At 48.1% G+C, this 70276-nt stretch overlaps 4 protein-coding genes and 1 pseudogene across 8 annotated transcripts; 3 read left to right on the top strand and 2 right to left on the bottom strand.

The window, feature by feature from the left end:
- Window positions 1–5569: 5569 nt before the first annotated feature.
- LOC127342399 (uncharacterized) lies at window positions 5570–12040 on the top strand. Its single transcript, XM_051368347.2, has 7 exons — window positions 5570–5792; window positions 5883–5950; window positions 6687–6867; window positions 7312–8007; window positions 8294–11116; window positions 11453–11513; window positions 11696–12040. Exons 1-7 carry the CDS (start codon window positions 5648–5650, stop codon window positions 11796–11798), a joined length of 4077 nt encoding a protein of 1358 aa, XP_051224307.1. The 5' UTR covers window positions 5570–5647; the 3' UTR covers window positions 11799–12040.
- Window positions 12041–29334: 17294 nt separating this feature from the next.
- LOC127342398 (replication protein A 14 kDa subunit) lies at window positions 29335–32175 on the top strand. The gene is made up of 3 exons (XM_051368346.2): window positions 29335–29473; window positions 30390–30647; window positions 31904–32175. The coding sequence occupies exons 2-3, from the start codon at window positions 30392–30394 to the stop codon at window positions 31969–31971; spliced, it is 324 nt and encodes a 107-aa protein (XP_051224306.1). The 5' UTR covers window positions 29335–29473; window positions 30390–30391; the 3' UTR covers window positions 31972–32175.
- A 2320-nt stretch (window positions 32176–34495) lies between these two features.
- On the top strand, window positions 34496–44549 carry LOC127342395 (uncharacterized). 5 transcript variants are annotated; one of them, XM_051368337.1, is made up of 18 exons: window positions 34502–34779; window positions 34984–35049; window positions 35690–35793; window positions 35885–35923; window positions 36041–36103; window positions 36921–36995; window positions 37962–38027; window positions 38146–38188; window positions 39421–39469; window positions 42325–42418; window positions 42492–42544; window positions 42808–42892; window positions 43280–43382; window positions 43455–43547; window positions 43755–43821; window positions 44009–44075; window positions 44174–44227; window positions 44309–44549. In XM_051368337.1, the coding sequence occupies exons 1-18, from the start codon at window positions 34569–34571 to the stop codon at window positions 44417–44419; spliced, it is 1443 nt and encodes a 480-aa protein (XP_051224297.1). In that variant the 5' UTR covers window positions 34502–34568; the 3' UTR covers window positions 44420–44549. The 5 variants fall into 5 exon arrangements, with proteins under 5 accessions (XP_051224298.1, XP_051224297.1, XP_051224299.1 ...); XM_051368339.2 differs by having other exon boundaries at window positions 34642–34779; window positions 34891–35049; XM_051368343.2 differs by having other exon boundaries at window positions 34711–34729.
- A 32-nt stretch (window positions 44550–44581) lies between these two features.
- LOC127342396 (peroxidase 9-like) lies at window positions 44582–46573 on the bottom strand (annotated as a pseudogene).
- A 9751-nt stretch (window positions 46574–56324) lies between these two features.
- Window positions 56325–58214, bottom strand: LOC127342397 (peroxidase 72). The gene is made up of 3 exons (XM_051368345.2): window positions 57877–58214; window positions 57209–57400; window positions 56325–57126 (listed from the first exon to the last, which is right to left on the bottom strand). The coding sequence occupies exons 1-3, from the start codon at window positions 58105–58107 to the stop codon at window positions 56542–56544; spliced, it is 1008 nt and encodes a 335-aa protein (XP_051224305.1). The 5' UTR covers window positions 58108–58214; the 3' UTR covers window positions 56325–56541.
- Between the last annotated feature and the right edge of the window lie 12062 nt (window positions 58215–70276).

Genomic DNA, 70276 nt, shown 5'->3' with positions numbered 1-70276 from the left:
GCTCCGTTGGATAATGAGTATGATGAGCATGACGATGGTGATGATGGTTTCGAGATGAATTGCAACAATATCGGTGATTTGGATAAATATTGGACGCAAGAGGAGATGGACCACTCCATTCCTTATTCCCGATGCTATGCGTCGGACTCGGATGATGATGGACCCGAAGAGGAGGTTGACGAGGATGGCTTCACGGCTAAGGAAGCCGAAAGAGCCGAGATCTTCAAGAAGGTAACCGGACGGGATATCCGGTACCATTGTTCCGTGATGTTAGTCTTGCGGATGGAGCCGTGGTTGATGGTGGCAAAAGTTTACTTCTTGGAGCTAGGCCACAATCCAAGAGAGATGTGGATGGTAGGACGGCTATGATCTCTAAAGGGCTAACGTTTGATACATTCTTGGAATTGAAGATATGGTTGAAGGAGTTCTCCATTAAGCATCATCGCCCTTACATCGTTGTTCACTCGGACTTGAAGAAGCGGTACACGCTAAAATGTGTGGATAAAAGGTGCCCATGGGTTGTCCGTGCACGACCTTTCAAAAAAGGGCCCTCTTGGCACATAACAAGTTGTGTAGCCACTCACATGTGCCGGGCCCAAGCTTGATGGCAAGGATGCACAGCCGACCACCGTCAACTCACATCCGAGTTCATTGCATACAAGCTCTCGCGGAGATCTCATCACTTCCTATCATGAGCATTAGGTCCGTGCAAGATACGGTCAAATCCACCTTTGCATACGACGTCAAGTACGGGAAGGCATGGAAGGCCAAACAAGCCGCATTCAAGATGTTGTACGGTGATTGGGAGGAAGCATACAACCGTATCCCTAGGTTGTTGTTAGCGATGGCCGCAACTAACCCGGGCATGGTGCATGTGGTGGAGCCTTCCGCAACCAAAATGACTTTGCATGATGGTAAAAGAGTGAGGGTATTTCACCGTGCATTTTGGTCCTTCGAGCAATGCACGAGGGCATTCGAACATTGTAGGCCCGTCATAGCCGTGGATGGTACCTTCTTGACCGGTCGTACAAGGGCACACTATTGGTGGCAATAGCAAGTGATGCGAGCAACCGTTTAGTACCATTGGCTTTTGCATTGGTAGAGATTGAGAACAATGATAATCGGCAATGGTTTTTCCATATATTGAGGACGAGGGTCATACCACCCTCAAAGGAAGTGTGTGTCATCTCCGATCGTCATCAAGGAATTCTCAATGCGGTGGAGGTTGCAATTCCGGGCATGCTCCCTTGCATCACCGATGGTGCATGAGGCATTTTTGTGCAAACTTCTACCGGCATGCAAGAGCAAAGAGTTGTCGACCTCCTTCAAGATTGTTGCCTCGCTTACTTCGAGCGCCGCTTCGCAAACCTATACAACGGCTTGTCAAGCACAAAGACCTCAACGCGGGTGGTCAAGAGTTTCTTCATAGACACCTCATATTTAACTCAAAGTGGGCAAGAGCTTATGATGAGGATGGGAGGAGATATGGCCAAATGACAAGCAACATGGCCGAGTGCTTCAACAATGTGTTGAAGGGTGTCCGTGCATTGCCCGTGACGGCAATCATTCAATACACATTCGAGAAGTTGAATGTCTATTTCCGAACTACACCGATGAAACGAGAGAAGGAAATAGCTAGGAATTGCGAGTTCCCTACGAAGGTTGAAGAGTTCATGGAATTTCAAAGTAGGAAGGCGGACTCCCAAACGGCTACATGCTATGACAATGTTGAATGGGTTTACCAAGTGAATGAGCCGGGAGGCACCACACAAGGTGGTGTCCAACACGGAGGCCGGGCTTTCCGTGTGTCCCTAAAGACATGTGAATGCACATGTAGGAGGCCCTCTTTGCTTCATTTGGCTTGCTCCCACTTGCTCACAGCGGCACGCACTAGACGTGTCGACTACAATAACCCGCTCACCGTTCGGGAGTCCGAGTTCTCAATCGAAGCCACAAAGAGGACATGGGCTCCAAGGTTTTCTCCTTACTTGGATCAATCACAATGGCCGGAGTATCATGGAGTGCAAGTTTGGCCAGATCCAGAATGGAAGGTTGTGAAACGTGGAAGAAGAAAGACAAAGAGGTATCACGGAGATATGGATAGATGGGGTCATTCGGGAAACAAGTTATTCCAAGAGGCTCGCGAGCCAACTAATTGTGGATCATGCAATAGTAAGGGCCACAATAAAAGGAAGTGCACATCCGGCACAAAATCAAAGGGCAATGATGCTAGCACAAGTCAAGCATCAAGTAGCCAACAAGCTTCAAATCAACCTCGAAGCCAACAAACGCCAAGCCAACAAGCTCCTAGCCAACAAGCTCCAAGCCAACCGCGTCAAACTCCTCCAAGCCAAACGCGTCAACCTCCTCCAAGCCAACAAGCTCCAAGTACACAAGCCCAACGGCAACAACCTCCTCCAAGCCAACAAGCTCCAAGCACACAAGCCCAACGCCAACAAGCTCCAAGCACACAAGCCCAACGCCAACAAACCCCAAGCACACAAGCCCAACGGCAACAACCTCCAAGCACACAAGCCCAACGACAACAAGCTCCTACGCAACAAGCTCCAAGGCAACAAGCCTCAAGGCATCAACCACAATGGCGACAAGCTCCAAGGCAACAAAGGATTCACGTAGGGCTTAATAGAGGTGGCCGTCGCGGTGCTAGTATGCTACGATACCTAGCGGGGCCTTATCCGTATGTGTCTCCAAGTTACTAATTGCATTGTACTTTGGTTTTTCATATTCTATGACTAACTTTGGTTTTTCAATTTGGTTTACAGGTATGGCAACTCAACCCACCAAGGGGAAGGGAGCATGGGAGGGCAATGAGAAGGAGGAGTCCGCTTGGGAGGAGGCGGTAAGGACGGTGCGGAAGAAGGAGAAGGAAGAACTAGAGAGGAAGAGGCGGGAGGAGATAGCTAAGAAGAAGGAGGAAGATGAGCGTATGCAAAAACAGTATGACGAATACATATTGTTCCACAAGAGGAGGAATGCCAAGCTGAAGGCCGAACGGGACCGCGAGGCACGGATAAAATTCCTGAGGAGCTGCCAACTTGAGCAAATTGCGAGGGAGAGGGCCAATAGGATGCACCTAGAGGAGGTGGCTAGGGAGGCTGAACGCATCAAGGAGGAGAGAGCTCAAGCGGAAGCTGCGAAGACGGAGGAGCGCCACCACTTCTTCGATTCGGTCGTTCAGTTGGCTCGTGACTTAAGGGAGAAGGAAGAATTGGCTGAAGAAGCTAAGAAGAAGAAGGCAAGGGGGGAGGGAGCCTTTGCGACGCAGTGATGTCCCTTTGGCTATGTTCTTGTTGTCGAACCTTTATGTTGTGTGAACCTTGATCTTCTCGAACCTTCGTGTCGTTGAACCTTATTGTAATTGAAACCTTGATGTCGTCGAACCTTATTTGTCATTTGAACCATTATGCTGTGTCAATGTGTGGTACATATTCAGTGCAATCTTCTTGTTGTCAAAACTGCTGGAATATGGTAGGATTTTTCATGGTTTTAACACAAGTCAATGTGTGGCGCCCTTCCCACTGGCGCCACACATGCTAGTGTGGCGCCCGTGGCATCGGCGCCACACATGCCAACTTATATGAACTACTGGGTCGAAAACATCCAGGGGCTCCGGACGATAAGTCCTTAGCCGTTTTGGCGACCCTCTTTGTGTGGCGCCCTTCCCACTGGCGCCACACATGCTAGTGTGGCGCCCGTGGCATCGGGCGCCACACAAAGAGCCTCGCCAAAACGGCTAAGTCCCAGGACGATTTGTCTTACGGTATGTTTTGGGCAATTAGACATGCATGTGTGGCGCCGATGCCACGGGCGCCACACTGTGCAATGTGGCGCCAGTGGGAAGGGCGCCACACATTGACATGTGTTAAAACCATGAAAAATCCTACCATATTCCAACAAAACTGTCATCATGTCAGAAGCTATGTCATACACACATCATATCAACAGCCATTTTGTACACACATCATGGACATAACATCATCATACCTAACATCGTAGCACATAGTTTCATACAATTTAAGATAGCATTCAAACAACACGAAGCAACGAACATAGAGTTGACAACACTCGACGATCTAACTATCGGTGTCGGAGCCGGATTCGCCGGTGTGGGGGTAGTGCACACGGCGGGCGGTGTCGTCGAACACCTTGACGATCATCTCGCCGTCCCCCTCGTACAGAAGGTGAGCTGGCAGCCGGGCTCGAGGTGGAGGTCACGGGCGAACTTGTCCCACCCCGTGTGCAAGTACATCTTGCCCTGCCCATCGAACAGTACCTCCACGGACCCGGCGGCGAAGTTGCGGCTAGCCTCCCGTGGCCGCAAGTGCGCCGGCTCGTGGCCGTCGACGAACTCGGCGAACTTGTCCGGTAGCCGCTTGATGCCGAGTGGGTCGTCGTCGATGCGGAGGAGGAACTCGAAGCAGCGTTCCTCATGCGAAGACGAGGAGGATGCAGGTGACGGTGACCGTGGGGCCCTTGCTGCTCCACCGCGGCGGCCCCTTCCCCCGGCCCGGGGCGCCCAGACCGCGGCGGCCCCTTCCCCGTCCACCGGGACCGGCCATCCTACATGTTTACATTTTTGAACCATATTACGATCCATTCCACTAACAAATATGAGTTACTCCATCACAAATACTAGGCATACATGTGGGTTCATACACATACATACACATACATACATAGAGTTCATACACATACATGTGAAATTTCATATGTAGATTTCTACAAATCTATGGTTCAAACACATGCATACATGAGGCTACCATCTCCAACACAAACAATACAATATAGAGTGCACAAAAGAAAAAAAACATGTCTAGGGTTCATGTCCAAATCTAGCCCGATCTATGAAATTAGTGGATGAATGGAGAAGATTTGAAGGAGATTACCTTGACAAATGGATGGGGAACGATCTCCACGGACAGATCTGACGATTTGGTGGTGGATTTGGTGGGGGGAGAGGGAGGAGAGAGAGAACCGGAGTGGGAGGGAGGAGAAGAGAAGAGAAAGAAAGAAAGAAGAAGGGTCGGGCTGGGGGCGCGCGCGCGGCCCAAACTTAAGTGAATGTGTGGCGCCCTTGCCACTCGTGCTGCCACGTCGGATCGGGGTCACCAGCTCAGCGTCGACGGGCCACGTCGGATGGGTGTGTGGCGCCAGGGCCAGGGGCGCCACATGGGCATGTGTGGCGCCCGTGAGGGGGGCGCCACACAAAAGGGTTAGATCCGTGAAATAGTTTCGCCGGAGGGTCAGTCTGTGCTATAGTTTGACAAAAGGGTTATTTTTGTGCAAATCGCCCTTTTGGATAACTCCGTGTAAAAATATATAAGAATATCGATGAGTACTCTATTTTTTTTATATGTTTAGTTCAGTCGTGGTTGGATTTCTTCTGTGATTACAAAATATTTCAGAACCATCTGTTCAAAAGTTAAACTCCATAGTTCACATTGAACCTGCAATGCTATGACTTTGCACTGCAACGTGCTAGGTATCATCTTGTTCCTTAAAAATTTCACAGCTTTCACGGCGAAACATTCCAAATATAGTCGGCGAAACCCAAAACGCATTCTCGAAATACGCCGCTCCGTCCTTCTCTCCTCCCCTCTCCACTGGCGGCCGCCGCAACCCAGCAATGTCCGCCTCCTCGCCACCGCCGCCACCGCCACAGCCGCTCCCCTCCGGCGGAGGCGCTCCCGTAACCCTCTTCCTCGACACGGACCTCGGCACCCACCTCGCCCTGAACGTCGCCGCGGACTCCACTATCCGCGGCCTCAAGAGTACGCCTTTCTTCGCCTCCTCCCCTCCTCTGATACCAGCAGTGATAAAAGCCTTATCCGACGCTCGTTTTTTTCCTTGCCTCCGCGCAGCGCAAGTGGCCGTGGAGCACGCAACCGCCTTCCCCGACCTCGGCACCGTCTCCGTCAAGTCCTTTCAGGTTCTGAATCATGCATTTGGCTGTCTTCATATTCCTACAAGATTTTTTTGTCTGAATGTAATAAGCTCCTCATGGCCGCTTTGATCCTCCGTGTAGTCCAAAATGGAGTTTTCCTTGTGCGTGGATGCTCCATTGTAGGCTTTGTCCAGTGTTTCGCTAGGTTTAGGAAAAGTGACTCTTTAGCCCGTGGCCCGTGGGTACGTCCTTCACTGAATTCATCTGTAGTAATTAACTGAGTGCATAGTGCCACGGAATCCCTCAACTGTCCATAAACCTTGCCATCAGGACCGTGTGAATTAGTACAATTTGGTGCAGTTACGTTTGATTTGCCAGTGATTTTGTGGAAGCTACCAAACTTGGTTTGCTGTTTACCCAAATTTCTGTTGGATTTTTCAAAGTCACATTTCAACCTATATGGTACTTGAAACGCCTGATGAAGTTTACCAAACAGTTCTTGTTTTGTTTGATGACGTGAGTACGTCCTTCACTGAATTCATCTGTACTAATTAACTGAGTAGATGGTGAATTGAATCTTACCAAGTTAACTGAATATATACATTAATTGTGATTATTGAAAGATGTTTATCTTGAGTCTGATGGTTGGCGCAATCACTTCCCCTTCATGGTTCTGGATTGAATAACATGCTGTTTCGGAACTCCATACAGTTAGCATGTACAATCTGGAGACCTTGGAGAGGGCAGTGCCAGTTTCTAAACGTGTTGTTATTTCTGCCAGGTGCTACGGAAGGGTGCAATGTATCACCTCTCTGATTCGATGGTAGTGAGGAGTGCATTTGCCAAGGTGAAGGCTGGGTACTTTCTGCATGTCAAGATGGCAGCAGCGGAGGCGGGCACGCACCACTGCAGAGATGAGGACAGAGGGAAATCAAGTGATAAGCTTCCTCCAGTGCTTGAAGGTATTGAATTACCATAAACTGTCGCATTTGAATCGTATTAATTATCAAATCAAGCAAACATTGGTACTGTGCTGTAATTTTCTTATTGTTGGATCAAGTTTTAGTACCACTAATATACTTATTAGGTAAGGTTAGCTATTCACTTGTATTGATCATTGAGTTTTTTGTCTGAAGCAAATCTGTGTATCAAATCTCTTGCATCAAAGATCAACTGAAAGTTGTTTCAGTTCAAACTACGATTTTTTAGACATTCTCAAGTCAAGAATTTGCTTTCTCATGTCATAGGATTAAACTCTTTTCAATATGCACGTAATTTTTTTGAATTCCTGTTCCTCACAGTTCTCTTGACTCTTGAGGCACATGGTCAAACCTGCTAATGATGTTGATCTCCCTTGTTGTTTACTTCGTGGTATTTTAAATTTGATAGTTCTTGTGTCTTTTCAGGTGGTGAAGATCCTGCAGTTAATGTTAGTGCACATGATGTGCATCCATCATTCTCGTCACAACGGAATATAGAAAGAAATAGCACAGCAGTATGCCTGGCGATAGATGGACCAACAATTTCTGTTCCAGCTATTGACAATTCAGAGAAGCAACACAGGGATCAAACTGAAGGGGTTTATGTTGATTCAACATCTGTGGCAAACATCAATGGTTTAACAAATCAAAGTAATGTGACCCTGTCTGGAAAGGAGGTACATGCAAGAGAGGAAGACCTTCTGCATAGTGTTGGAGACCGTGAACAAGGTTTTGATTCCGGTGACAAGCAAATGGGGACAAGGGAGGAAATATTGGGAGAGCTTGATGCATTGGATGATCTCTCTCAAGAAAAGGACCGCAAAAAGGCTAGAGTGGCTGGTTCTTTTGACACATCAGCTGTTGATCCTATTAGAGAAACTAATGATTCTACGACCAGAGATGTGGAAACTAACACTAATTCTCGTGGGATGCTTTCAAACACTTCTTTTCAGCAGGAAGTGGATGGAAACGTAAAAGAGGATTCAGTCCAACTAGAAAATCCAATCATTCCTGAGAAGAATAAGAAAAGGAAAAAGAGTAAGTTAGTCACTTCCAAAGATGTTTCTGCTCGAGAAATGACAGAACCATCAACTGGAGCAGTGGAGCAATCAAAAGCCATAGGTACTAATACCCCTGGATTCTTGTACAATACAATATTATTTTTATCTACTGTTGTTAGTTTGGAACTTAGCTCATGCGAGTGGGGCATCTTCTTTTTGATTGAATTTGGTCATGAAGATTTCAAGAATATTCTAGATTTTATAAAGTATGTGTTTCGTGTTGAAACTATGCCTTTGGTCCATGTTCTGGATGAATGCAATTTCTTGTTTCTCTAGCTAGCCATGCATTTGAAAGTCTATTTCTATTGCTTGGTACCGAATAATTATTTTCCTTTTTCATCACTCAGGTGATGCTGCATCTAACGTCAAAATGACCAGCAGAGACAAAACAAAGGTAATACCAGCTGACATGCTTCTTTCGCCATCAGAACTAAATAGTGGAAGCCAAGTGACCAAGCATGTTCAATTGGGGACTGATGCTCAGGCAGCTAGTGATCTAGCTGCTGACCAAAGCAATATCGGTCTTTCCACATGCAAAGTTGTACCTGGTGAAGAAAAATCTGCTGAAGGAACCAATGATGGGGATCGTGATGAAAGCGCAATTGACGCAAGCAACACGGAGAAAGGCAAAAGCAAGGATGTCTTGGAGGCACTAGATAATATTTCTCAAGAGAAAAACTGCAAGAAATCAAAGAAGGCTAGCTCTCTTGGCCTAACCTCCATGGATACTGCGGAAGCAAAAGACCAGTGTGGGTATGGTGAGAAAGCAGGCAAATCAGATATTATTTCTACTCAGCAGGAGATTGTAAATGACCCTGACAAGCGACAGATTGCAAGCAATCTGAAACAAGGGCATTTTAATGTAACAGAAAATCCAAATGATGTAAAGCGGAAGAAAAAGAGAAGACATCGCCCGGAGTCTTCAAATGATGATCCTACTCAAGATGCGGCAAACTCATCTGGATTCTTTATGAATAACTCAACACAGGACACCAGTACCTGCTGTCTAGATGCAAAGCAGATAACACTAGGCAATATAGGAGAGGAAACAGCTGATGAAAAAGATCAATGCAGGCGCGAGAAGGTGGCCGAACCAGTTATAGTTTCTACTCAGGGTGCGAGTGTAAATGACCCAAGCAATGTGCAGCAAGGAAATTCTGATGTAAGAAAGAATTCAAATGGTGATGGGAAGAGAAAAAAGAAGCAAAAACGCCACTTGGAGTCTTCAAAGGATGATCCTACTCAAGATGTGACAAAACCGTCTGGATTGATTACACCAGGCACTATAGGAGAAGCAACAGTTGGTGACTGCAGGAAGGTTGATGGAACTGTGGATGTAGCAACAACAAATGTGATTAATGAGGTGTTGGCAGATTTAAGATGCACAAACAACTTAAGTACAGTTTTGGATGGAGATCTGTCAATGGAACAAAGTAAAGGTGGTGCAAGTGAATCATTGCCCTCATCAGCTATTCAATCTGATCCCCGCATCAGCTCACCTAGTCATAAGTCTAAATCAACTGTACTTGACCCGTCTCATTCTTCTGGTGGTCTACCTGATGAAAAAATCAGTGATGTTAAGGATGTTTTGACTGAGAATACAGTAGTGCCAGCTAATGGCAGAAGCAAATCCACTAAGCGTCAGAGAAATAAGCTTTCCTTAAAGCATGTTCCTACTGATAGTGGTAAAGCTATTCAGGCTTTGGGTGAGCAAGTTAGACATGTTCCTGCAGAGGACTTTAAAGGAGATAATTGTACGAAAGCCGAATTGTTTCAAGGAGCTTCTGCAGTCGGTGCTCCTGCAGGTACTGGTCAAATAGTTCAGAAGAAAAGTAAAAGGTCTTCTAAGACTCAGCCTCGTAAAATAGAGGAAGTTAATAATTCCACACATGGACATGAGAATCAGTTCGCGAACGATAGCCAGAACAAACACGTAACTGATATTGACGGGACCCATAATATTGAAAAGACAGCAGGAGCTCCAACAGAATCACCTGTAGTCCATAAAGATGACACAAGTGTCACGCATGACAAGCCTAATGCTCGAAAGGGAAGGAAGAAATCTTCCACGATTGAACTTCAGAGTCAGGATACCAACGTGGAACATGATTCTGATGCAAATTTCATGAACTCCAGGGCTCAACAGGGAGCAGTTATTCCTGAAGGTTCTTCTGATGCTGTTGAACCAAATGATTATGTAGCGGTTCATCCTGGTAATGACAAAATCAATTTCCTTGACCATTTTAGCCCCATTGCGACGAATGACCCATCTGATTCTACAAAAAACATTGACGAAACTATAAGGGAAGTAAAGGGCAAAAAGAAAAGCAAAAGAAAAGCAGATACACAGTCTCAACATGCTGGTAGTATTGAACCAAATGATCTGCCAGAGTCTGATGTTCATAGAGATAAAACTAGCTTAGCTGATCATTTTGGTACTGGAAATGTGAGTGTGCCTTCTGTTATAGCAGAAAACATGAACAAAGAATATGGTAATGTGAAGAAAACCAAGGGGAAAAAGAAGAGCAAAACAAAACTGGATTTGCTCAAACCCGAGTCTCTAAATCTAATGGGTGGTAACCAGGAAACTGATAATTGTACACATGATTTGATGCCTTCTGATGCGCAGAAGGGAAGAATGGAGAACGATAAAGGTATTCAGAATGGTAGTATGCTGCAACAGGAGACAGAAGATGCTACACCTGATAGCACGCGTGAAAAGAAGTCCCACCAAAGCATGTTTAGTGCTGATAATCAGACTAATTTGCCCATTGAGAAGGATCATGCACGCATTAGCAAAGAACAGAGGAACTCTACTTCTCAGGCAAAGTGTCACGCCAAGAGTAGAAAACATGATGGGTCTATTGATGGAAGGACAAGTACAAATCCTACCGATGTAGGCAACCCTGTTCAGAGCTTTCCGGTGCGCCCGCAAGTATCTAATGAAAGCGCTTACGGCACACCATCTGTTGACCAGTTTAGAGTAGCAGTTCGGAAAGTCCCAAGAAAAAGGTATGAACAGGTCAATTACAAATCCAAAAAGGATATTAGTAAGAGAGGCACTGGCTCAATTTTCGGTGACACCATAAGTGAAAGCTCTGATGAAGTATTGAACACCATGAGTCAAAAGGCTGCCATGGAAAATTCATCATCCACATCTGCGGGCTCAGGTAGGAACATGTATTAGTATTACCCTACATGGAATAGGTATTGGCTGGCCAACTTACTCTCTAGATTGCATTTGCACTTGGTTATGCATTCATTTACTTGAAGTCTTGAATTAAAACAACTGTTTCTTTTTCTCGCTTCTGATTTGTTATGTTCTATATCTGTCAGACAAATTAATAAGTAAAATGAAAAGGCGGTTAAAGCTTGACATCAATAGAAATAGACAAATTAATAAGTAATAGTAACTAATAAGAGTATGCACACGAACTGCTTTCTGACATTGCATCTTATACGCTCGTCCACCTATGTAAATTGACTAACTGATGTGCATTTGACAGGCATTTCATCTGCAGCCTGGGATGGAATTGACGCACCTGATGACGAGGACATTGTATCATTGTAAGTTCCCGAATTTATAGAAGGAAACTTGTTTAACATTGTAACATAAGTGGTCAGGTGTAAATGTTGCATGCTACGTGTTTATCTTGTGTAGAGAGGATAGTAGATTAACATCAGATATATAGTAGCGTGTGTGAGTTGACCTTGCTGACACCTGAGTTGCCTTCATCCCATTGGTTCAGATCCCAGAAGAGTGACATCCACTCCATCCTCCGAGGCTCCACTAGCTACAAGAAGGCGAGGCTAAAACCAACTGAGCTGTTGGACGACACCGAGGAGGCCTGATAGCCAGCCACCTATCTGAATGAATGAAACCTGATGCTTGCCTGGACTCAAGTCGTTGGAGCTGAATGAATGAACCTGAATACCTGTTGCCTTTATGCTGCGTGCTTCACGCAATTTTCCAACGTTTGTGCATTGTGGATTATCACGTTAAAACTACAGTGCACAGCTCCAGCTGTATTCTCTGCCTGTGATTTTTTTGGGTTGGCGACAGTCCTAAAACATTTATTAGCTTCTTATCTTTACCGTGGCTGCCTTTAACAATTGGTTTTGTATTGTCGGCTGAGGATTAATCTCCAACAGCATCGAGAAACCGGAGGCCTCCGTAGCCTGTGTGGCCTCCGCGGCCATCCGCGTTGCTGGTTTCCTGGCGCATGCTGGCTTGGTCCTCCAAGAAGAGAAGGATCCCATGTCACCGCGGTTGACCTAAACGCTACTGCTATCCTGGCGCACGCCGGCCGCGTCATCCGAGAAGAGGAGTCCGTCTCGTGCTGGTCGAGCCGCAATTGCTCTGTGTTGTTCACGTCGTCCGGAATTCATGCTGCTAGCATTGGATGGGCAATGAACGGTCTAGAGACATCTACGTCCCTACTCAACGTCAGAGGGTGCGTGCTCAATGTCTGTTGGGGATCAATTTTCGTTGACGTGGCGTGCTGACTAGACCGAGAGGTAGTGTTATGGCAGGAAATAGGTCACGGGGGACTGGATATTTTGTGATACCACCCTTGTCTATTTCTAGTGGGGAGTTTATTGAAAAACCGTTGGTTCAGTTAGATCGAGACCGGCCCAAACCCTAAAATACCAAATTCCCCATTCCTCTTCTTCTAGATCCAAACCCTAAAACATCATGGCTGTTCGACGTGAGTTTCCGAAGCCTGCCAGAGAACGTTGTTGCAATGTTGGTTGTATTATGCGCCAGGAAGGCAAGGTGGAGGCATGCTCGTTGCCAACCGAATTAAGGTATGTTTGGTTGAGGAGTGCACTCACATGCAAGCTTTGGTAGCTGCCATTGTTCGCGCAGAACTGAGCTATCTTGGGATCCAATCATATAAAACAAACAACCATTAGGGACAAAGAAACTAACACCAGTAACCCGGAAAAGAAACCGAGTACCGCCTTCACCTCTGTCTCCTCCATAGGTCGGTCCCCTCCTGTGCTCGCCGGTGTCAGGAGGGGTGGGGAAACCGATCTATGCACGTAGTTTTTAATAAAAGTAGCATTTTCAATAGATTGAGTTTGCCTTTGATAGTCACCTTCTTTTTGTCCTCCCCCTCAATGTTGATGTCATCATCTTTACTATTAAATTGTAATAGGTGGCTGACTGGTGTCACACTTGGGCCTTGGGCCTGTTTGGAACATAAAATCTACAAGCCGAACAAATTATGGATCCAAAATCCCCCGCTTCGGACAATCCCGGGAAGGCACGAAACAAATCGGCCCATCCCACTGAACCAGGCGATGCAGGCGATGGCTGCTTGGTCGCTGCCGAGCTCCTCCAATCCTCCTATCTCCCAGCGTCACGCAGTCCGAGGTCAATCGCCAGTCGAGAAGCGCTGCGTTGATTCGATTCTGGGCAATTGCCCTTGCCTTTGGCCGGTTCAGAGGAAGAAGGCCAGCACGGTGTCGCGAGCAGCCGGCCGCCCGACAGCGCAGCGCTCGGGGGCGCGGGATCGAGGAGCCTATAGCTGGCTGGCTGGGCGAGCTTATAGTTGCGATCGAAGAGCAACTGGCTGTGCTGCCTCCGCTGCCGATCGTCCGTGACGCGCGTGCGTGTGCGCGCTCACAGGATGACAGGTGCGCTGGCTTTTTTGGTTATAGACGAAATTCATGAGCTAATTGATTGCAAGTAAATAGCTAGGGAAATGCCAACGCCGAAGAATTTGCTAATCTATCATCGCATCAGGCTAAACTTTGATCTTCTATAGCAAGTATGGTGGGCCATGTTCACGTATGGGCCAATACTATACATAAGAGTATCTACAACATAGACGCAATATTTTGGCGCTACGAAGTGCCAAATTCTCTTCCACCGGAGACGCTATTTCTCTGCGCGCGTGGCCTGTTGGAAAAGTGCCCGTAGCGGAATCGCTATTTTAAGCGCCACAAACACATTTTAACAGTACATATTCTTAATAGAAGATTAAAAAACATTAAAAATACATTTAAAATACATAAACTAACTAGCTAATCTACTCGTCGTCGGAGGTGGTCTCAGTCCAGACATCGTCCCAGCGACCATCATCGTCGGCCCAAGTCGTAGTGGGGTTGACAAACTCGCGCTCAGCGATGTCCCGACGGCGGCATCGGTCTGCCCTTCGCCGCGCCCTGAGGTCGGCGAAGAACACCTTCCTGTCGACGACGTCGCTGGGGAACTGCGCCCTCCACTGGCTCATCAGCTCCTTGTCGCGCTCGTCGATGGCGAGTCGGCGCTGTGCCTGGTGTCGTGGTATCGTCACGGCATATGCCATAGGGTGGCTAATCGAAGGTGGTTCCTGAGAGATCTCACGGCGGTATCCGGATGCGGGTATGGGGACGAGCGACACGGCGACGTACCCAGGTTCGAGGCCCTCCGATGGAGGTAACACCTCTACTCCTGCTAGAGTGTATATGATGATCACACAATACAAGGTTGCTCCTTGAGCTGTATCCGGCTGCTCCTGGGAGGCTAAGGAAGACTAGAGTCTCTCTCACAGGGCAGCGCTAGGGGTGGAAGTGAGGTGAGAATGATCGATCCCCTGCACGAGAGGGGGTAGTGCGGCTTATATAGGCACCGGCACTTTACATATAAGACCCTATAGTCTACTGGCCGGCTTGGCCGGCTCCGGCTTCCGCTCCTTCCCGAGGCAATGACGTCAGGAGCCGTTGAGGCCTCATGGCCTGTCCCATCCGGCTGCCAAGGTCAGCGGTATGGAGAGGAAGTGTCCCTGTCGTCATCAGCCACTGTAGCCAGTACGGATCGACGTAGACCATGATGGCCTGTCCGGCGCGTGGCACTATTGCTCCACAGTGCCCCGCGCTTTACGGAAGATGAAGTCAGCGTGGACTTTGAGAACCCGGATCACCAACCCGGTTCCTTCTAGTACAAGACTCGCCAGCCTCGAGTCGGTCTGAGGTATAGACCCCCAGTCGGATATGGCGTGTCGAAGCCGGCCTACGACATTGGCGGCCGTAGCCAGGCCGACTAGGACCTAGAGCCAGCCGGCTTCCGGACCAGCCGGCCACGGCGCCAGCCGGCTGCTCCTCAGCCGGCCTTTGCCGCGAGCCGGCCAGTGGTCAGCCGGCTGCTCCGCGTCCATTGCCCTACCCGGGGTCTTCCCCCCGACATTAGCCCCCGAAGCTGGCAAGGTTCTGCGTTTAGGAGGACCTAGGCAGGTTTTCCTGGCCTCTTGAATATACTTGACGGCACTTGGAGGGGCCGACTGAGAATCTCCACTCAACCGGCTGCGCCCTCATCCGGCTCGTTCCGGCCGGCTGCTTCTAGCCGGCCACTATTTACACTTATGCAGCTTTTGCTTTCTCGCAAGTTTTGATGATGTCTCCGCCTTGCTGGATGAATTTTGGACCGAGTTGAACTTAGTGTCCGGCTCCGGCTTGCGGCGCGCCGGAGTCTCCGCCGCCTCGGGTCCTGCACCCGACTTGACCGGTCTGACGCCTGGGCTCTGCCGCCGGTTCGTCTGGTCACATCAATGTCCCCTCCGGATTCGGTGCGGTCGTGGGCGACGTGGTGTGGCAGTTTCCGGTAACGGCAGCGGTCGTGGGGGGAGTTAATGCGCAGAAGATCCGGGCGACGTGGCCATGATCGCCACTTGGAGGCTAACCGCCCGCCGCGGGCGGCTATAAATGCCGCGGGGGAGGGTACCGAGGCGGCCACTGCCTCACTTCGTCTTCCTCGCGCTCCCGCTCCTCTCGCTCTCTTCTTCGCGCTCGAGCCTCCCGCTGCTCCGGCGAACGTCTCTCGCTGGCGAACTCCGGCGAGCGCATCTCCGCCGATCCGCCGCCGCTCCTCCGACGAGCCGGCGCCACGGGGCCCCGCGTTTCAACCGTGCGTCCTCCGCCGCCGTCGTCGCCGCCGCCGTCGCAAGGTTCTTCCTCGCCATTCCGTCTCTCGTGGTCCTCTTCCTCTTCTTCTTCGACGATGGCCTCCGCCAGCGGATCGTGGAGGGGATCATATATTAGGGAGGACGACATCGAGCGGCTGGTGCGCCTTCGCCGGATCCCGTCGTCGGTGGTCACGAGGGCGCCCGGCGCGGAGACGGAGCCCGAGCCGAGGGACGGCGAGCGCGTCGTCTTCGGCGCGCACCTCGATCGCGGGTTGGGCCTGCTGGCATCCACCTTCTTCCGCCAGTTCCTCGACAACTTCGGCCTGCAGCCGCATCATCTGCCGGCCAACGCCTGCATCCTCCTCAGCTGCTATGTGGCCTTCATGGAGGCCTACGCCGGCTTGTGGCCGGACATAGACTTCTGGAGCCGGCTCTTCTACCTCAAGGCGCAGACCACCGACGGCCGCCTGCGAGCCTGCGGCGCCGCCTCGATCTACACCCGGCCGGGTACGCCCTTCCCCAAAATTCCAACCGTTGACTCGGTGAAGAATTGGCAGATGTCGTTCTTCTACGTGCGCAACGAGGGCCAGCTCGTCGACCGGATCAACCTGCCGGAGTTCAACCCGGCTCCTCCAGTCGGCCGGATCAACTGGAGCTACAACGCCCGCACGGCGGACCCGGACGCTGAGGTGAATCAGCTCTGGGACTTCCTGGGGGCGGCCGTCGGGAACGGGCTGACCGCCGAGGACCTCCTCTGCACCATCGCCGAGCGCCGGGTGCTGCCGCTCCAAATGCGCACCCACAAGATTGGGCATATGTCCGGCCGGTTCGACCCGAACCGGATGTCCAAGGCCCTGCTCTCCAAGGCCCAGGTGGCCCGCCGGGTGAACAACATCACCAAGGCGAACCTGCCGGACGAGTGGAACTACGGGCTGGCGCCCCACGACAGGGACCACCAACCCGAGCTGGTAAGCTTTGTGTTCTCGCCGACTTCCGGCTTGCGGCTGCGAGGCCGACTTCCCTTTCCTTATGCCGACTTCCGGCTTGCTGTTTGCTCATGTCTTCTGTTTTTCTAGCTCTTCGACTGCCAGAACGTCGAGGACGGCGACCTGGCGACAAGGAGGTGGACGCCGGATCACGCCGATCCGGCAGACCAAGCCGGCGACCAGGCCGGCGACGACGACCTGCTGTAGGCGCCTGACCTAGGCGGCCAGGGGGAGCACAATCCGCCCCCTTCACCGGAGCAGCAGGAGGACGAGGAGCCGGCGACGTCCGCCACGGGGCCGATCCCCGCCGTGCCCCTGCGCGCGAGGCCGCCCAGCACCACGGCGACTTCGGCGCCCAAGGGGAAGAAGCGGGTCGGCGACCCCCGCTCCACCGCCGCCTTGGAGGCGAAGGCGAAGAAGCTCCACCGGCAGAAGCCGAAGAAGGTTCCGGAGCAGGCCGGGTGAGCTCTCTTTTTCTCTTGTTTGATTCCTTTTCTTTCCTTACTCTTTATGCTTATCTTCTCCTTATTTGTCCGGCTAGGGCCCCCATCAAGTTTGCTCAGGGCGGCGGCTCCCGGCAAACCCCGCGCGTCGTGTCGCCGCCTCCGCGACAAAGGAGGGAGCCAACGCCACAACCTCCATCGCGCGCATCTACGCCGCCGCCGCCTGCAGGTACTCCGCCTCCTGCAGGGGCGCCTTCTTTCGCCGTGCCGCTGGCCTCAGCGCCTGGCCGCGGCACGCGGACCGAGCCGACGCGCCAGCCGACGCCGGACGACATGTTCCCGCGCCGGACTCGTCTTCTGGACCCGGTGCTGGGGCCGGCCGGGGCATGCCGCCTTCGACCGAGCCGAGCGAGCAGGCTGCGCCGCTGCGGCCGGAGCCGGAGCCGGGCCGTACGTGGTGGTGTTGGAGGAGAGCCCGAGGGCACCTCGGGCGTCGGAAGTGACCGCGCCGACCGGGCCATCTGCTTCGCCCGGGCGCCGCCACCGCCGGAGCCGACGACGGAGGAGCCGGCCAGCAGAGCCGGCAAGGGATGAGCCGGCGCGCACGGAGGGCGCCGACCGCGCGCGCTGGTGAGGACGGGAGCCCCATCGGCGCCGCAGCAGGGCCTGCACGTGGCCAAGGGCGCCCTGCTGCTGCATGTGCCGTCCGCCTCCGACTCCAGCCTTGGCTCGGCTGGCACTATGGAGCAGGCGTGGCTCCGCGCCGACTCCTACGAGGTGACCAGCCGGGAGGGGAACCCTGGCCAGGCATCGGTGGAGATGTTCTTCTCCAGCCTGCAGGCCAACCTCAAGGCCAGGGCCGCCGAGGCCGCAACCAACGTCGCCAAGGTGGAGGAGGCCAGCAAGGTAAGCGCTTTATCTGTTTTTCAATTTGGTTATCATCCTGGTAGCCCTCCGAGGCATGGGCCGGCTGCTCGAAGCCGGTCCGGGTTTCGTTTAGTTGCCTGATCTTCTTTCTCCTTAGGCTGTGGCGGATCGGCGCACCAACTTATACAACCGCGCCGTGACCCACTACCACAAGGCCAAGCTGGACCGGGCCGACTTGGCTCGCGAGCTGGAGGCCATCAAGGGTAAGATCTTTTTCTTCCGACTTGACGTCTTCTTTCTTTTTAGTCTTGGTTGGTTGACGTTTCTTTCCGGCTGCCTTGCAGCTGAAGCCGCCAAGGTCCCGCGGCTGGAGGCGGATCTCCGGGCTGCTCGCGCCCAGTGCGCCGAGAGCGAGGAGGCGGGCCGATCTGCAGCCGCCAAGCTCAAGGTGGCTGAGCTGGAGCTGACGCGGCTGCGCCGGCTTGAGGAGAACCACCTCAAGGAGCTTGACCTCCTCAAGACGACCGAGAAGGAGAAGGTGGAGGATCTGAGCCGGCGGCTGACCGAGGTGGAGAAGCAGCGGCTTGCGCTTCAGGAGGAGGTCACCGCCAAGACCACGGAGCTGTCGGCCACTGCCAAGCGCTGGGTCGACGAGATTGGCGCGCTCGACTGCGGCCTGTCGGGTGAGTGCATTTTTCTGTTCCTTTCCCTTTGCCGGCTTTCGGCTGTCGGCTGCCGGCTTTCGTTGGTAGCCGGCGGCCGAAACTCTGATTCTTTCGCTATCTCCATCTTCGGGCTGGGGGCAGTCGGTTCTTGCCGGCTGCCGCCAGGCTTTTCCTTTTGTCCTTCGGAATTTCCCTCTTCGGACTGGGGGCAGTCGGCTCTTGCCGGCTGCCGCCTGGCCTACTTTAGGACTTCGAAAATTTGCATTTTTCAGCTTATTTCGGCTTTGACGATTTCTGACGTGCTTCTTCTTGCAGCGGCCTTCCCGGAAACGCAGGACGCGGCGTTAGCAGCCGTTGGCGCTGCGCGCGAGTCCAGGAGGCGGGCGACTGGCGAGGGCAGCTCGGAGTACTTCACCATGGAGGACTATATGGCGTCCATGGCTGCCCGCGTCGAGCCCATCACCAAGCTTGGCTGGGAGCTCCGGAAGGCAGCTGAGGAGCTGGTCCCGATGCTGTGGCCCGCGGAGGCGGTGCCGCAAGATATCTCCAACCTCGTTTCCTTGATGGAGCGGGCGCCGGATCGCTTCCTCGACTGGAAGGAGTCTGCTACGCGCGCTGGTGCCGACATGGCGCTGTCCTTTGTCCTCTCCTGGTACAACGAGGTGGACCTGGGGCAGCTCGAGTACCGGCGAGCCGGCGTGGAGGACAAGCTTCCAGCCGAACACAAGGCCGCCCGGCTTGCTCGAGCCAGCGCCATCGCCGACTTCGTCGACAAGGGCCTCTTCGTCGCGGACCCGAACCCTCAGTCTGATGGTGAATACGAGACCGAGGATGAGGAGGCGGAAGACGCGCCTGAAGACGACCCGGCAGCCGGCTCCACCGACGCTCCTCCGGCTGGTCCTTCTCCAGCCGCTGCTTAGTTTACCTGTCTCTTCTGTTGCTTTTGCCAAGACAATTTATTAAATCCCCGGGATGCCGGGTGTACATGTATGAATATTATCGTCCTTTTATTATGTCACACTTTTAATGTGTTTGTTAATCATTTGTGTGCCGAGTTGCTTTCTTTTGACTCGTTCGCTTTTTCCCATCCGCCCCACTCTTTGGCTGTGCTCTTGCCGGTCGTACGTCCGACTTGCGATCCGTCGCCGGATCAAGAGCGGGCCGCTGGGTGAGGCCGACAGTATTTCAGTCGAACGAGCTGAATTCGGCAATCCGGCACTTATATGAAAAGTTGCAAGTCAACTCGCTTTTACTCTTTCCCTTAGTCGTCTTTCGCGTGCCGGCTCCCTAGGCCTTACTCTCGCCAGCCGGACAGCCGGGTTGCGGTCTGTAGCTGGATCGGAAGCCGGCTGTCGGAAACCGGATCACGTTACTGAGCCGGCCGCGTGAGAGGGTTCAAGCCAGTTGGCGAAACGAAGTAGAGTACGCGAAAAATTTGTCGAAAACGGCGCTCTCGGCGCGCGCTTTTTCATAGCTTACAAAAGGGATACAAGGAATACATACGTTCCTGGTCTCATGTGTAAAATGGGCGGAGCAAGTTGACATTCCAGGGACGTTTAGTCTCCTCGTCAGCCTTGTCCGGCTTGTTTTTCTTAGCCTCTTGGGCATCTATGAGATAGTAGGAATCATTGCCTACTGCCTTGCTCACGATGAAGGGACCCTCCCATGGGGATGACAGTTTATGCTGTCCGGCTGTCCGCTGGATCAGCCGGAGCACTAGGTCTCCTTCTCGGAATGCTAAGGGCTGGACCTTCCGGCTGTGATAGCGTCGGAGGCTCTGCTAGTAGATAGTAGATCTGGACGCAGCCAGCAGCCGGGCCTCTTCGACCAGGTCAACTCCATCTTCGCGAGCTTCTTTGGCTTCGGCTTCTGTGTAGAGCTTGATCCTTGGCGCGTCGTGCTCGATATCGCCGGCAGACGGCTTCGGCCCCGTATACGAGGAAGAATGGTGTGAAGCCGACTGAGCGGTTTGTCGTTGTGCGCAGGCTCCACAGCACATTGGGCAACTCTTCAATCCAGCAGCCGGCTGCTCGCTCGAGCGGCTCCACCAGCCGGGGCCGGATGCCGACTAGGACCAAGCCGTTAGCCTTCTCCACTTGTCCGTTGGACTCTGGGTGCGCCACAGAGGCTAGGGCCATCCGGATCCCCATTTCCCCGCAATAGCGAGAGAAGATGCCTTGGGAGAAGTTGCTGCCGTTGTCGGTGATGATGCTGTGGGGGTAGCCGAATCTCACAATGATTTCCTTGAGGAATGTGACGGCTGTGGAGCCGTCCAGCTTCTTGATTGGCTTGGCTTCGATCCACTTGGTGAATTTGTCAATCATCACCAAGAGATGTGTCATGCCGCCTCGCGCTGTTTTGAACGGACCCACCATATCCAAGCCCCATACGGCAAACGGCCACGTGATGGGGATGGTTTTCAAGGCGGAAGCCGGCTGGTGTCTCTTCTTTGCGAAGCGCTGACAGCCGTTGCACTTCTTCACCAACTCTTCTGCGTCTCTGAGCGCAGTCGGCGATAAACCGTGCCGGAAAGCTTTGGCCACTATGGCTCTGGATGAGGCGTGATGTCCGCACTCTCCTTGATGGATTTCCCGTAGGAGTTCAATCCCTTCAGCCGGCTCGACGCACCGCTGGAACACCCCACTTACGCTGCGTTTGTACAGCTGGTGGTTGATGATGGTATAGGCCTTGGCCCTTCTCTCAATCTGCCTGGCCTGGACTCTATCATCGTGCAAAGACACCATCGGTGAGGTAGGAGAGGAATTCTTGTGCCCATGAAGGTACGCATCTTATCTCGAATACGTTGACCAACAGGGCCTCCTGCGTGGGAGCTTCCGGATTCGACTGCATGGTCGCCGGGTTCGGCTTGCTAGCCGGCGGGTTCGGCTTGCTAGCCCCCGAGTTTGGCGATGAAGCCCCCGGGTTGGACTGAGAAGTCCCCGGGTTCGGCATGGTAGCCGGCGGGTTTGGCTTTGAAGCCCCCGACTTGGGCGATGAAGCCCCCGGGTTCGGCTGAGCAGCCCCCGGGTCAACCGGCACGAATATTGAATCCGAATCCGGTGACGGTATGATGGACGGCTTCTTGAGAACCGCCAAGGCGATGCCCGGCGGAATGGCTTGCCGAGTTGAGCCAATCTTGGACAAGGCGTCAGCCGCCTCGTTGTTTGCTCGTGGCACATGGTGGAATTCGCAGCCGTCGAAGAAGCCGGATAGCTGCTGGACATGGAAGCGGTATGAGGCCATGTTGGCGTCCTTCGCGTCCCAGTCGCCAGATGCTTGTTGTATGACCAAGTCGGAGTCGCCGAAGCAGAGTATGCGACGCACGCCAATCTCCTTGGCCAGCTTCAGCCCATGAATGAGCGCTTCGTACTCCGCCACATTGTTTGATGCGGCGAAGTGGATCTGCAGGACATAATCCAGCCGGTCTCCCTTGGGTGAGGTGATGACGATGCCGGCTCCCAAGCCGTTGCGCATCTTCGAGCCGTCAAAGTGCATCTTCCAATGTGTGGAATCCGGCACAGGCGGCAGATACTGCATCTCAGCCCAGTCGACGAAGAAGTCCGCGAGGATCTGCGACTTGATGGCTGTGCGTGACTCGTAGAGGATGGTGTGGGCGGCTAGCTCCAGAGCCCACTTGGCAACCCGGCCGTTGGCGTCTTTGCTGCCAATGATTTCCGCTAAGGGCGCTGTGGCAACCACCTTGATGGGGTGCTCTTGGAAGTAGTGCTTGAGCTTCTTGGCCGCCATGTAGACGCCGTAGGTGACCTTCTGGTAGTGGGGGTAGTTTTGCTTCGACTGGGAGAGCACTTCGCTGAGGTAGTAGACTGGGCGTTGGACCAGCTGCTCCCTGCCGGCTTCTTTGCGCTCCACCACCAGGACGACGCTAACCACTCGATTGGTGGCTGCGATGTACAACAGCATCGGCTCCATTGAAGCCGGCGTTGCAAGGATTGGCGCGGTTGAGAGCACGCGCTTCAAGTCACGGAAGGCTTCATCCGCCTGTGGTGACCAGACGAACTTGTCCGCCTTCTTCATCAATTGATACAGGGGCAGTGCCTTCTCCCCCAGCCGGCTGACGAAGCGGCTCAAGGAAGCCAGGCAGCCAGCGAACTTCTGGACGTCCTTGAGGCACTGCGGCAGTTCCATCTTCTCTAGGGCACTGATCTTCTCCGGATTGGCTTCGATCCCTCGCTGAGAGACGAGGTAGCCAAGGAGCTGGCCAGACGGCACGCCGAATGTGCACTTGGCCGGGTTGAGCCTCATCCGAAATCTTCTCAGATTGGTGAAGGTTTCTCTCAGGTCATCAAGGAGGGTAGTCGTCTCCTTGGTCTTTACAACGACATCATCCACATATGCGTGAACGTTTCTGCCGATTTGATCCTGCAAGCATTTTTGCATGCACCTTTGGTAGGTGGCGCCTGCATTTTTCAAGCCGAACGGCATAGTCGTGTAGCAATAAGCCCCGTACGGGGTAATGAACGAAGTCTTTATTTGATCATCCGGATTCAAAGGAATCTGGTGGTAGCCTGAATAGGCATCTAGGAAAGACAACAGTTCACAGCCGGCAGTCGAGTCTATGACTTGATCTATGCGCGGCAGGGGGAAGGGATCCTTCGGGCACGCCTTGTTCAGGCTGGTGTAGTCGATACACATGCGCCAGGAGCCGTTCTTCTTCAAAACCAGGACCGGGTTCGCCAACCAGTCCGGGTGCAGCACTTCCATGATGAAGCCGGCTGCGAGCAGCCGGGCGATTTCTTCACCGATGGCCTTCCTTCTTTCTTCGGCGAAGCGCCTGAGAGGCTGCTTCACCGGCTTGGCTTCAGGCCGGACGTGGAGGTGGTGCTCAGCCAACTCCCTCGGCACACCCGGCATGTCTCTTGGAGTCCATGCGAAGATGTCCCGATTCTCACGGAGGAAGCTGGTGAGCTCGCTTTCCTATTTCCTGCTCAAGCCGGCACCGATGGTGACGTACTTGTCCGGCTGCGCCGGGTCCAGCAGGATCTTCTTGGTGTTGTCGGCCGGCTGGAAGTGAGTCGTCCCAGCCGGGTTGCCTGCAGCCGGCATGTCTGTCTGCGCGGCCTTGGCGAGGGCGACGGCGTCGTGGATGAGCTGCTTCTCGGTGGCGATGACCAGCGTCTGGGCCATCTTGGAGCTCTGCGTGGCGCTGTCCATGGAGCGGCGATAGTCGCCGGCTATGGTGATGACCCCCTTGGGGCTAGGCAGCTTCATCTTTAGGTACCCATAGTGGGGCACCGCCATGAACTTGGTCAGGGCCGGCCTGCCCAGGAGCGCGTGGTAGGGACTCACGAGGTCCACCACCTCGAACTCGATTCTCTCGGTGCGGAAGTGGTCCGGCTTCCCGAACATCACCTCCGCCGTGATCCGGCCGATCGGCCGGCAGCAGTGGCCTGGCACGATGCCATGGAAGACGGTGGGGGTGGGACGCAGCTCGGCTTCCCGGATGCCTAGCTTGCGGGCGGTGTCGCGGTAGAGGATGTTGATGCCGCTGCCGCCGTCGATGAGGACGCGCGAAAATCGCACGCTGCGACGAGTCGTGCCATTGGTGGGGTCGAGGACGAAGGCGTAGCTGACCGGCTACGGCAGGACAGACGGTGGGTCGCGGCGATCAAAGGTGATGGCCTGCTCTGACCAGTTTAGGTACTGGGGGACCGGCGGTATGACCGCGTTGACCTCGAGGGAACGGCTCTGCTGGCTCGTCTTGTCCTCGGGCTCGGAGGTGAAGATGATGTAGGTAGCATCTTCGGCCAGGTATCGGCCGCCATGGTGCACTTGGTTAGCCTCGTGGTGCTCGAGGTTGGCGTTCTCCGCGCCGGCTGCGCCACCCGGCCCGCCGGCTGGAGGGGGCGGGGGTGGAGGCGGGAGAGGTTCACCGCTTGTCAGCCGCTTCATGAAGTGGCAGTCGCGGGTGGTGTGATTGGAGGGGTTCTTGCCGCTGTGGTACTTGCACGGCGAATCGAGCATCTGCTCGAAGGTGTACTTCGGCTTCCATTGCCGGTCTTGCTTCTGGCGGCGGCTGCCGCCTGCCGCGTTGTCTGCCACGGCGGCTACGTGGGCGGAGCCGTACCGGCGGTCCGGCTGGTCGCTATGACGCTTGCCGCGGTAGTTTTCCCGCCGGCTGCCATGAGAGGCGCCGTCTGCCGGCTTGTGCTCAGCCGACTTGTGGTGGTCCCGCCTGGGGGGAGCCGGCGCTGGGTCAGCCGTCGCCTTGCCGGCTTCCTCAGCCAGCGCGTATTTGTCCGCGATGGCCATCAAGGCGGCCATCGACTTGGGGTCACTGCGGCGCAGCTTGTGCCACAGCATGGTGTTGGGCCGGCAGCCTCCCATGAAGAAGCTGATGGCTTGGATCTCTTGCACACCCTCGCAGGAGTTGCGCATCTCGCACCAGCGCGTCAGGTACGCACGATCCGTCTCGTCCGGGCCCTGCTTGCACATCTCAAGCTGCTGAGGGCGACCCGGCCGGCGGTAGGTGCCGGTGAAGTTGCTGACGAAGGCCTCTTCGAAATCCAGCCAGCCGTTGATGCTGCCGGCTGGCAGGTTATTGAGCCAGGTGCGGGCGGAGCCGACCAGCATCAGGGGGGAGTAGCGTACCGCCCAACGCTTGTTGCCTCGAGAGATGCCGACTGCGGTGGAGTAGTCCTGCAGCCAGTCCTCCGGCTTGGCGGTGCCGTCGTACTTGGGCGTGTCGCGGGGGAGCTGGAAGCCGTCGAGCACGGGCTCGTTGGCGATGCGGGGCCCGAAGCACTTGGGGCAAGCCGGCGCCTCCTCTTCCGCGATGCGGGATTCGACCAGCCGATTGAGGCGGTCTCTGGCGTCGACGGGCTCGATGCGCGGGCCCAGCCGGGAGCGTGCCGGTTGGCGTGCGCCGACTGCTTCCGGAGCCGGCCGGTGCTGGCGGCGGGGCTCGGAGTCTTGTTCCTGGTTCCGGCTTGGAGGAGGCCGGCTGCGGCTGCTGCCGCTCGGCTGGTGGCTCGGCCGGCTCGAGCTTGCGTGCGTGGCCCGGAGTCACGGTGCCGGCTTGGTGCTTTGGGAGGCGGACTCGGCCGTGTCCCCGGCGCCTTCCCCGTCGTTGCCTACAGCGCCACGAGCGTGGGAAGCCTGCGGGGCGTTGACATACCCGGGGTCGGCCGCCGCCCGGTGGCTGCGTTGAGCAGCTCAGTCACCCGCTTGGTCTGGCGGCGTAACTCTTCGCCTTCAAGGCGGTTCAGCTCTTCTGCGGCGGCTTGCGCCGCGCGCATGTTCTTGTCGGGGGTGTTGTAGACGGGTTGCTCCGCGGACGGAGTCGGCGAAGGAGCGCCGTCGCGGGCGATCTCGGCGCCAAGGTCGCGGCCCTGCGGCGGATCTGGCCGGCTCGGGCCGGGACCGTCGCCGCCTGGAGTGAGGCCGTGGGCGCGGTTGTACTCGCGTTGGGTGATCTCCATCTGGCGCTTAGCAGCAGCCAGTTCTTCTGTTTGCTTGAGGAGGAGCTGGCGGTGCGCCTCCAAATCCGCCTCGATGGTGGTAGGGTCGGCACCAGGTGTGAGCGGGGTGCTCAGTTTCGCCCGGATTTCGTCCAGCCGGGACGGTGGTGGTGGCGCCTTTGGGCCCGAACCGGAGGCGTTGGGGTCGACGTTGCGCTCCAGGTTGGGGCCGCGGGTGCGCGGGTTCTTGGTGGGGAGCTCCTCGCCAGCCATCATGACTTGCACAACGGCGGGGCTGGCGGGAGCGCTGCTGCCGGCTCGCGGAGGAGGGCTTGTGCAACGCAGCACCTGCCGCGGGTAGCGCGGCGGTGCGGCGGTGGCGACGTAGACGTCGTGGCCGCCGAAGGAGATGACGCTGCCGCCGGCTGGGAAGGGCCGGTCGGCGAAGCAGCCAGCGTTGTCGGCCGACGCGATCGAGGGAGCCGAATCTCCAGATCAAGCACAGCGACTCGCTCGCCGGTGGTGATGGTGAGGCCCGTCCGGATGAAGACACCGGCCGAGGATGCTGAAGGCCCCACGGTGGGCGCCAAATGTCGTGGTATCGTCACGGCATATGCCATAGGGTGGCTAATCGAAGGTGGTTCCTGAGAGATCTCACGGCGGTATCCGGATGCGGGTATGGGGACGAGCGACACGGCGACGTACCCAGGTTCGAGGCCCTCCGATGGAGGTAACACCTCTACTCCTGCTAGAGTGTATATGATGATCACACAATACAAGGTTGCTCCTTGAGCTGTATCCGGCTGCTCCTGGGAGGCTAAGGAAGACTAGAGTCTCTCTCACAGGGCAGCGCTAGGGGTGGAAGTGAGGTGAGAATGATCGATCCCCTGCACGAGAGGGGGTAGTGCGGCTTATATAGGCACCGGCACTTTACATATAAGACCCTATAGTCTACTGGCCGGCTTGGCCGGCTCCGGCTTCCGCTCCTTCCCGAGGCAATGACGTCAGGAGCCGTTGAGGCCTCATGGCCTGTCCCATCCGGCTGCCAAGGTCAGCGGTATGGAGAGGAAGTGTCCCTGTCGCCATCAGCCACTGTAGCCAGTACGGATCGACGTAGACCATGATGGCCTGTCCGGCGCGTGGCACTATTGCTCCACAGTGCCCCGCGCTTTACGGAAGATGAAGTCAGCGTGGACTTTGAGAACCCGGATCACCAACCCGGTTCCTTCTAGTACAAGACTCGCCAGCCTCGAGTCGGTCTGAGGTATAGACCCCCAGTCGGATATGGCTTGTAGAAGCCGGCCCAGCTACAGCATTGGCGGCCGTAGCCAGGCCGACTAGGAACTAGAGCCAGCCGGCTTCCGGACCAGCCGGCCACGGCGCCAGCCGGCTGCTCCTCAGCCGGCCTTTGCCGCGAGCCGGCCAGTGGTCAGCCGGCTGCTCCGCGTCCATTGCCCTACCCGGGGTCTTCCCCCCGACACCTGGCGGTGCTGGCGACGATCCTCATCGTCGACAAAGCACGGCGCTGGCGCGAGGAACTCTGCCTTCTCCAGGGACTCCACGTCCGGTCCGGGAAGCTGAGGTTGCGCCGCGCCGCCGGAATCGCCAAGCGGCCGCATCGTACGCGTATGCCGCTAGCTCCGGCGCGTCGTACGTACCGAGGGTAAGGTGGAATCCGTCGGCGCGAAGCTCTGCGTAGAACCTGCCGTTAGGCCGCGCTCGGACGCCGCCGAAACCGGACGAACCACGGCGGAGCGGTGGCATTCCGGCGACGAAGGTGGAGCGGCGGCGGCGCCGCGTGGCACGACAAAGCGGCGAGGCGTGGCGAGACGAAGCGGCGACTGAAAGTTTCCTGGCCGTTTGTTGCGCGTGCACGCCGCGTTTTATAGCGCGCGCTCGAAGCGGCGCGGCAAATTTGGCGCGTGCGATAGCGCGCGGGAAAATATTCCTTTCCTGCGCCGGTTTGACGCGTCCGCTGGAGGAGCGCAGGAAGGTTCAGTCAGTTAAACCGCTATAGCGCCGTTTCGCGCGACTGTTGGAGATGCTCTAAGCACAACTCAGTGACGTTGTGCAAGCTAATCGGGTGTTCACTTTGCATAATTTTAGTTTGTTGGAAGCTACTATTTTCGTACCATGTGCAAGAGTGAGGTGTTGCGAGCCACAATTAAAACTATTATGTGTTTATATGTCCCTATTTTATTGGATATATAGAAAATAATTAAATGTTTCAATTTTTTTGTGAAGGGTTTCAAATTAATTTATGTGACACGTTTTAGTGTATAGATACATTAAAATTAATATAAAGCTAAATTTGTTAACTTGTATATAGTTAAATGTGTACCATAAAGTTACAAGAACTCGCAGCAACGCGCGGACACTTGGCTAGTCTATAATAAGTGATCTTTGGCCCTTCGCTGACGACGTGATCTTCTCCCCAGCATCAATAGTGGTGTTGTAAGATTAAAGTTCTCTAAGTATAGGCCTTCAGATCTTGTTTCGGTAGATTGACTTTAGAATCTTTTCTTATGGTTGCCGCGAGGAGAATTTTCCTTGCAATATTTATCTTTAGCTTCTACGTTCTTACCAATGGTAGTTCGTACTCTCGGCTCCCCAACAACGTCTCTTCGGTTGCTTTTCTCTAGCATACTGGTGTTGATACTCTTGCCAATATTGATTGGCTACTTTACTGAATATGCAGGTGCACATAGCCTCGACATTGCGGATCAAATAAAGATTGTGGGAGAACTTTCATTGTTATGTATAAGTTCATGTTTGGTACCTACATTATTTTTCTTCGGTTGCGTTCAGAATAGTACTCCTACAAGAATGTGTCGTGAAACAGAAAAGAGTTCGAACAACTCGATTTTTTTAGACTATTTTTTATTGGCGGGAGAAAGAAACTATTGGCTACAATGAATATATATGATTTTAATCGTAAAAAGAACCATTATAAGAAAAACGACCCCGTATTTTTTATGTAAATTCCTTAAACCAACACAGGGCCCTGGAGGGATTTGGGCCTGCAAAAGTGCAAATACCTCTTTGCCTCTCTCTTTCTTCACCCGTCGCCATTATTCCCACGTATTCCCGGATCCTCCGCTCAAAAAAACAAAAAGTGTTCCCAGATCCAGTATTCCCCAGCGCAGCCGAGTCCGGGGTAGTCCTCCTTCCACCGAACCTACGCCATTATCGAAGGCTTCCATCTCCATCTGAGGTGGAGTAGAATCGATCGAGTCTCATCTCTTCAGCTCTTCTCTTGGTAATGAATGCCCCTACTAACCTCGTCCCTTTCCCTAAACCTGTTTCGGTCTTTCTCCAAATCTCCTCCGTTTTATTTTCCCAGGTACTCTAACGCATCGACTTAGTTGAGGATTCGATTCCATTGTTCTAAAATGGTAGATTACTGTTCGAGAATCTTAGGGGTTAAACTGAACCCTAACGCAGTTCACGCGATGAGGCACTAAGTGAACCCTAACTGGCATTTTATAATTTGCCACAACTTTTCTTTACACCTCTATTATTTGCCACATGACCACCACCTTCCTTAGGGCTGATTTCGCTTCCGTGTAGTCTGTTCCGGTCTTCGATTTCTTTGAGTATGAGCAGTCGAACCCAGATACGGAAATCTAGGCGGGTTCTACGCATATAATTGCACATGCTGTTCTAACTGAATGCTCATTGCAGCGGCGGATTTCCTGGTATTTAACTATTAACAAATGATAACAAACATATGCTTTGTCTCTTGTTCTTTCTTCAGCACGGGCAAGGTTGATCTCCCGTAAGGATACTGCCCGATGTGGTGCCCGTGCTCCTTGTTAGAAACAAGTCATTTTTTCTCAACTCCGAACAGATTATAACTGCAGAAAGTATTGATTGCTGCCACTACAGTGAATTTTAGTAGCCATCATCATGCTGTTATGGCTTATGACATAACAACCGAACTGTTTAGTTAATTAGTATGTACTGCCCTATCTCATTAACCGCGCCAATGCATGTGGCCGATGCTTGATAGGAGGCTGTCACTGAGCATTATATCAAGTGTAAAATACATCTCACGTGCTTGCTTGGTATGATAATAGAGTGACTAGGAGATGTGTGAACAGTACTTTTATGCTCTCCTTTTCTGGTTAATATTGTTAAATTGAGTTGATAATTATGAAGTTCCACCTTTGCAGACATGGATATGAACCACCCTTCAGCACTCGTCAATGGGGACACTCTGAAGATGTTTGTGGGGCGGAAAGTGCGCACAGTGGTTAAGGTCCAACGCACTGAAGGCGGAGTTCTTTTTGGGCAGTCGACTGATGGGCATCAACTGACCATCAAAGGTGCCTTAGAAGGCGTTGGATCACATTATCTGGAGGTTGTTGGGATTGCAGACAACGCCCAGTCCATCACTGCTGAGATCTGCAAAGATTTTGGTGAAAACTTTGGTGAGATTTGACACTCTTGTAGTGGTTTTCTTTCCCTATTGATGATCATTATTGCTACTGTGAGCTGTTGGTTTATTCTGCTTGCTGCCATGAGGTTCAACCTTTATATTTTTATGTTTTCCGTAATTCCAAAGACATGGAAGGAGTTTTGCCAACTTTCATTTTCCATCAGCACCTTCATTCAGTAAGGAGCTGATGAACTAAGTTCTTTTTTACAGCATGCCTTTGCTATGAGCTTCCTTTTTTTTTCTGCACATGTTGCCATGGTCTTGGCACTGTTATTCTTGGTTTATATAGAATATATTCATATTTCTCATCCATATCTAACATGATAGAACATCAGGGAAACCTAGGTGATTTCCTGTGTTGGGATGCAAGATTCTAGAATTTGATATCTCTTGTCTTAACAATATTGTCTGATACTTCAATATCTAAAGACAGAATTGTCTTGGGTTGTTATACTGAATAAGATATCAGCCTAGTTATCTTTTTCAGATGCTCTCATGTCACATCTTTAAATCCTTTATATGCTTGTATTTTTTCATGGAAGAAGAATCATTTTCGCACCCTGTTTAAGAAAAATATTCAGTGGTTCAAAAATTGCTTTCTTAGAGTCCCCCCCCCCCCACGACCCCAGGGTGAAAAAGTGATAATTTTCCATGAAGCATGTAAAGGACTCGAGCATGTACCCGTGTATTTTTCCAGATTTTTTTTTTAAATTTCATCTTAAAGATTTTTTTCCTAATTTTATCTGTCATCCTAGGTGGGTCCATTTTTCCAGTCCCATTGGCCTATTTTATCAGCAGGATTGTTCATGATTTTACAATATATTTCAGGTTAACATATATTTTTTATATTGGTAGGAAGGTTTGTTCTTGTAGCTAATATTCTACATTACGTATCCCAACATCTCAACTTCCCTTCCGCAGTAAGTTGCAACGAAGTCTTAATTTTTGGAAGTTTATCATGGGTTCAAGTTTTTAGACATGTTATTACTCCCTCCGTCCAAAAATAGGCGTCTCAACTTTTTCTAGATACGGATGTATCTCTAACTAAAATGCATCTATATACATTCGTATTTAGACAAAAGTGAGACACCTATTTTTAGATGGAGGGAGCATGTTCTTTCAGGCAAAACATGACAACTATACTTGGCATCCTGTATGTTTACCCTGCAGAAGCTTTCTTTTAGGCTAATACTATTACTACCCTCCCTCAGTAGCACCATTAATTTTGTTATCATGTTTATGTCGCAGATGCTGAGGCGTTCAATGGGCTGTGCAAGGTTTCAATGGACAACAAGGTGAAGGAACTTTTCCTGTAGTGGAAGGAAGGCATTTGGCAGATCAATCATGCTCAGAGTTGATGATATGTTTCCCGCTTTAAGATCTGCCGGAATGTCACTTGAGTCACCTCTGTACTCTGTTTCTTAGTCTTGGGCTACTTATTAGAACCTATGAAAACTATGAAGACAAGTTGTTTTGTGTGCGTCAAACAAGAAACTGATCGAGGCATCTGTTGCAAACAACTGGGTAGTCTCACATCAGACGCGGATAGATCAACAATTCAAATGTTTTCAAGTTCACAATGCACCAGTAGGAACAGTAATATGGCACAACAACTAAATTTAGCAATAACAAGATTATGGATATATGTCTGAAAAAAAGTACCGACTCTTTCAGAAAATACAATATTATGTCATACATATCGCAGCATTCGACTGAAAAGAACTGGTGTACTGTATATAAGATGTAAACATTTAAAGCTGTCTCCAGATCGATCATCCTTACTCAATTACTCCTCGTCCACCTCGTCATTGTCCATGGAGAACAATTGCAGAGTCTGTGGCGTCGGTGGGGGCACCCTGGAAGCCGTTGCAAATTCCCTGCAGACACCTTCCATGCCAAGTGTAAGCGCTGCCATGGAAGGCAATGGTGGCTGGGTGGAGGAACTTGCCAATTCCCTGCGGACGCTCTCCCTGCCAAGTGTAGGCGTGGCCAAGGAAGGCAACGGGAGCTGGGTGGACGCCATTCTGGATGCCCAGAGCCGCCTTCCAGCTTCCCAGCGCTGCATTCCATATATAAACGTGGGCAGTGAAGAGGGTGGCGGCTGAGGCGTAGAGGAGGAAGCCGCTGCCGGTTCCCTGCGGAGGCCATCTATTCCAAATGTAAACCTGACCATGGAAGGTGTCGGGGCCTTGTTGGAGGCCATTTCCCTTCCCTCACAGACTCCCTCTGTGCGGGCCTCAACCGTGGCTGCGGAAGCGGAAGGTGTCGGGGCCTTGTTGGAGGTCATTTCCCTTCTCTCACAGACTTCCTCTGTGCAGGCCTCAACCGTGGCTGGGGAAGCCGGCGGTGCCGGCTCGTTTAAATCCAACTTTGTCATGTCAATGAGGGGCTCGTTTAGGTCCAGCTTTGCCATGTCAATATGTGGCTCCTTGCCTAGGTCCATCTTTGCCATGTCAATATGCGCCTCCTTGCCTAGGTCCAATTCTGCCATGTCAATCTGCGGCTCCTTGCCTAGGTCGAGCTGTGCCATGTCAATCTGCGGCTCCTTGCCTAGGTCGAGCTGTGCCATGTCAAACTGCGGCTCCTTGCCTAGGTCCAGCTCTGACATGTCAATCAGGGGCTCCTTACCTAGGTTCTTGGCCGACCGGAGGTGTTTGTTCGTAGACGGTAGATTCGTATCTACGCCGAAGGCCAAGCTAAGCGCGCAGTACGCTTCCTTTCGCTCTTTTGCGGACTCAGCGACCATCCGCTCCCCTTCCGCTTTCGCACGGACGGCCTCCTTCTGCAGCAACACCAATGCTACACGCGCGGATAGAACCAGAACACGTGCGCCACGCACATCGAGCGGCGCATCGCAAGATGGCGCGTAGGAGAAGGGCTTCCCCTCAGCGGCCGCGATGCAGACCGGACAGACGAACATGCCGTTCATGGAGTAGTCGATGCAAGAGAGGTGTGCAACGGACCCGTGACAGACGAGACATGTGACAGTCGCCTCGTGCGGGGCGACGAGATGGTCATCGATGTGGGACGGCGGAGCGGGGCCAAGGAGGAGGAAGCAGTTGCAACAGTACATGGAGCGGTAGGAGAGGAGGACGCACGAGGAGCAGAGCTTGACGAACACGTTCCCATGGCGGGCGTGGTAGAGGGGCCATGTCCTGGGGTCGGAGTTGCAGTTGTTGCCGGCGCATCGCCTCACAACCCGGAGTTGCCTTTCCATGGGGTCCATTGGCGGCACACCTGTGTGGAAATTAAGGTGAAAATGGCCTATTAGGGTTTCATGTGAGACCGCCATGCCTGCTCCTTCAACACTTGAAGAATATGTTAAAATCTCTAGAGATAATCGTCGTACCTGTTGGAATCCCCTTCTTCTCCGCGATGAAATTGTTGCAAAACAGGTAACAATTGATGGACACCAACAAATCGAGATCCCAGCACCGATGGCGACGAGAGAGGACGGCGGGGCAAAAAATGGTTATGGGCTCTATGTAGAATTCTAGATCTAGATCTCAAAAGGCTCGCTAACGACAAGGCGACTATGGCACCATGGAAGTAGAGGGTGGACGGTGGCTGGGGTTAGAAAACACGCGTGAGTGAGTGACGTGGAAGTAGAGGATGGACGGTGGCTAGGGTTGAAAAACACGTGTGAGTGAGTGACATGGAAGTAGAGGATGGACGGTGGCTAGGGTTAGGAACCACAGATGACCATGATGACAACTGTGATGACAATAGGCTAGCTGTGGGGGATGGGGTCGGAAGGGGTATGGTGGCGGGGGAGGGTTTGTAGAGTTTTAGCTGGCGGCGCGCCGTGAGGTGAGGCGTAGCACACAAGGAGACGTAAAAAGAAAAGAAAAAAGAATTCGGCTTCACGGGCTAAACACGCGTCTTGTTCATAGTTGTTTCAGCCCATACCTGGATGCCATCGGCTTTTGTAACGGTTGTAATTTTTACTTCCCCACTCCACTCTCGGTTCCCCCGTCGACGCCGACGAGCTCGCTCTCTTCGCCGGCGCCGGAGGAGGCACCCCCTTCCACCGCTCACCCCAAGGCGCAAGGCTCCGAGCCCCTCTGTAGTCGGGTGGGTAGGAGGGGATACATCCAGGCTGCCTGATTTCTTCCCTTTTATTGGTACGGACAAAGCCCTAACCTGGCTGGCTTGATTGGATTGCCCAATCTAAGACTGTATCCTCCACCTAGATTTTTACGCGGATCTGATTTCCTTTTTTCCCCTTCTGACAGCCTGTTTCCCCCCAGAAATTTCGGGGGTTGGCCTCACCATCAATTCACGCCAATACATTCCCTAACAGGGCACTGTTACTGAAATCTGAATAGGAATGTTGCTCAAATGGAAGGCCTTCGCTTCCTGTCCCGTCACTGCTATTCATCCGTTCATCCTAGGTAACCTTTTGCACTTCTAAAACAACTTTAATACTAAGTTGATCCCCTACTCCCCGTATTTATTCGTTACAACGGTATCTCCAGGATTTTGAAACCATTCCACATATAGTCATTTAGATTAGCGTGAGTTCAGTTGGAGGCCAAACAAATATGGGATATTCATAGCTGCTGCTGCCATTTTGTGCATCTGGTTAAATGAAGTATTCCTTGAGTTCTACATTGCATCTGGCGTGATCTGGTGTTCTGAGTAACCATTATGCAACGAAAAGCTATCTTAGATCAAATGTCTATTCCTTCAGTTTTTCATCCTGAAAAATGTCTATATATTCAGTGATGAAGGAACTTAAGTAATTCCACATTGCGATTATTGCTTATAGCAGGTTCTACCGTATGATATACCGATTCTTATTTGATGATCTACTGTAGGCCATGCTCGTTTGACACTGTAGCTGTTAACTTTGATTATGCCAGCATCCTCTGGCGTGGAAATATGATTCTAAGCCTTACTTTATAAGCCCCCCTTTTTAGTCTCGCATTCAGTATGATAAACCAGCATAGTTTTGTTCTCCGTAAATCCATTTGAAGTTTGTCAATAGGTATTATTCGGGAGTTCCTTACAGTTTACATTAACTTGCTGCAGTGCTGTTGGGGATTGCATACATCTATGTACCAGCCGCTGCTATTGTTGCTGTTCCAAGTTCCAACTGTTATGCATTCGACAGTGACAGCCACCTTGTTGACTTTGTATCCTTACAATCCCACTACTCCACCAGGGATACTTTATTTGAAACTAAATCAGGTTCTTTCGTATCATTCTCTCCTAAGCTGTTGCTAGACATACATGGTCGGGACGGATTTTGAGTATAGTGAGAAGGTAATTGCCATACATTCATTTATAAGTTATTCTGAATATTCATATAGTCTACTTGCATGTATCTTGCTTTGCCAGAAGCGTATCCAGCTATAAATCACAATACATTGTCATTATCAGGGCTCGATACCATCTGATTTGGTTGTCCGGTTATGCAAAGATGTGCAGAGAAGATCTCAAGCGGTATGAGTATGGGAATATGACATATCATTTACTTATAGTCACTGCATTCATTGAAGGGGATGGAGTAGAGTGTTGTCCTGCTTGCATGTTGGTTCATTGCACAAACCTTTCTTTGCTCCAAACTTGACTCCTGATACACACTCCACATACATAATTAATGGATGGTACCTTTAAAGAATGTAAACCATTATAAGATGCACCCATGCATTCCATAAATTTTGCTATTGGCACCTGATACAGGCTCCGGAGAGGGTATGCTGCAATGTGATACCTTTAAAGAATGTAAACCACTATAAGATGCACCCATGTGCTCCATAAATATTTTCTAATAAAATGTTCTTGATTTAGTAGGTTCTAACAATTATTCTTTGTGATCCATACTCCAATAGATTAAGAAATTATCATTATATAACTGTATCCCCAGCCAAGACAGCAAAAGTATAAATATATAAGTATATAACAAAGTTAGAATAGCACGATATATTGTTAGATACATCTCATCTTTCAGGCCCAGCAATGTCAGTCACCATTTATCACCTGTGTCTTTTCTTTTTTAGCTTGACTGTTATGTATGTAAAATCTTTCAAATTTAGTGTACACATCATAAATTGAGTTCACCATTTGTTGACTTTAATATATAACATGTTACAATGAAGGCAGCTTGTATCACATGAAACCAATAGGCATATCATTTACAGGTGGGGAAATGTGTAGGCAACCCCTTTAGCAATGGGGATATTACACATAGTGTATACATATCTAACAAATATGTAGTGCTTTTGTCCTGGTCATTATCTCAATACTGCATCTCTTCCAGGGTTTCATTGACTTTGGCCGCTTTATCAGTCCTCGCTCTTTTCTAACCGGTTCAAAGCCTTTTGACTACATTCAGGTAACGCTCCAAAGTTATATCAACTTTGTCTACAATAAAATAGTGCCTGAGATATACCATTGCTATTTGACACATTGTTGAAGATGGGATTACATCTTGAATAGAAGGTCTTTGATTTTCCTAGAATGAGGGCTTATATGGGAGGTATTGACTAGGAGCTGGTGATGTCTAACTTGCAGTAAATATCTCGTGTAACCTACATGCCGTATATCGCTATGTGCCATATGGGTTATAACGTTCTACTATACTGATACTCCATTCCACATGGTTACAAGCTAGCCAAATCATCCTTCCTTTCTTTGTGTCACTCTAGTGCATTGTCAAAAGGGAAAAGGTATATGGCAGTAAAACAACAGAGCGCAATTGCTAAACTTAATCACAACAGTAAAACAGTGTATTGAGTTAAGGTGGAGAAAGCATACAAAAAAACCAATGTATTGAAACTAGGTGTACTAGACAGTGTAGCGGTAGTAGGTACTGATCGGTTACCGGAAAACGAGTATAAGGGCGATTACCTTGTATGATCGCTACCTAGTTTCAGTATATTGAATGGAACATAAACTGTCATAAGCTCCAGAGTGGTAACTTCAAAATACGCGATGAGTGATGACTTAGAATCTCAAGGTTTTTGTTAGTTATTTGTGGAGTTGTTGTGTCACTCTACAATGAAAGGAACAAATTTAAGGTCTATACTGGAATCTTGAACTGCAGGGTATAGACTCATGTTCAAGCTAATGTTTTGAACTTGCTATAGTTTATCTAGAGCAAATACACTTTACATAAAAGTTTTTTCAATTCATTGTGATGTTTATCAATGCAAAAATTTCCAGCAGAGTTCTTCCAAGTTTTCTACATGGTAAAGACTGTTGAGATATGGTTGTCTATCATATGGTTTCATTCACCATCATCTGTTCTTGTAGTACGTCCTCAAGATTCATCATTCTTTTGCCTGTCACTATTTTTCAGAAGTTTCAGAATGGAGATTTAGCAAAATGCGAAACCACCTTTGAAGAGATGGGACGCACTGCACAGGTTTGTTTGAATTTTGATGAGATACCCTGTTTTCACTTATATTTAGAACCTTGGAAGTTTTGTCAAGTTTACTAATAGATATGCAGACTAACATCAACGAGCGTATTTGATATTTCAGGTAAACATTAGATGTGGACGATGCTCAAATGAAGTATGCAAAGGTCTGCTGTCTTTTCGTATTTTGTGTTCACTTTTTTTTTTGGTAATCTTGCAGCAACTACTTGCAATCTAAATAAAGTAAAATTAACATTTGTTGTTAAATCTGTTTGGTTACAGATTTTCATATGATTATATGTGTGCTTAGGTAAGTCATATGGTATAAATCACTATTCTTGGTCACTGTACTAACTCAATCGGAGTTTCTGCAAACTTGTAGTAAGTTGTGTTTAAGACTAACTGGATTATCTCATTCACGAACACCAACTTCTTATGTTTAGAAAACTTAAGTGGTAAATAGCCCCTCTATCTTGAAGGGTTGTTTTAGACTTCCATTTGGTCTCTAGTATGTAGTTATATGCAATAGTCATGATCAAATCATAATAAAGTTGCCAAAGTCGTTTTGATTATCAATATTTTTCATGTGGCCAATTGAATGTTCTGCACATGTTAATGGTTAAAACTCCCTTGATAATGGAAAATGATGCACGGTTGTGAACGGCTACTTTGCTTCTGTCTATCTAACAACTGCTAGTAGTACCTCGGTGTGATTCAGTCATGCTTAAAAGCTGTGAAATCTTACTTTTCTGGTTGCATGCATTTGCTATGTTTCACCCTGAGCCTGATACTCATCCGTGTGAGTAGAAATTAAATTCTTATTCTCTGCATTTCAAGTAGCGTGTATAGTTATCTTGTTGTACATCACAATGCCTAATATGGGGGGTAATTGAGTTGCTTGACCATGTTGCCCCCATAATTTGATGAATCCTTGATCCCTGTGCATGGTGAATTTATCATAGTGGGTATTATTCTCTTGAACTCTGATGACTCAGTGGATGTTGCAAACTGGGAAGTACTTTTCTGAGAGCTGTTTGTGTTTTGACGAAAAGTTCCTGGTGGTTCTCTTGATTGAACTTCATTTCTTTTCCACTATTGCAAAAATCTAATCATAAGTATTTTTTTTCTTGTTACTCTGCATATAATGGACGTTTTTCATGACACTTAATCTTCCATTATAAGTTTCTAACCCATCAGCGGGTTCATATAGATGCCCTGTATATATTTGTGCATATGCCAATGCAAGCTTGATACAGAAAGCAGGTTTTATTGCCAGTCATCTACCTTTTTGGGGGTAAACCTGTTAATTCCTGTTGACCACATTCAAATAACAATGTGTTGATTCTTTTTGGGTGCATACTTTTTTGAGAAATCAAAACTAACATTGATAAGTTTGCAGATGAAAATGGATGCATTTGCAGTGTATCCTATGATGAAACGATGTGCAGGTAACCATAAAGACTTATATTTTCTTATTTTTAGTTAATTGATTTCTTTCTATTGTGATGTCAGAGAGTTAACTGCGAAGAAGCTGCAACTTGTTTCCTAAATTCTGTATGTGCTACAAAATAGAGCTGTGCACTTGTGCATTTAAGAGCATCTCCAGCCGCGTCCCCCAAAGGGATTTGGGGCGCGCCGGACAAAAAATCATTCCCAGCCGCGCGCCCCAAAGGCCCTTTCCGTCCGGCGCGGCCCAATACGGTGTCCCGCGCCCCGAGCCCGTCCCCGCTACACAGGGGACGATCCGGGCACGCCGGACACAACGAAATGCGAGGCGGGGAGTGGCGGGACCGACGCGTCAGCGACTCACGAACGAAGCGTCACAGCTTTGCCTTAATGGCGACGGAGAGGCAGGCAAGACGTCTCGTTGGCGCTGCGCAGCCGGACGACTTCGAGTGGTCCGACGACGACGGGCTGCACCCGGACGAGGCGGCGGATCAGCAACGAGCGCTCGTCGAGTCCTTCGAGTTGGAGAAGAAGCTCCAGGACGACGCCCGTGCCCGCAAAGACGCGCAGATTCGCCGCGCCGTCGAGCTCTCCCTCCAGGCGGCGCAGCAGGGTAGGGCAGGCGACGACGGGGCGGGGCCGTCGAACGCACCGCCAGTAGGCTAGGGTTAGATAAAATCTAGCCGTTTTCATTCAAAATTGCAATAGATAATCAAATTTGAATGAAACCTTTATTTTTGTGCACTTTTATTTATTTCGGGGGGCATGTTTGGGGGACGCGGCTGGGGAGCAACGTCCCCCAAACGCGAAGAAAACGCGTCCCCCAAAGGCTCGATCCGGCTTCCTTTAGGGGCCGATTTGGGGGACGTTGTAAGCATCTCCAGCCGCGTCCACCCAAATCGTCCCCCAAAGGGCGCCGAATCGAGCCTTTGGGGGACACGTTTTCTTCGTGCCACGTTTGGGGGACGTCGCTCCCCAGCCGCGTCCCCCAAACGCCGCCCCCAAACACTAAATAAGGGTTTTTGAAAACACAACCATTTATTAAATATAGCATACAATTAAATATGTTTGCGGAGATTGTTTTTAAATTAAAATACAACAAACAATAAAACAACTAAACAAATGTAATAAATAGGGCTAGATCAAGGTGCCATGACATTTGTTGATAATCCTTTGATCCTCCACAAATGTTCAACGAGATCAGCTTGAAGTTGATCATGAACATTGCTGTCACGGATCTCTACTTGCATGGCGAGGAAATAAGCAAAATCTTTAGGCAACTCATGATCAACCTCCGTAAGAGGGTCCTCGCACTCATAGGGACCAACATGTCTCCTGGCATGATTCTTGCGGTCATCCGCGATGATCATGTTGTGCATGATCACACAAGCCTGCATCACCTCCCACATTTGGTCATGAGACCAGCTTAGAGTAGGGTACTGGACAATTACAAATTGAGCTTGAAGCACACCAAATGCCCGCTCGACATCCTTCCTGCAAGCCTCCTGTCGCGTAGCAAACGTGATGGATTCGAGATTGTTTTGACAAAAGTGGCCCATTTTGGATATATACCATCGGCTAGATAATAGCCTTTGGTATATTGGTGGCCATTGATCTCATAGTTGCATGGTGGAGCATGCCCTTCCACTAGTCTGCTGAACACCAGAGACTGCTGCAGGGCTCCTGGAGGTCGTCCTCGAAGGCTTGCTCGTCCTCTAGCTGTAGGGCAAGCATCTCGTCGTCGCTATCCATGTCTGAAGCAAAATCAATGGTTAAAATTGCGACGCGGCAGACGAGGCAACGAACAGCGGCCAATCGCGTCTACCTGGCAAGTCGTCGAGCACCTTGTGTGCGCGGAGGTGGGGTGGATTTGACGCCGCGTTCTGGGACGCGCTGGCGAAGCGGCGGCGGCGGAACGACGGCGAGAGTGCCAACCGCGACGACGGTGCCGACTCTCAGAAGAGATCAGACGTCGAAACGGCCAGCAAAACCAGCGGCGGCGGAGGGGTGGGAGGCGCGGGAGGGAAGGAGCGATGAGAAAAAAGGCGCGAACCAACGGTTTATGGAAATAGTCACCGACATGTGGGAGCTCGCCTCGCCTCGCTTTTCGTTGTGTCCGGCGTGCCCGCAACGTCTCCTGTGGGGCGGGGCGCCAGACACCGTATCGGGGCGCGCCGGACAAAAAGCAGCTTTGGTGTACGCGGCTGGGAACGTTTTTTTGTCCGGCGCGCCCCAAATCCCTTTGGGGGACTGTTTGGGGGACGCGACTGGAGATCCTCTAACTATCTTCTGATCAAGTCTAGTTTTTCATCCATGTTATGTAGATGTGCTAATCCACTTGTTAACATGCTCATGATAATTTCTTGTATCTTGCACAAATAGGAGGAATAAATTTAGGTCAAACACGTGTCTAGGTTCCTAGCACATAATTTTTGAGAAAAAAGAAGAATGAGTTAATTTTCTTACTATGCAGTCTGGTAAAATATTCTGATTTTTTAAAAAAACAAGTGTAGTCACTAGTTCATTGCAACTTTTGTCTTCAAAATGCTTTTGGCTTTTCAAATAGCCAATCAACGGTCAGTTTTAAATTGTGGTTCCTCATAGTAAGAGGCCTGATTTCTCTTTATATTTGGTACATGGAAAAGTGAAATGAAATGAAAAAGAGAAAATAAATTGTTACAAATATGGTTCATAATTCTCTAAAACCAAAGGAACTCCAGTAGCCTGAACTTTGAACAACAATACTCTTAGAATGTTGGTTTACTGCTTAATCGTGATAACTCTTTGCCTGTTTCATATGCTCTTATGTCATTATTTTCCAGTATGATCTGCAGCTAAACATGTGTCTTTTTGTTAGGGTGGTTGCTGAACTTGCTATTCCTTGTACTAAAAGTGGCCCAAGAGTTTTTAAGGGTTTCACTGTGGGTTTCCACCCTCGATCATCAGAAGTGGTAAAGCTAGTTCTTTCTTTGGGTGTTTCTCAATGACTTGAGCTCATGTAACAAGTCAGCTTGGTTTCTCCAGGTTTACAATGGATTGACTCAGTTGGGATTCGAACAACCTCATCATGGATTTAGGTAAGATTCTATAAAAATTTCCATCATGTTTAATATGATTAAAGAATTTTACTTGGGATGCTATTCTAGTACCTTTCAGACTCTACCAGAATGTTTTCCAAAAACGTACTATTGTTTTTTTTAGTTTTGCGTGAGAGAAAATACTAAATTATTTCTAGAATTTTCTGACCCTCCTGATTCAGTTCCTGACTTGTAATTAGGATGTTTGCCTACTCTCTTATATGGACACGATATAAACAATTGCAATTCTGTTGTCTGTGCAGTTTTCCCAGTGAGCAGATTCACGTGTCCCTATATCTTAGCGCCATCTCTTCCCTTTCAGTCCTTGTTGGACAACCTACCTTCAGGGTAAGGAAAGACCGATGACTGTAAAAATTAAGAACCTACACATTTGTCCTTATGGTTTTTTTATTGCATCTCAATTTGTGCTTAGTATGCACATTATGTTGAAACAAGAAGGTAAGTTGCGATCTTTAATTTTCTTACAGTGTTGGTGATGGATGCACTTTTGTTTTCGCAACCAGAAACTAAAGTATATCAGCTAACATGTGACTATGTGAGACTTCCATTATCATTAATGCTAACAAACAAATGATTGCACTATATTTGAAACCAGTAGTTAAGAACACTGGGCGACTCTTAAGAGACTGTCATCATGCTAACCATATACCTGTTGCAGCATACCTTTTGTGTTGAACTCCATATAAATTTTCATTTGCCTATTCCGCTACACAGGTTAATCCGACAAAAGGGCTTGGTGTTATGCTAACAGGATCAGGGGCCAATGGTGCAAAGCCTACTGTCCTGTCTCCTACAGTTCTGAATGTCAATTGGATATGTCAGTGACTTTCTGGTCTCTCCATGCTGATGTCTTTTTACCTATCAACAAATGACTTCGTACATTTGATAGGTGAAATCATTCGAAGCAGTCCATATGAGGTCAACGTTTCAATCCCAGTGGCGGGCTATGATCCAATCGAATTCACACTTACGAAAGAATGCGGTTAGTTCTAGTTAGACAATCACCAGTTATGAATATAGATTTTTATGTATTTTGGAAATTGTCTCTGCAGGAGTTCCACTAGATTCTGGTTAATAATTTATCGTTCTTGTGCTTTTATGCATGTGGTATACAATTTTGGTCATTTTTGGTGGACACGTAAATTTCGGCCTACGTATATATTTTTTGTCACATTTGTTGTCTGTGCAGGTTACATACGAGAAAGAGACAGTGATTCTATGAGCGGCTGGGCAACATTTGGAATTATTTCTTGCATGTATGTGTGTCTAGAACTTTAGAAGTTTGTTTATGGTAACTGTGAGTTCTATCATGATTTATGACGTATGTTTACGGAAGTAGATTTTTCCTTATATTACTACCATCGCTGCTGTGTTGCTACATGTCCATGTGCTCCCTCTCATTACTGTGTTTGCAATTCTGACTTCCGTGCTGTTTGCCTGTAGATTCATTGTCTTGTCCAGTCTACTTTGCTGTGGCGGTTTCATCTACAAAACTCACGTGGAGAATCAGGTTTTACCCCTTTGTTCCTTTCGCGAATTTTTTATTAGCTATTGAGCAATGCTATTCAAAGTTCTGTTGAAAACATGGCACCTCTATACCAATTTCAGTGTGGTTTACATGCACTTCCTGGGATGAACACTGTGTCTGCCTTTTTGGATGTTGTAAGCACTTTACTTTGAATTTTAAACCTCAGTATTGCCTGTTGAAAATTTTCACGATGATGCCTACCAATTATTCATCAGGTTGGAAGACCAAGAAGCGGAAATCATGCAAGCCAAGCATCATGGGAAAGCACTTCTGCTACTACACCAGCAGCGCAGAGGACAAATGATAGAAAATATGGGACAATATGAGCTATGCTTAGTTTTGTGGATTTTATCAAGTAGGTTTGCATTCTGTACTCATTTAACATAGGCTTTGTTTAATCCCAATACCTGTGTATATAATTGTATCTAGCATCAGCTCCAAGTTTATTTCCCCTTCTTCCCTTGAAATAAATCAAATGTTTCGGAGCAAAAGAAAATGGGATATCTCTCATTGAAAGGAACAAATTACACTTTGGAATGAAAAAGCAACCTTAGGTTACATTACAAATGACACAAACTTTAGCAGGATGACATTTAGATGACCAATCCTGCAAATTAAATGGTTGACCACAAGCTAAGGAACCCATGTTCAGATGGATCTTTTTTGTTGACTAGAGGACATGATTAACCCTGCGGCAGTTCTTGCGAATTTCCCCATCGTAACCCAAGAGGGGATTTCTGTTGCCCATCTTGATTATTGAGTTCACGTAGTGTTGAAAGAACAATGATTCATTTTCTGCGTAACTTGTGACCAGATGTGCTATTTCTGGGTCTTTTCCGGTCCACAAAACCTGATCTGAGTTGAGAAGACCTTTCCCCTCCACTATCAACTTGTAATAGCTGTTGTCGAACTTTGGAGGGCTGGCAAAGTCTAGTGGAGTTATGTTGTTGTCACCTCCAGTGCGTGGGCAGACTGATGCTAATTTGTAATGAAACCTTTTCTCCAGTGTCACGTCTGGTTTGTTATCTCTATGCTGATTGTAGAGCCGTTGTTTGAAGCTGACACATCTGGCCATTCCAATGGTGTGACTACCTGTTGGAATGCAAGATAAAAAAAAGTATATCTGAGCAGGAGAATATGCTAACCCAATAGTAACAACTATATATGTGGAATTACATTTGATATTAAGCTGCCAGTTTCAAATGGTACAGTGATAATCTAACTGAAACATCTAGTTTGATTATGATTGTAAGTTTCTATTACCTGTATGTTGCTTGAATAATCCTTTCAATCTATTATTACTGACAACTACATGACTTAAATGTATCCACTATATGTATGTGATACTGTCTTTTCAAGCTTAAGTTTATGGCAAAGATGCCAGTGTAAAGAATATTAGCAACCGGGGTACTTCTAGGGTAGTTAACATTCCTAACAAACCTATTTGTTTTACTGCTTTACCTCAAATTGGCACTTTGAGCATTGAAGAGGCGCCATACCTGATAGTGCTACAAGGTCAACTTTATCCAGTCCTTGCCTTCCGAAGAACTTTATAAGACGATGCAGTGTTGCATTCGGTGGAGGAAGGTTCTTATTTGCTAGCGTCATATATGCTGTCTTTGAATCCCTCCTCCCTAGCGGAAGTTCCCAATATGGTCCACCACTCTGTCATGAGATGACATTATCAGGTTTGTGCAACATCAGAAGCACATATTTACTCGAGGATACAGTTACTTCACTATTTCCCTTCTACAACTCTCACCTTGGCCTAGCACATGTTTATATAACATGAAGAACAGATACTTACCAGTACTGTTGAACCTCTGGCAGCAAGGGCGATAGTGTCAGCACAAGAGACTGTGTGTGGACAGTTCCTTCTAGTGCAGCTTTGATCTCATCTATGACTTCGAATCCTCTAATGGAATTCTTGTTGGGAAGAGCATTTTTCTCGCTTAGGACTCCTTCGCTGTCATCCAGCAGAACTGACGCATCGCACCCCTGAAATTTGTGCAAATGTATTGTTTTTTGATCATGAGAGCTAAACAGACGAATAGGGGATTCACATTTTAACTGCTCAAAGCTGAAATAATGGCTTTCCAGTTCTCTAGAAAATGCCATATTATAACAGACGGTGAACCGTGTTACTTGGCTGTAGACATTCTATTTAGTTTATGTGCAAAATAGCACTTGTGCTCTGCTTACCTGAACAAAGCAGTCATGGAAAAGGAGCCTCAGAAGCGAAGCGGCAATCCGTTGCTCCTTGGCTATAGCCTTCTTCAGGACAGATACCACAATCTCATCAGCTTGTGGGCATGTGGATTTGTAGAAATCTGGCGAAAGACCTAACTTCGGACCATGTCCAACTGGAATTGGATGGGCACTCTCATGGTGATCAGCGAAAGCAAGAGAGACAGTGAGGTAGAAGAAAGAAATGAAAATTGCACCAAGGAATCTCTTGGGTGACTCCATGAGTTCTGCAATGCTGTATTTTGTGATTTGACTCTTGCATATTTGCTTCCGTTTTATAGATAGAAGTAATGTGATTGAACTGCATGATTCCATCCACTCCACTTGTTGTAAGATTAGGAACCATGTATGTGCTTCAGGTGTACCTGACCTAGATGTGTCTAGTTCTTTCATCACTCTTATGTTTCCACTATCTCACATCCTAAACTGCTTACCAATTCGGTAATTTGCGACGCTTGAACTGCCTAAACCCTTGTCCACTGTCTCCTATGATTGGTTCCAAACAAGGAGCAATGGGAGTATATTTTATAGTATCGCCATGCTTTGTGCATGTGGTTTTAACATAACAATCGAAGCCCTAGTTGTTAGTGTACTCAGTATTCTCTTTAAAGGTTTTGTTTTGTTAGTGCTCTTGGTACATGCTGGGAACAGAAAGTATTTACGCATCTGCTCCACCTAGTTTAGACCAATCATGTTAATATGATTGGGAAATGCATGACGGGATTAGCTGCAGCTACCCTAAATAGTGTACGCCGTTGCAACACCATCTGAGAGGAGAATTATTGTGAATCACATGGAGAAACTTCGAGAAGAGAGCACACAGATTTGGAGGAGATGTTGGATCGAGTGGCATTCCACAGACAGGCTGTAGGTGAAAAGAACGCCATTCTAAATTATCATGACGATGTCACTTCAAGGGTTACGTAACACCGAGGGCTCGAGAAAATACCTTCTCCCATGCACACCTGGGACCTCCCATGCACAACAATATAACCGAGAATTCCAAAACAGAAAGAAACTGAACGATACATGGGTGCATGATTCGCAAAGCACGAAACAAAGTGAATCCAACGGACGAAACATGCATAGGAGTAGGACCTCGTTTGTGCATGGGAGAAAATAAAATACAACCCAGAGCATCCAGTCCCGTCCCTCAAAAGACTCAGGATTGATCAAATGGGTGACGCCGTGCCGCATTTGGGGCACGTCCGTTCCCAGCCGCGTCCCCCGAAGTCGTTGCGATCAAAGCAGCCGCGATCAAAGTACTGGACGCGATCATATTAAAGACCGGGAGTGCGAATTGAACATAATTTAGAAGAAGCAGTTTCGGCGACGACAACAGCACATCCTGAGTCGACACAGGGCTGTCGAGCACAATGACCTCGTCGTGCTCTCCATGGTCTGGTTGCTCCATTGGCGATGCCGACGCAGGTGTACTAGCAGACTTTGTCGCCGACACGCTTGCTGGTTCCGCCATGCCTCCGGAGGTGGGGTTGCTGCCGTTGCTTCGGCGACCACAATTTTGGCATGGATCTCGTCGAGGATCATGCCTTTGTAGTAGTTGTACGCCGCCAGTGTACGGGGATCCATTCCAACTGTCGACGTGGTCAACATGGAGAAGTCCTCTTTACATTTCTTGAGCTCCATATTCTCTTCTTGCCTCTTGAGCACCGTCGCCCACCTTTCGTCGGTCTTTCTGTCGCGGATGAGCAGGGTCGAGGAGACCTCGGCGAGGCACTTGTTGATCGAAAACCGTGTCTTCTCGGTCGCCGCTGCGTCCAGCAAGGCAGCCTTGGCAGCGTTGTTGCCGATGTTGCGAGCGGCGCATCCAGATCAATGGCGGCATCTTTCCCCTTGGACAAGGCAACACGCGTCAACCGACACTTCTCGCAGGGTTTCAGCTTGCTATAGCAATGCAGAAACACGAAAGGTCTAAACCCTTCTGAATTCTTCCGGTACAACCGCATGGCGTGGTCGAACTAATAAAAGGAAGTGCAATAGACTATCATATCGTGATTGAAAGAGGCGCTAAACTGGTGGTAGAAAGAGGCATACCAAGTGGCCGGTGTTTGTGCCATTATCCCCTCTGTTCTCGAGCTCGGAATGGAGTCCATGGAACAAGTTCACTGATGGCCCAACGCATCAACATTGCCTTTTGGATCCTCTTCATTGGCATCGTGCGGTAATCCTTGTCGACGAACTTGCGCTCATCGAACTCTGCCTTGATCCTCGCCTAGTACTTCCCGTACTTTTGGTGGGCGCCAATGACCGAGTCGAGGCTCACCTTCGCCTACGAGTCGCAAAGGCAATGATCTTCCAGAATCTTCCACTTCGGGCCTCACAACAACCACGTCAACCTTGACGAGATCCTCTGCATCCTCCACGGCATCCTCCTCCCCGGCTTTTCTTTGCCATCCTCTTCGTCATCCTCGTCGCCGTCCTCCTCCTCGCGCGCTGCCTCCTCTTCCCCGACCGAAGCACCGACACCCTCGAATAGGAGCGGGACCTTGCAGTCAATGAAGGCAACACCGTCCGCACCGTGGACTTGCTGGCGCTGCTGCTCGTCGTTTGTCGGGGAGAATACAACGTTTGGGTTGAAGCCGTTGTGAACCAGAGCATCCTCTACCACGGCGAAAAGCGCGGTGCCAGGCATCTGGGTATCGCCGCTGCAGCCTCGTCGAAGAAACCGGGTGTCGATGGGGATGCCACTCCTGAACTGTACGTGCCCGTCGAACAACTCCATGGGCTCGCGGCGTGGCACACACGGCCAGCACGACCTTCTGCTGCACAAGCGACGCTACCGTCTTCCTCGCTTGCTCCACCACTCACCGCTCCCTCTGCTCCGCCATCGACAACTTGCGCCGTAAGTAGTCCTGACACCGTTCTTCGGTCCACTCCTTCGGCTTCACTTTCGCCATCGGCGCCTTCCGCGGCTTCGCGAAGGGCGCCCTTGGCCCCTTTTTCACCGCCTCCTTGCCCGGTGGCTTGGTGGCCGATTTCTTGGACAATTTTTTGGGGACTGTCGGCGCCATGGCTGGGAGAGAGTAGTGGCGGCGGGAGGGAGAGCGTATCGGCGGCGGGAGGGAGAAATGAATCGGCGGGAGGGGGTGAAATCTTGTGGCAGGGTAGAGAAATGTGCGGCTGGCGGCGGGAAGTGGCGGGAGGGGGTGAAATCTTTTGGCAGGGTAGAGAAATATGCGGCTGGCAGCGGGAAGTGGCGGGAGGGCGCGATGTGGCGGGAGATTAATTAAATTTCAATTAAATTTCCTGCATGTGTCACTGACGCGTTAGGCCCGCTAGACGTGGCTCGTTTCCGCGCTGTGAAACGGGGACAGTCTCGAGGTGCCGGAAAGCGTATTGGACCGCGTCAGACAGAAAAAACTTTTGGGGGCCGCGACTGAAATCGATTAAATACCCGACACGTCCCAAGAAAATTTGAGGATGCTTTAAGGGACGGCTAGTGAAGATGCTCTTAGGTGACTAGTGGAGATGCTCTTAGGTGACTGACGAGATGATACGATGACACAAATCGAATAGAAAATCAAATGTTGTTCGGCATTAAAGGCGCGCCGAAAGAATCGGCTTGTGCTCGTACTGCTCCTGTCGGCCCAGCTCTTTCAGTTATTTTATAATTTGACCCTCCTCTCTTCCCATCTACGGAGAATTAGGTTTGATCGTCTGCCGCTGCATGCATTCATGCATGAGCGAAGCAGGTCAATAGGTATGTGACTATCGATTGAGCTGATCACACAGTACGTAGCTAACTTTTTTTTTTTTTTTTTTTTTTTAACAAGGAACGGCCCGAAGGACCTAGGTGCTTTCCATTAAAAGTAGCGGTGCGGTACAGTTTACAAAAAGATCCACAACAGAATGGACTATTACAGACTGGACCTTGACATATGCAGAAACGGACCGTGAAAGAAAACAGGAAAACGCGATCCAATCCCTCGCAACCGCCGGCGAACTTTGGACTCAAACGACGGCCTTCCTCGCCGGGACCGGGGACGAAACCACTTGGCCTCAGAAGGAAGTGAAGTGCCGGCGTGAATCCACGGAGGGCCTCCGAAGGAGGTTGAAGTCCTGATGCCGCCGCATCAGGAACTGGAGCAGCCGCCCTACGACATCTTCAGTCGGCAGCCAATCCAGGGCCACCGAGGTTGATCTCCACAAATATGTAGCACCACAGATTCCCTGCAGCTCCTCAGATTCGCCACCATCGACATCCGGCCACAACCTTGTTCCACCACCATGGCGTCCCAGAGGAAGCGGACGAACATCAGAAGCAGAGAAAACTGAATCGCCGATGACACGAACCTGGACCTTATTGTTGACGGAGATGCCGGCGGCACAACACCTCTCCATCTTCATCTCCTTCCATAGGAGCAACACGAGGAAGAGCGCCACCGCCAAACGTCGCCGGACTTGGTCCCGAAGTCCCGGCGAAGCACTCCGAAACCACGGCATAACGCCAAAAACTAGTACCAGACCAAATCCTAAACTACTGGGGCTGTATAGTGAGGGGACCCTCGCCCTACTCGCCGCCGGCCACCGCCGGAGAGGAGAGGGGAGGGGCCGAGCGGCCCTGGATCTGAGAGAGCCCGAGCAGAGCAGTTGGGGAGAGAGAGACTCGGGGGCCCATCGTCGTACGTAGCTAACTTTGTTATCGTCACAGGACAAAGTTGCCAGGCTAGCTCTCTAGGTCAATCAGCCTTCGACAAAAGAAGTAGAAAAGGATATGAGATACGAATTAAGATGAATCATAATAGAGGAGTTTGCTTCCCGCTAAAACATAACAAGTATTCTTATGCAAGCTAAAACTGGCGGATGCACCCCATTGAGCTCCCTTTTTTTTAAATTTTTTTGAAACTCAAACTTATGGTCTCTAAACAATATGTCAAAAAAAAAAAAAAGCATAGCAAGATATGCATCCAAAATGTACGCCAGAATATTCGTTTAAAAACCAAAAATAAAATCCGTTTAAACCCCAAAAAAGTAGTTTTTTACTCCTATATGCATTCAGAAATTTGGTTTCATTTCTATCAGAATTGCTAGTGACTTAGTGCTCAGTCAAATTCAAAACCAACAGATTTGCATTGCGACTTGTGCGTTTTATGAGTTGCAATTAAAGTTGCAACTGTGATTTTCAGTTGTAAATGGGATTGTAACTAAGATTTTTTTTAATTGCAAGTGAAGTTGTAACTATGATTCTTCAGCTAAAAGTCAATTTGCAATTGGGATTTTTTTAGTAACAAGTTGAGTTACAATTAAAAAATTTAAATTGTAAAAACATTTATGGGAATGACAACACTTGACTGGAACTAAGTTATTTTTCAGTTGATTGAGAAACTAGTTACACCTTTTTTCTATACGCCAAAAGAATACGCTTTTTCTACCTAAACTTTGCATGATTATATGGACCATGTATGCGTGTTCCCGATTTTGTTTCTGAAATTTTCTGAACCTCAAAAGTATGGCTTTCAAAATTTCCAAAAAAGGCAGCAATTTGCTTGGGTGCTGCAGATCCGTGTAGTTAAGCAAGCCTTTATTGCTATTTAAATCTTTTTTCACACTGAGGTACTTTACTTTACTAATTAAGGAGTATTTTGCTTTCGACGCTGGTTCAACGTTGGACGATAACTGCAGCCAGGATTCTTTTTCTTGGCTCAGATTTCTGAGAAACTTCAGAAAAAATTGGAATTCTCGTTTCCCTCCGAGAAACAGTGCTAACGGACAAAAAAATCGGATACATTTAAATTTAAAGTTCAGTAACAAGGTTAAAAAGCCTATGCATGCCATTGGTAGTGCCATTCGGTCGGCCTTAGCAATCGGGGGTTCGACTTCACCTCCTGAGGTATAATTCTTTTGTGAAGTATATTTACTCGCTCTATAGCGCTAAATCAAACTAAAAAGAAACGCATCAGATTTGAACCTGCGTGGGGGCGGTTTCAAGAGCAAAGCCCTGACTGCTCTTTTTATGAAAACAATAGTATCTATCTCGGGTACTCAATATTTGTTTTGATGTTAAATAATTAAATTCAGTTTTTTCTTTTGGAATAAGTTGGATGGTAAATTACCGAGATGTTCGAAATTTCGTGGAAACCGTTAATTTCAGTGCCCTCCGGTAAAAATGATTGCCCAAGATAAAAAAACCTTGAGTGCGGGTCATCCAATAGTTTGTTCCCTATCACTTTCTGACCAAAGACTTTCCTATTTTGGTAAGTCAACTTTTGGTCATGCTTTCCGATTTGATTTTTTTATAGAAAATATAGGACTCACTTCTCAGACTTTCAGAGATTTTAAGATTTCGAAAATTTAAAACCTTCAGAATTCAAACTTTCATAAGTTTGAAACTTTGAAATCTTCAAACTGTTAGAAATTTTAAAAATTAGACATAAAAAACAGAAAAAATTTGCAGGATAGAACATGAAGCAATTTGAGGCTACTTGGTAGGACTTCCTACCACCACACTATGCAGATCATCCTTTAAGCTATGTACAAATGACATGGTTCCTAAGACAACGGACAGTTAATTGGGTTGTTACCGGGCTGAGTTTTATAGATGCACACGAAGAAGAAAGCCTTTTTTTTTGCCCTGGGATGGGTGGGCCAAAGCCCGGTTTTGCCCTAAGGAAGCTCCGCCAACATTGTGGTGTATTCATCGGAGACACAAACACAGTGTCATGTTTACGGAGGGCATGTTCTTGTGGTTGGAGCAAGTAAATGAAGGATATTTTTACCCGCATGTCGACTATGTGTACCACAGTGTCCTACTTTTTAGTTTTAAAAATCGTCATTTCATGAGATGGTTAAGAAGGTTTGGGAAAGACCAGTCGGGGGTAGCACTCCAATATTGAGATGGAATAATAAGATGCGGGCAATGCGCAAACATCTCTCTGGTTGGGCTGCCCATATGGTTGGTATTCTGAAAAAAGAGAAGGCTCGACTATCGAAAGTGATCGATGAACTAGAGGCAGTAGCGGAAGTGAGACCGTTGTCCATGCCAGAGATTGAACTTAAGAATCAATCCAATGCGCAGATGACGAGTCTTCTCCGCGAAGAGGAACTCAAATGGTATCAACGATCCAAAGCCCAATTCATTTTAGAGGGTGACTCAAATACGCGATATTTCCATGGTCTGGCCAATGGAAGACATTGGAAAAAACGTATTCACTCTCTTATCCAAGATGAAGGGGTGATTGAAGGTCATGATCAACTTAAATCATACATTACTAATTACTATGAAGATCCGTTTGGTCCTCCGGAGGAAAGCTCCTTCTCTCTTAACGAGGACTTATCGGATGATATACCCCATGTTTCTATTGAAGAGAATGGCCTACTAACCGCACCTTATTCTGAGGATGAGGTTCAGAAGGCAATTTTCCAAATGGAATGCAACAAAGCACCGGGTCCAGATGGCTTTCCAGCGGAGTTTCATCAAACTTTCTGGGATACCATTAAGTCGGATCTTCTAGATTTGTTCAGTGATCTTCACACAGGACAACTAGAATTATTTCGTCTAAATTTTGGTGAAGTAATTTTGTTACCGAAGGTTAATTAGGCAGAAAGGATTCAACAATATACACCTATTTGCCTTTTAAACGTCAGTTTCAAAATTTTCACGAAAATGGCCACCATTAGACTTAATACGGTTGCGGATCATGTCGTTCAGCCATCACAGGCTGCTTTCATGCAAGGAAGGAACATCCTTGATGGAGTGGCAGTTTTGCATGAGACAGTACATGAGATGCATACTAAGAAATTAAATGGGATTATTTTAAAATTAGATTTCGAAAAGGTGTATGATAAGGTCAAGTGGTCTTTCCTACAGCAGATACTCATGATGAAAGGCTTTTCTCCTGAGTGGCGGGCTCTAATTTATGATTTTGTGTATGGAGGTAGTGTGGCAATTCAAGTCAATGATGACACCGACCACTATTTCCAAACACGAAAAGGGTTACGCCAAGGGGATCCGCTATCACCGATGTTGTTTAACATTGTAGCGGATATGTTGGCGATACTCATAGAGCGTGCCAAGTCTGATGGTCAAATTGAAGGTGTGATCCCACATCTGGTTGATGGGGGTTTATCTATCCTTCAATATGCCGATGATACAATTCTTTTTATGGATCATGATCTCGAAAAGGCTCACAATCTGAAATTAATTTTGGCAGCGTTCGAGCAGTTGTCGGGATTGAAAATCAATTTCCATAAAAGTGAATTGTTCTATTTCGGTGATGCTCAAAATGATATGACTCTATATACAAAGTTGTTTGGTTGTGGGCAAGGCCAATTTCCTATTCGCTATTTGGGTATTCCGATTCATTATCGGAGACTTACAATTGCTGAATGGAAAATTATGGAAGATAGATTACAAAAACGCCTTAGTAGTTGGAAAGGTAAATTGTTGTCCCTGGGAGGAAGATTGGTACTCATTAATTCGGTACTCACAAATATGGTACTGTATATGTTATCATTCTTTTTTCTGCCGAAAGGAATTCTGCATAAACTCGATTATTATCGATCCAGATTCTTTTGGCAAGGGGATAGCGAGAAAAAGAAATACCGACTGGTGAAATGGAGCATAGTTTGTAGTCCCAAAGATCAAGGCGGACTTGGAGTTCACGACCTAGAGGTTAAGAATTCAGCTCTGCTGGGTAAATGGCTTTTTAAGCTTCTTACCGAGGATGGGATACGGCAAACTATCCTTCGGAGAAAGTATATTGGCTCGAAGACGTTATCCCAAGTGGTTTGGAAACCTGGGGATTCTCACTTCTGGGCTGGTCTCATGGCGACAAAGAATGTTTTCTTTCGCCATGGTACTTTCTCGATTAAGAATGAAGAACAGATACATTTCTGGGAAGATGTTTGGTTAGACAATGCTCCCTTAAGTGAACAGTATCCTGCTCTGTATAGTATTGTTCGTCGCAAAGGTGATACCATTGCCGCATTAATGGCTACCTCACCCCCGAATGTGACGTTCAGACGGATTTTACTTGGACAAAGACTATTGGCATGGAATGCTCTAATTCACCGACTGGGAGATATTCACCTATCACCTGAACCGGGCAAATTTAGATGGAATCTTCATGTAGATGGTAAGTTCTCAGTTAAATTGTTATACAATGCGATCCTTCATTCTGATACACCAGTTGATAATAATAAGAAAATCTGGAAGATGAAGATACCATTAAAAATTAATTTTTTTGGATGGTACCTTCGTCGAGGAGTTATTCTTACTAAGGATAATCTTGTGAAGCGGAATTGGCACGGAAGTTCAAGGTGTGTTTTCTGTCATCATGATGAAACTATTAAACACCTTTTTTTCCAGTGCTATTTTGCGAGATCTATTTGGTCAGTCATCCAAGTAGCGTCTACCCTGTATCCCCCGACTAGTGTGACCAATGTCTTTAGCAATTGGCTTCAAGGTGTCGGTTCAAGGTTTAAGTTGCTTCTTAGGGTGGGGGCGCTTGCAGTTATCTGGGCGCTTTGGCTAAGTAGAAATGACAAGATTTTTAACGATAAAAATTGTTCTTTGTTGTAGGTCATCTGCATATGTACAGGTGTTCTCCGTTCGTGGTTACCTCTTCAGCGGGTGGAGAACCGAGACCTATTTACGGAGGTCTGTACATGGTTGGAGGCTACGGCGAGGGATACTTTTTCCCTACATGGGTGGCAGCATAGCCTACGAATTGTAGCGCCACCCTCTTCTTAGGCGTTATATGATTCATCGCTTCGATATGTATTTCGCCTTGTTTTTATATACTTGGAATCCAGACACTTAAACGGCTGTGTGCATCCTGGTTATGCAGAGGCTGAATATAATTGCTTCCCAAAAGTAATAAACCATCCTTTATCGAAAAAAAATAAAAATCATGTATTAGATGCAGTTCACAACAAAGTGAAATGGGTCTTCCCCGTGGTGCTATGTTGTAAATTTGTTCTTGGTTATTTTATATCGATCTTAGGTGCTCAACTGTTTTAAGATGTCGACAACAGATACATCCTTCCACCATTGCAAATACATACTTTTCTTTTACATAACATCTTCTGATGTTGAATACAGATAACATCCTTGGACCATTACAGATCTCGAGTTCACGACATAACACCATCTGGGACTCCAAGATTACAGCTACACTTGCTTATTTGAACAAGACATGACACCGACTCCACGTACAATAATCAAACATTCAGTAACTGATCAGTGGAAGTTGTTGAGCCTCCTGCAGTTCTTCCTGATCTCCCCCTGCGACCCGGTGAGCGGCGTGATGTTGCCCATGTTCACCATGGACTGCGCGAAGTGCTGGAAGAAGAGGTGCACGTCGTCGGCGTACGCCTTGACGAGCGCCGCCGTCTCGGCGCTCTTGGTGAGCAGAACCTCGTCGGAGCTGAGCAGGCCCCTGCCGGCCAGGATGTTCTTGAAGTAGAAGTTGTCGAACTTGGTGGAGGTGGCGACGTCGAGCGGGAAGAGGTTGTTGTCGCCGCCGGAGCGCGGGCAGCCCTGCCTGAGCTGTGCGGCGTAGGACACGTCCAGCGTGCTGTCGGCGAGGCCGTTGCCGGACTGGTTGTAGAGCCTCTGCCTGAAGCTGGTGCACCTGGATAGGCCGATGGTGTGGCCACCGGAGAGGGCGACGACGTCGACGATGTTGAGACCGAGGCGCTTGAACTTGGTGATGATGGTGGGGAGGGTGTTGTTGGGGGCAGGAATGTCGTTGTTGGAGCCCTGGATACTGGCACCCAGAGAGTCCCTCCGGCCAAGCGGCACCTCCCAGTACGGGCCACCAACCTACAGTTAGTTTAGATCCCCAAGTATCACACACACTGGCACCGTTTGTTCTCTCCTAGAAGATTTACTAGTAGCTACTTACAAGGATAGTAGAGTCGCGAGCGGCAAGCGCGAGGATGTCGGCGCATGAGACGACGCCGGGGCAGGCAGTCTCGAGGGCGACCTTGATCTCGTCGACGACCTCAAAACCCCTGATGGAGTTCATGTTGGGGTTGGACCCCTTCTCACTCACAATGTTGGTGCTGTTGTCCAGCAGCACCGACGCGTCACACCCCTAAAAATTGATAAATGTTGTCGGAACAGAGACATATTTGTCAGATGAACATTTCACATAGGACAGCATTATTGTGCATTTACATTAAGCAATCATGGATCAAGGTACAGACTCGATCATGCCACCCAGACAAATAATAGCAGCACTCATAACACATGGACAACGTTTGGTTTTCACCGGTAAACAGTTAGCCCTAAAGCCTACAGATTTTTCCGTGCTGATGAGGTGATGATAACTTTTACAATGCCAAGATACAAACATTTAACGGTGAAAAAAGATACAGATATTTAAAGGCGAAACAATTGCACACTGAGTGATGTGTTTGAACAACTTATTAGAGTTTATGAATAAAATGCACATCTGAAACATTTGAAGGTATGACACGAATGCAGATAGCATGTTCAGCAAAATTATCATCACCATGTATGTAGCTTTAAGGTAGTAGTATAAAGTAGCGAAGTAAGCAAATGACTTACCTTGACAAAGCAGTCATGGAAATGCAGCCTGACGAGGGACGCCGCCATTCTGGTTTCCCTGGCTACGGCCTGTGCCACGATGGAGTGCACAATCTCCTTCGCCTTGGGGCAAGAGTGGTCATAGAACTGAGGGAACAGCCCGCCGTACCATGGGTTGCTGCGGACAGGGCCGGCCAGGAAGAGTGGAGACACTAGGCAGAGCATAACCAGGCAAACCATGGAAGTTGCCATGGGCAGATGCAACCAAAACTAATTTGCCCTGCACTGCACTAGTTGCAAGTGACGAGAGGAGAGAGCTGCTAGCTTGTATGTTGTATCTGCTTGTGCTTCTCGTGCTGTGGGTGGTGAGATGAAGTGAACACTGGGTGGTTTATATAGTGGGAGGATGCAAGGGAAAGAAGAGCTAGCAGAGGACACGGTGAGGTGGAGCAGGGGTACGTAGCTGGGTTTGTTAGACGTATCGAATAAGTGAGCTTGATTAGCTAGGCACTGTTGTCAACTGCTTCAGCAATAATTCTTCTATCAAGCAACTCCAAAGTCTTTAAACTTGCCCCCAAGCCAAGGCTTAAAGACTGCATGCTATACTTGTGTTACTTTGGGGATCCATTTTGGTTTCTCGAAGATTGAACTTTTTTGTAAATGTAGGTTTTTTTTTTGAAACGGGGGTAAATGTAGGTTGGATCTTGCAATAGAACAGTCATCACAGGTCTCACTTTAACTCTAACCATATTTAATTAGCGTCGAGCAGCACGTGAAAATACACCGTTTTATACTGTATAATAAAAAGTAAAGGTCATTGCTTCTGAGTTAATCCTGCTACTTTTGCTATAAGAAAGTATGGTTACAGGTTGGACGCGCGGAACGTATTGTTGATTAATACTGCACCGTGTAGTGCATGCATATGCATGGCTGTGTGGCAAGGTTCATTTTCTTATTTTGGCGGGGTGGTGACCGATCATTATTCAACGTGCACCGCTTCGGAGGATTTGTATAATCATACCAAATCTGGTCAAGGCAGACATGCGATGATATACGCACCTACTCTGGAGAACACAGGACGTGTACATGTCGCAAGGAGCACACTAGTGGAAAACAGGGTTTTTGTTTCGGGTTGTAAGAGCCTTTTGTCGCGGGTGGCCATCCGCGACAAAAGGGGCGCGATAAAAGGTCGACCTCTTGTCGCGGGACGCTTACCACCCCCTCTTCTCCGGCTTGCCCGGCGCATCTACGGCGCCGCCTACGCTCGCAGGTCTCCGCCTCCCTGGCGAACTGCTCTTGCTCCGCTCGTCCCCGTCGCGCCAACCTGCTGCACCCCGCCGTGTTGCCCCTGCTTCTCTCCCCGGTGAACCACCGTCCGCGTCTCTCCAGCGAACCTTCGGCCACATCTCCCCTGTAGGGACCAGGAGCTTCTACTCGCGCCGACCAAGACGCATGCCCCAACGCCGAAGGCCCCAACGCGAAGCAGCGTCCGCGCGCCTGTTGCCGCAGCTTCTCTGCACGCGCACCGGGCCGCCAGCACTGCCGCTTGCTTCTCTCATCCTCGCTTTATTTCTCTGTTTCGCCTGTGCTCCTGCAGCTGTTCTCGATGTTGCTACTCCGCTCTCTTTCTCTGAAATTGATCTTGTTTGTCTTGCGCTGCTCCTTTCTCTCACCGTCAGTGGACAAATTCAGCTTGGATACTTCAGCTTGCATATTTTGGATTAATCATGCTACAGAGTGTTGCTCCTTTCTCTCTCCATCGGTGGAAAACTTCAGCTTGCATACTTTGGATGGAAATCGTGCTGCAGAGTGTATTGCTTCCTTTTTAGATAACAATGACGCTCTGGTGCAGTTCACTGTCTCCTCGGTCTTGCATAATTATTTTTTCTATGTTGTTACATTGAATTGCGGCTGCAGCTATGCAAAATCTAGTTCAGAAATTTTATTATATGTATTGCGGTGAACTAAAAGGTTATTCTGTCGAGAGAAAAAAAGTTGTACTCCTTCATCGTTTACCGTATGTTTTTTTAAGTATATCACATAGTGACTACTAGAGAAGTTTGTATCGTATTTTCCGTTGTTACTCATGTGTACTGCCCGATGCCACCAGCTTGTACTTTCCGGTTGATTATTTTGTAGCATTTTGTTAATTGATTATTTTGTAGTATTTTCTAAATTTTTATTCTTGAGGATAATTTTGTTGTTATTTCTTTTTTTCCACTTCCGAAAAAGTTTGTGCACGATGGCAAGGGCGGCGCTTGTTTAGTTGTTAGATTGTTTTCAGTATTGTCCTATCGGTATTCTTCATAAAAATTATTTTGTGGGAAATGCGCGATTGCAATGAGTACAAGTAGTGACTACGGGAAGTACAAACAAAGATCACAGTCCGCCTTGCAGTGCATAAAAATAAATAAAACTCATCAATAAAAATTATCCCGTCGGTATCCTTGATAGATTGATAGAGCATGCAGTTCAACCTTCATAGAGCAGACAGTTCAACTTTGACAGCCGCGCAGGTCAACTTTGCAAGTAGGCAGTTTAACATTTTGAAAAACCGCGTCGGACAGTTTAAGCTCACTGCATGAGCAGTGCAAGCTCATGTCACCGGGCAGACGATGGACGAAAAAAACTGCCACAAAATACCACCTGCCCACGAACTAACCCCACCCACCTCGCTCGATCTCATCCCCCGTACCCTCACCGCGGCCGGCCGCCTCCAGCGCTGCCCTGGACGGCCCACCCAGCGACGCCAGCCATCCCCACCCCCACCGCCGTCGGCCCCCGCACAGCCGCTTAGAAGGGCCCCGCGCCGCCGCCGGGAAGGCCCCCGCGCCGCCGCCACGAGGGCGCCTCTTGTCGCCGACCGCAGCTTCCTCGACGCCGCTGCCGTGCAACGCTGGGCGCGCGCTCCCACCGCCACGAGGGTGTCTCCGCGTCGCTGACCAGAGCTTCCTCCGTGCGGCTGTCGTGCGACACCGGGCACGTGCTCTCGTCGCAGAGACCCCCTCATCCATCCTATGGTGGCTGTTCCGTCATCCCTCCTCCTTTCTCCCCTGGCTCCGGCGGACGGGGTCCTTGGCGCCGCCCAGATTTTGTTGTAGCCACGATGCAGCGTGGGCAGCGGATTTTCCTTTTTTCCTGTGTGCTAATTAGCTCGCTCACAGCTCCATCACACGATGCTTTCTCTCTCTGTAACCAGATGTCAGTTTCTTTTACATCGCAGCAGTATATACTTTGGATAAAAATTGCAGTTGCTAGGCAAATGGACAGTCAGTTATGCATTAACGCGAAAACTAGTCATTTTGCGGATGTCAATCGCAACCGTGGCAAATCAACGAGCTCCGGATGCATCCGCAGTGGCGCAGCCATGGCTAGAGGCTAGCGATTTATTTTTCTCTGTCCACTTTTTTTTTCTTTTTTTTACTTGCAATAGGATAGCTTCGGATTACAGTAAATGAGTATTTTGAAATTTTCATGTAGTGTAGTGCTTGGTATAAGAAGATTTACATGAAGAAGTGCAAGCAATTGCTATAGGGAAGTACACGAATTTGGTATGGAGAAGTGCATGATATTGCTACCATAAAGCACACAAGTTTAAAAACATTGTCGGTAAGTACACGACGAAGGCCGGGAAGTTCGAGTACTCTGTTTTTAAAACATTATGTTTTTACAAAATATCATGTAACTTTATCATTCTTAAAATGCCCGAAAGTACACATTTTTGGTTCAAAAAGTTCAGAAAATATTACTAAAAAGAACAACCAATTTGTACAAATAATGTCGTTGGGAAGTGCAAAGTTTCAACATTAGGAAGTACAAGAGATCAGGCTTAGGAAGTATATGTAGTAACGTTGGTAAGTACAATAGATCGGTCTTCGGAAGTACACGGTCCACGTGGAAGTGAATAAAAATTCTAAAAAACCATTAACAAAGAAGTAAAAGTACTCAAGACGGGTCGGTGCATAAGTTCGTTTTGAGCTAGTATAATTTATTAGAATTTTTTATCCCACGGGAAGTACAACCGCTGATCACTGGAAGTACAATTTGTGACCACAATAAGTACAAGATGCGAGTACATGTGTAACAAACAAAAAAAAATCCTTCATCCGCGAGGAAGTTCAAATCCTTGACAATGAGAAGTACAACCGTTCGACACGAGCAATACACCCACTTAATATAGAGTACAAGAAACCCGACAAAGTCCAAATGTAGAAAAAACAAAATAATCCCGTCATCCGCAATACGAGCAGTGATTCCGAGAAGTACAGGCGGAGACAACAGGAAGTACAAGCGGTAATTACATGAATTAAAAGTGTTCAAGAAAATACTCCCACATAAGTCCACATAGCAAAAAACGATAATAATCCCATCACCCTTAAAGAAGTTCAAATCCTTGACAATGAGAAGTACAACCATTCGACAAGAGCAATACAACCACTTATTGTAGGAAGTACAAGAAAACCGAAAAAACCAGAATGTACAAGAAAATAAAATAATCTCATCATCCGCGAGGAAGTTCAAATACTTGACGGCGAGAAGTACAACCATTGGACACGGGCAGTACAACCACTTATTATAGTAAGTACAAGAAAACCGATAACAATCCAAATATACAAAAAAACAAAATAATCTCGTTATTCGCGAAGAAGTTCAAAGACTTCAAGTTGAGAAGTACAACCATTCGACACAAGAAGTACACAAACTTAATATAGGAAGTACAAAAAGCCGACAAAATACAAATACACAAAAAACAAAAAAATCCCCTCATCCGCGGGAAGTACAATCAGTGATTCCGAAAAGTACGAGTGGTGATTGCAGGAAGTACAAGCGGTAACTACGGGAAGTAGAAAGTGTTTAGATAAAAATTTATTAATTTTTCTGAACGGTTTCGTGAAACCGCACCAAGAAGTAGAACCGCGTTGCCCGAGAAGTACAAGCACATGTCGAGAGAAGTTCAATGCTCTGTTTTTGCGAGGCGAAAATCTATTGTGCAAATCTCATTGTTTTGATCACCAACCACCTCAACCATTGCCACCCAAAGGTTTATCTGATAGATTAGGAGTCTAATTTCATTACCTACAACATTTCACAACAAATAAAGAGATCTAATGCATCAAATTCAAGTCCTTATCTCGCAAAGTATACCGGAAACATGATTTCAAAACTTCTAAAATTAATTTTAAACCATTTAGATTTGGCAAAAATTATATATATGAAAAAGATGCGCTTTTTTACACCTTTCCAACCGTATATCATTTCCATTGCTTAAATATACCGCATAGAAATCGCGGGGAAAATCATTCGGTGCCCGTCTCATAAAATGGGCGGACAGTAATTCGAGTTATTCTCTTAAACTATAAGGAATTAGAGAAAACAATTGGAAGATGAAAGTTGCGCCTAGTCCGTAGCTTTCCAACGCCATATCATTTGCATCATTCCGACATACGGTTGAAACAAATCGTCCAAATTACTGTCCGCTTGTTTTTTGAGTATGTCCGAATTTCGGTATTTTCATAATTGTTCAAAAACTGTGAGGATTTTGGAAAAACGTAAAACATGAAAAAGTTGCGCAATTTCATTATCTTTCCAACGGTATATCATTTGCACAGTTTCGATAAGCGGTTCGAAAATCGAACTAAAAGTTCGTTTTCTGGCCATATAGAAGTGTTTTCGTATTTTTAAAATTAAATTTAAACCGTGCATAATCTGCAAAAGTTGTGAACATGAAAAAGTTGCGGTTTTTCATTATCTATCCAACGGTATATCATTTGCATAGTTCCGATAAATGATTGAAAAAATCGTAGTATAATCAGTTGCTTTCAAGAAAATGGGAAGTTCAGGTAAGTGCCGACAGAAAGGTCAACCCTCTTATCCAGAAAGTTCAACCTTGTGTCCAGAGAAGTTCAAGTCGGTGCTCAGAATATTATTCTGCAACCGGTTGCAGAATAGTGCTGGTATATATATATATATATATATATATATATATATATATAGATCAAACAAATATTGGAAGCAAAAGTCGATTCCCCTTACATATTCTTCCCTTACATATATATATATACATGGAGCTCATGATCGACAGACAAGCGGTACTAACGACCGTCTATTTGGAGGTAGAGCATCTACTTGGACTAAACAAGCCTTTGTTGTTTAATACTTCTCTAACCAAAAGTCCCGCCAGTTCCTCGGCGATTCCTAGTAGGTGTTCCTTTGGTTGGAGTATGTCCCGCATGTAGTCGACCTATATACGAAAATGAGATGAGTATGACTATATCAATCTTGATAACGAAATATTGATGATAATAAATGAAGTTGTGAATGTTATTGCTTACATCAAATTTATTTTTGTTCTGCTTCTCAGTGGTTAACATGCGAATGGACTCACAAACGTAGTATCCACATAGATTCATCCCTTGTGGCTGCTGGGGGCACGGTACATGAGTAAATGTTAGCTTCTCTGCCCAGGTAATCTCCTTATGATGAGTCTTCAAAGCTCTCCAAGCCCTGCCAGGTAAAAGAATGATTGAATGAGTGGATAATTAATTGATATCTCACGAAGGATAAAGCGCGGTGATGAAGGAAATTACACTTGAAGCAACTTCTGCAAGTCGTGGAACCCGTCCACGCCTCTACTCAGTGGGTCTCTTACTTCAACTATTCCCTTATCAGGTTGAATGTCTAGTAGAATCCAGTGGAAGCTGCACATGTTATGTATATACGTCAGGAATTACACTTAACATCGAGTAAGAAAAATTGAATGTGCATAAAATATCATTAAGACTCTCACTCGTAGTTGTAAGGAAACAATATTGAATCACAGAAATATTGCTCCCCCAAAAACCTTAGTAGGTTTCCCCCCGTTTCTTGGCGTTTATGCTTTACCGTTTCAACATGTATTTTATCTGGGTCAATAAACCCAACATTGATAATATTATTACTTTTGCATTCACTGATCTTCAGTCTGCATAAGAGAACACATAAGATATAATGAGTATATGCAATGAAAACGAACATGAACTGAATGAAAATGAACTTATATGTAGTTAACAACTTACAAGCAATAGCAACTCATGAGAGATTTGTCGAGGGCATCTAGATTGAATAACTGCCAGAGTTCATTCATCTCAATATGGATCTCCTCCTTTCGGTAGTAATATTCAAATGGTATACTCGCCACGATGTACCTTATGTTCTCCTTGCATGCATCAAGGTACCACTGATGCAAATTCCGCATATGTGTTGGCAGTTTATGCAGCTGCTCTTTGCTGACCAAGTCGGCCCCGTAGACAAATTTAGGAGCTATATCAGCAATGGGTAGTGCAGCATCTGCTGCAAGCAGCAATTCCTCCACGGAAACTTTACAGGCAGCCGCTAGGCTTGCAGCTTCTTCCATATCGAAACCACCATGTTCCTGGTACACCTTGGGAACATTAAACACTTTGAGTGCTGGGATCGATTGTTTGGGCTGATCTCCGAGGAGGGGAACTTCCTTTCTCTTTTTGCCTTTTGTCGTTTGCTTGGCCTTGAGGGGTGCACTTGTTGAACTTGACTTTTTCTCGGCTGCACTTCTAGCTGATGATTTGCTCGTGCCAGCAATGTCCTTCTCCTTAGCCTTTTCATCCTTCTTCTTGTCAATTACCTTCACAAGAGTGCGTGTATAGTCATCCTTCTTCTCGTGTAAGTCATACTGCAATGGTGTGTTCAGAAAACTAGTAGCATATTCTATTTGCTTCTCTGTGTATGGCTCTGGCACTGGAGGTTTTGGCTTATGAAAAAAATCATAATTGTATTTCTTAACAATGGCATCATTTTCCTCCTCAGTACGATCGTAAGGACAGGGGGGAGGAACCTTTGGTACTTTTGGGAGGGGCAACATCTTGCGGATAGGACTCTTGAAACGCTTCCGGCTGGGTGCATTCCGAGTCTTAGTGGGCGGAGGCGGCGGCGCTGGAGATGGAGATGGATTACAGATATCATGGTCGACGTCGTACCCATGGGGTGATGGTGGCGACATGTGATCAGTAGGAGGAGGTGATGGTGGCCTGCGATCACCTGGAGGAGGTGATGGTGACCTGCTGGGACGGCTGGTACTAGGGGCTACCCAGCCTGGCAGCCTGATGTTCTTCTTTTCCTAGAGAATGATTTCTCCCAGCACCTCTCTGAGTGTAAGCCCCCCATCACCTCCAGGGATTTCGAGCTCCAATGTCTCCCACGACGGGACAACTGAATCCACCCCGACACGAGCATAGCCAGCTGGAATCGGATTGCCATGCCATGTTGCCGGCTCACCTTCAGGTCCAAATGCCGGTAAGACATAGCCGACCGCCACCTTAACAGACACCTTCCTGAACACCTCATGGAGATCACAAGGTGTTTGCTCCTTGATTCCATCCAAGGGGTCGCCAGGACCGGCATCTATCATCATCCGTGTAGGTGGGGCCTCCGAGTCGGCCACGCTGCTGTCTCGTCGCTGAGATATGTCGGCGGTATTATCTGGCTGGCGATGTCCTTTAAGTTCATTAATCTCCCGCTGCTGCTGCTGAATCTCCCGCTTCTGCTGGTCTAGTTGCCGTTGGAACTCAGCCATCCGGTCATTCTGCACCTCCAGCTCGCGTTGTTTTGCTCTCGCTCGGCTTCTATAAGTCTCCGCGTCATTCGAAAACCCAAGCGCCCACGGAACACTGATACGTCTCCGACGTATCGATAATTTCTTATGTTCCATGCTTGTTTTATGACAATACCTACATGTTTTGTTCACACTTTATGATGATTTTATGCGTTTTCCGGAAGTAACCTATTGACGAGATGCCGAAGTGCCAGTTCCTGTTTTCTGCTGTTTTTTGTTTCAGAAATCCTAGTAAGGAAATATTCTCGGAATTGGACGAAATCAACGCCTAGAATCTTAAAATCCCACGAAGCTTCCAGAACACCCGAGAGCCACCAGAGGGGAGCCCTGTGGGCCCCAGATGATAGGCTGGTGCGGCCAGGGTGTGGGCCGCGCCCCCCTACTGTGTCGCCGCCTCGTCAGCCTTCCGACTCCGCCTCTTCGCCTATATAAAGGTCCCTAACCTAAAACATCGATACAGAAAAGCCACGGTACGAGAAACCTTCCAGAGCCGCCGCCATCGCGAAGCCAAGATCTGGGAGACAGGAGTCTCTGTTCCGGCACGCCGCTGGGATGGGGAAGTGCCCCCGGAAGGCTTCTCCATCGACACCGCTGCCATCTCCACCGCCATCTTCATCAACGCTGCTGTCTCCCATGAGGAGGGAGTAGTTCTCCATCGAGGCTAAGGGCTGTACCGGTAGCTATGTGGTTAATCTCTCTCCTATGTACTTCAATACAATAATCTCATGAGCCGCCTTACATGATTGAGATTCATATGATGATGCTTGTAATCTAGATGTCATTATTCTAGTCAAGTGGATTTTACTTATGTGATCTCCAGAGACTCCTTGTCCCACGTGTGTAAAGGTGACAGTGTGTGCACCGTGTGGGTCTCTTAGGCTATATTTCACAGAATACTTATTCACTGTTATGAATAGCATAGTGAAGTGCTTATTTATATCCCTTTATGATTGCAATGTGCTTTGTATCACTATTAATCTATGTGCTACTCTAGTGATGTTATTAAAGTACTCTATTCCTCCTGCACGGTGTAATGGTGACAGTGTGTGCATCGTGTAGTACTTGGCGTAGGTTATGATTGTAATCTCTTGTAGATTATGAAGTTAATTATTGCTATGATAGTATTGATGTGATCTATGCCTCCTTCATAGTGTGATGGTGACAGTGTGCATGCTATGTTAGTACTTGGTGTAGTTGTGTTGATCTATCATGCACTCTAAGGTTATTTAAACATGAATATCGAATATTGTGGAGCTTGTTAACTCCGGCATTGAGGGTTCGTGTAATCCTACACAATTAGTGGTGTTCATCATCCAACAAGAGAGTGTAGAGTATAGCATTTATCTATTCTGTTATGTGATCAATGGTGAGAGTGTCCACTAGTGAAAGTATAATCCCTAGGCCTTGTTCCCAAATACTGCAATCATCGCTTGTTTACTGTTTTGCTGCATCTCTACTTCCTGCAATATTACCACCATCAACCACACGCCAGTTGTAGCATCAAGCTATTTTCTGGTGCCGTTACTACTGCTCATATATATTCATACCACCTGTATTTCACTATCTCTTCGCCGAACTAGTGCACCTATACATCTGACAAGTGTATTAGGTGTGTTGGGGACACAAGAGACTTCTTGCTTTGTGGTTGTAGGGTTGCTTGAGAGGGATATCTTTGACCTCTTCCTCCCTGAGTTCGATAAACCTTGGGTGATCCACTTAAGGGAAACTTGCTGCTGTTCTACAAACCTCTGCTCTTGGAGGCCCAACACTGTCTACAAGAATAGAAGCACCCGTAGACATCAAGCACTTTTCTGGCGCCGTTGCCGGGGAGGAAAGGTAAAAGGTACTCACACTCCGGATCTCGGCTACTAAGCTATTTTCCGGCGCCGTTGTAAGTAATCGAAGCTATTTCCTTTAGATCCTGCAATTGCATCTTTTTGTTTCTTGTTTTACACTAGTTTGGCATAATGGAAAGCAACATGGAGCTTTTTATTCTATTTCCTGAGTTAAGACATGGATGGTTTGATGCAAAAATTAAAAAACCCATGGAACATATTAGTATGAACACTTTGAATACCATTGTTGCTAATGATATGGAAAATTCTAAGCTTGGGGAAGCTGGTTTTGATGAGCATGATCTTTTTAGTCCACCAAGCATTGAGGAGAAAATTTACTTTGATGATACTTTGCCTCCTATTTATGATGATTATAATGATAGTAGTCTTTTGGTACCGCCTGTTATGGAGGATAAATTTGATTATGATTACAATATGCCTCCTATATTTGATGATGAGAATAAAAATGATAGCTACTTTGTTGAATTTGCTCCCACTACAACTACTAAAATTGATTATGCTTATGTGGAGAGTAATAATTTTATGCATGAGACTCATGATAAGAATGCTTTATGTGATAGTTATATTGTTGAGTTTGCTCATGATGCTACTGAAAGTTATTATGAGAGAGGAAAATATGGTTGTAGAAATTTTCATGTTACTAAAACACCTCTCTATGTGCTGAAATTTTTGAAGCTACACTTGTTCTATCTTCCTATGCTTGTTACTTTGCTCTTCATGAACTTGTTTATTTACAAGATTCCTATGCATAGGAAGCATGTTAGGCTTAAATGTGTTTTGAATTTGCCTCTTGATGCTCTCTTTTGCTTCAAATACTATTTCTTGCAAGTGCATCATTTAAACTGCTGAGCCCATCTTAATGGCTATAAAGAAAGAACTTCTTGGGAGATAACCCATGTGTTTATTTTGCTACAGTAATTTTGTTTTATATTTGTGTCTTGGAAGTTGTTACTACTGTAGCAACCTCTCCTTATCTTTATTTTATTGCATTTTTGTGCCAAGTAAAGTCTTTGATAGCAAGGTTGATACTAGATTTGGATTACTGCGCAGAAACAGATTTCTTGCTGTCACGAATCTGGGCCTAATTCTGTGTAGGTAACTCAGAAAATTCTGCCAGTTTACGTGAGTGATCCTCAGATATGTACGCAACTTTCATTAAATTTGAGCATTTTCATTTGAGCAAGTCTGGTGCCTCTTTAAAATTCGTCTTTACGGACTGTTCTGTTTTGACAGATTCTGCCTTTTATTTCGCATTGCTTCTTTTGCTATGTGGGATGGATTTCTTTGTTCCATTAACTTCCAGTAGCTTTGAGCAATGTCCAGAAGTGTTAAGAATGATTGTGTCACCTCTGAACATGTGAATTTTTGATTATGCACTAAACCTATAATGAGTTGTTTTGAGTTTGGTGTGGAGGAAGTTTTCAAGGGTCAAGAGAGGAGGATGATACAATATGATCAAGAAGATTAAAAGCTCTAAGCTTGGGGATGCCCCGGTGGTTCATCCCTGCATATTTCAAGAAGACTCAAGCATCTAAGCTTGGGGATGCCCAAGGCATCCCCTTCTTCATCGACAAAATTATCAGGTCACTTCTCTTGAAACTATATTTTTATTCCATCACATCTTATGTACTTTGCTTGGAGCGTCTGTTTGTTTTTGTTTTTGTTTTGTCTGAATAAAGTTGGATCCTAGCATTCATTGTGTGGGAGAGAGACACGCTCCGCCATTGCATATGGACAAATATGTCCTTAGGCTTTACTCATAATATTCATGGCGAAGGTTGAATCTTCTTCGTTAAATTGTTATATGGTTGGAAACGGGAAATGCTACATGTGGTAATTGGTAGAATGTCTTGAATAATGTGATACTTGGCAATTGTTGTGCTCATGTTTAAGCTCTTGCATCATGTACTTTGCACCTAGTAATGAAGAAATACATAGA

Source organism: Lolium perenne, chromosome 3 (assembly GCF_019359855.2).
Source record: "Lolium perenne isolate Kyuss_39 chromosome 3, Kyuss_2.0, whole genome shotgun sequence".
Taxonomy (NCBI): domain Eukaryota; kingdom Viridiplantae; phylum Streptophyta; class Magnoliopsida; order Poales; family Poaceae; genus Lolium; species Lolium perenne.
The sequence above is the reverse complement of the archived record's forward strand: the minus strand, read 5'-3'. Positions and strand labels throughout refer to the sequence as shown.

Bases quoted from the DNA above. Each gene is read 5' to 3' on its own strand.
- LOC127342399 (XM_051368347.2), top strand. From the start codon at position 5,648: ATGTCCGCCTCCTCGCCACCGCCGCCACCGCCACAGCCGCTCCCCTCC. The intron at 11,117-11,452 runs GTAGGAACATGT...TGCATTTGACAG, and splicing joins ATCCACATCTGCGGGCTCAG to GCATTTCATCTGCAGCCTGG. The intron at 11,514-11,695 runs GTAAGTTCCCGA...CCATTGGTTCAG, and splicing joins GACGAGGACATTGTATCATT to ATCCCAGAAGAGTGACATCC.
- LOC127342398 (XM_051368346.2), top strand. From the start codon at position 30,392: ATGGATATGAACCACCCTTCAGCACTCGTCAATGGGGACACTCTGAAG. The intron at 30,648-31,903 runs GTGAGATTTGAC...TTTATGTCGCAG, and splicing joins AGATTTTGGTGAAAACTTTG to ATGCTGAGGCGTTCAATGGG.
- LOC127342395 (XM_051368337.1), top strand. From the start codon at position 34,569: ATGCCATCGGCTTTTGTAACGGTTGTAATTTTTACTTCCCCACTCCAC. The intron at 34,780-34,983 runs GTACGGACAAAG...AAATCTGAATAG, and splicing joins TGATTTCTTCCCTTTTATTG to GAATGTTGCTCAAATGGAAG. The intron at 38,189-39,420 runs GTCTGCTGTCTT...ATAAGTTTGCAG, and splicing joins CTCAAATGAAGTATGCAAAG to ATGAAAATGGATGCATTTGC.
- LOC127342397 (XM_051368345.2), bottom strand. From the start codon at position 58,107: ATGGCAACTTCCATGGTTTGCCTGGTTATGCTCTGCCTAGTGTCTCCA. The intron at 57,401-57,876 runs GTAAGTCATTTG...ATCAATTTTTAG, and splicing joins TCCATGACTGCTTTGTCAAG to GGGTGTGACGCGTCGGTGCT. The intron at 57,127-57,208 runs GTAAGTAGCTAC...AACTAACTGTAG, and splicing joins CTCGCGACTCTACTATCCTT to GTTGGTGGCCCGTACTGGGA.